Source organism: Neomonachus schauinslandi, chromosome X (assembly GCF_002201575.2).
Source record: "Neomonachus schauinslandi chromosome X, ASM220157v2, whole genome shotgun sequence".
Taxonomy (NCBI): Eukaryota; Metazoa; Chordata; class Mammalia; order Carnivora; family Phocidae; genus Neomonachus; species Neomonachus schauinslandi.
Window position 1 is genome coordinate 10,227,347 of NC_058419.1, and position 72,089 is coordinate 10,299,435.

The window sequence follows — 72,089 nt, forward strand, 5'->3', positions numbered from 1 at the left end:
GGCACAGTCACATTTGATGTCTGGTGAGGGTCTGCTTCCTAGGTCATAGTTGGCCATCTTTTTGTTGTGTCCTTGCCAGGTGGAAGGGGCAAGGGAGCTCTTTAAGGACTCTTTTTATGAGGGCACTAATCCCATTCACAAGGTCATAGCCCTTATGACCTACTCAATTCCCAAGGCTTCATCTCCAAATACCAACACACGTGGAAGTAAGATTCAACATAGGAATTTGGAGGAGGGGGCACACACACTCAGTCTATAGCACTTAAACAATAAAATCAACCCAGTAAATTTGGAAACTTGAAATACTGCAGTCAAATTCTCCAAATTCTTTTATTCTTCTTCAAACTTTTTAACACACAGACATCAAAACACAGGATTGGAGTTTAAGCAATTATGGGGAGCTGGGGATAACTGAAAGTGGCTTATTTTACAGCTGTCCTTAGGTAAACATAAAAGTTATGGGCAACTTGCATGGATCATTTTTTGTTTAATTCTCTTCTATAATCTTTAAATCAACATTTATCTTGAAGACAAGGGAGGAAGATTTACAGCACGATTGCCGTCTTATAATTGGACTAGCTTTGAATATAAAATAACGGTTTTATATTCATACAGTTCAAGTCCCAGTGTGGAATTTAATAAGACTATATTTTTTAAGGAAAGAATATCTATGTTGTTTTATTGCCAAAATGAGAAAAATTCAGAAAATGATTTGTCTTATTTGCTTTGGGGGCTGGAGAAACTCCATCAAATTCTTTACCTTCTTGTACAGGCAAATATATAGTCTAAATCTTTATTTAAAAAAATGCATAAAGAGAATTTATCTTCCAGATGTTGGGGTGAATTTAATATTTTAATATTCCTTGAAAGCAACATTAATTTCTCAGGTATATTTTTATGCACCCACCTTATTCATTGGCTGAAATCTCCAATGTTTAATTATTTCTTGCTTTTTCAACCAAGATAATACTCTTTAAGCTACTTTTGCTTTCTTTCTAATAACAATGCAATGTGGAGTTTGTGAGTACATTTTTTATTTTATTGATACTGCTTAGAAAATTGTGAGCATTATCATAGAATGGTTAATATTTATGGTTGGAATTATACTGTTTCTTTGGGTAATGCAGAGACCCACTAAAGGGCAGTCATTCTGTTTCCCCCCAAATTTTAACTCCAAAACTGAGTAGAGGAAGATCCAATCCTTTTTGACCCTTTACACTGTACGTTTCCATTGTCGTCATGTCTAATTACATTTAAAATAACTGAAGACGTGATCCCTGGTGCAAATTTTTACTTTTCCTCACCTTAACTGTGCTCAAATTATGACTGGCAAATATCTAGTAAAGGAGTTAACAGAAAAAAAATTCAGGTTTTAGTTTTGCTAAGAGGTCCTTCTGCCTTTGCTTCGAAGATAAGCTCTTTGATGACAGCAGTGGCTTATCTGGTTTTCCTAAGGGACTGGCCTAGCACAGAGAGGATTGCAGTAAAAGGTAAAGGTAATCTGAGGTAAAAATTAATTAACTGTATTGTTGTTATTGAGGCTTTTTATTTCTACCTCAAAACATTGCAGAGGATATGAAAAGATCAAATTTCTTTTATCACATCTGTATTCAGATTTAATTCGCTATCTACCTAATTGGGTTAACCAGTTTGTCCAAAGAAAAAAGATGTGGTCAATCTACCATCAATCACAAAGGGGAATATGTATGCGTACATAATAGTGTTAGGTATCAGGTATTGCCTCACTCCAAGGTAAACCCCCAGTTATAATGAATAGCTTCAAGCCTCTAGAATTTTCCTTCTGTGTTATCTCTTATGAATATCATTTATTGCCACTCCCCTAGTTCGCCCTCAGTTAACATTTCTATGTGGTGGACCAAAGCTGTGATGTAGACCTACTTCCCACATGTGTATTTGTCTCTCATTTCTTTTTTTTTTTTTAAGATTTTTTATTTATTTATTTGAGAGAGAGAGAATGAGAGAGAGAGCACATGAGAGGGGGGAGGGTCAGAGGGAGAAGCAGACTCCCTGCCGAGCAGGGAGCCCGATGCGGGACTCGATCCCGGGACTCCGGGATCATGACCTGAGCCGAAGGCAGTCGCTTAACCAACTGAGCCACCCAGGTGCCCTTGTCTCTCATTTCTTTTTTTTTTTTTTAAAGATTTTTTATTTATTTATTTGACAGAGAGAGACACAGCAAGAGAGGGAACACAAGCAGGGGGAGTGGGAGAGGGAGAAGCAGGCTCCCCACCGAGCAGGGAACCCGATGCGGGGCTCGATCCCAGGACCCTGAGATCATGACCTGAGCAGAAGGCAGACGCTTAACGACTGAGCCACCCAGGTGCCCCCCTTGTCTCTCATTTCTAATTGTCTATTAGACCTTTCTACCTCTGAATCCTGACAGCTTCCCTGTATCATGCACACAGCCAAATTTTATTTTTTGCCCTGTCCATTTCAGCTCTTTTTTATTTTGTTTGGTTCATTAAGGCCACTACGAGCTTCCACATCACAGATTTTAAAATCAAGACACATCTTTGATTTCTTTCTCTTGATCACCTTTATTCTAGTCTTCCACCCAAACTCATCATTTCTTCCTTCCAAATATCCATGACATTAGCCATGATGTTTGCTTCTCTACTATCAACACCCCTGTGCAACCCTTCTTACCTTTTGTCTGTATTACTCCTCCTCCTCCTCAGAGAGAGTGAGCTAGCGGGGGACGGGGGCAGAAGGAGAGGGAAAGAGAGAATCTTAAGCAGGATCCACGCTGGGCATGGACCCCGAGATCATGACCTGAGTGGAAATCAAGAGTCCGCCTCTTGACCGACTGAGCCACCCAGGCGCCCCTGGAATCACCTTCTTAATGTTCCATTACTTAGCCTCTTCCTCTCTAAACCTGTATCAGCATTTTAATTGTTTTTTTTGTTTGTTTGTTTTGTTTTTTATTTATTTATTTGAGAGAGAGAATGAGAGAGAGAGAGAGAGCTTGAGATGGGGGAGGGTCAGAGGGAGAAGCAGACTCCCCACTGAGCAGGGAGCCCGATGCGGGACTTGATCCCGGGACTCCAGGATCCTGACCTGAGCCGAAGGCAGTCGCTTAACCAACTGAGCCACCCAGGCACCCCCTGCATTTTAATTGTTGATAACCTTATTGATCATGTAGTTGCTGCATTAGTCAGGGTTCTCCAGAGAAATGGAACCAATAGGATAGTGAGAGAGGTATGTAAAAGATTTATTATGAGGCGTTGGCTCATGCTGTTGTGGAGCCCGAGAAGTCTCATCTTCGGCCATCAGCAAGCTGAAGGCTTGGGAACCCAAAAAGTCAGTGGTGTAAGTCCCAGTCCCAGGCCACGTTGGAAGGCCCCAGAACCAGGAACGCTGATGTCTGAGAGCCGTTCAAGCAGAGAAAACAAATTTGCCCTGTTTTCCAACTTTTTGTTCTAATTGCCCCTCAGTAGATTGCAGGATCCAGACCCACACTGATAAGGGCCATCTTCTTTACTTTGTCTACTGATTCAAATGCTAAATCTCTTCCCCAAACATCCTCTTAGACACACCCAGAAATATTTTGTTAACAGCAATCTGGGCATCCCTTATCCCAGTCAAGTGGACACATGAAATTAACCATTATAATTGCCTTTACCAGAAGTACCTCCTCAAATTTGAGATTTTTGTTCTTGAAGACTGAGCACCAAAGGCAGCTCCTACCACATAATCTTCACTTTATTATCCTTGACAGAATGACATTTCTTCATTCTACCTTCTTACGGCTGTTTATCAATACCGTTAATACATACGCTCCTTTGTTTTGTGGTTGATTATATAAACATTTTCTTTCTAGATGGCATCTTAATTGAGGAGAGAAACATTAATATATGAGATGATTAATAAATGAATAATACATGAATAATTGTAGATTTTTTTAAATGATTAATGGGCCTGATTTTATTTACCAACATCGAGGGAAGTTCTGAGCCAATATTTTTTTTACCCAAGATTAAAGGGACTCATAGAATATTAGAGCTACAGGGGTCATTAAAGTTTACACATTCAGATTTTCTCTACATTACAGGTGATAAAACTGAAGCCCAGAGAGGTTAAGTGACTTATGTGCAAGGTCATGCAGCAAGTTACTGTCTCCTCACTTGTAGTCCAAACATTCCAGTGAATTACCAGTGAATCGCATTCTGGTAGGCCTTACTTCCAGTGGTAGCACTGGTGATCCAAAAATCAGGTGTTGTTACTTAGTGCTCTAAACATTCATTTTTAATCATCTTCACTCAGACTATATATTAACAGGTTTCATATCTCCGATTGATAATATATTCAAAGTGAATCTGTGTTTAGATGAGAAAATTTTATATATTATGAAGTGAAATATTCTGCTGAATGTTAAATGTTAAAAGGCAAATAATGACGAACAAAAACCCACCGTGGCGTTAATTGGGGGAGCAATATTGAATACATTGGGGAAAGATATCTTTTCCTCTGATGAGATTTCGTGCACTATTATGCAAATTTATTTTATAGCATTTCAGGACAAATACAGTTTCACGAACAATACAGCATATTGTAAAATAGTAGTAAAAATAAACAAATCTACCTGTAACCCAAGGACATAAATCATATGAAATATTTATAAATCACATTTTGTAAACTTTAATAATATCAAACCAAATCCAGTGGTTTTAAATTAGGTTTCAATTCAGTGCTCTGCTCTTCAAACAATGCTAGATAGAGCAAGTCTTCACTATCAAGTGCACTTTTAAATATCTAGGCTTCTCATAAAATGCCTTCTTCAGAGAGGAACCTTGTTTCATGTTGTCTGTTGTAAACAAGATGAACTGTGATGCTATTTTCTTCCTTTTAACAACATCATCAGATTGTTTTGATTTATATTTCTCTCATAAAATATTATTATCAAGCAAAATAAAGCACAAAACCCTTGTTGTTTTACAAGCAAGAGAAAGTCTAGCCTTTCAGCTGTGATTTGTTAAACAGTCTGGCTTCTTTTTCCTTCTATTTTTCTTCCTTCCTTTCTTTCTTTTTTTCCTTCTGTATACCAGAATATTCTGAAATATGCATTCAGTCTGCCTCTTTTCAGGTGGTCTCTTTCCTGGACATTCTGAAGCAGGCTGTGCTGTGTGCCATGAGCTATGGCAACATTTCCAGAGACTTAGCCCCAGGGGAGGCCTGTCAATACTCTCTTTCTTCTCAGTTAAAATAAAAAAATAAAAATTACAGGGTGACCCTTGCAGGACAAAATCATCATGCATATTCTGAGTTACATTTTGGATTTGCAATCCAAAGATGTTCCTGAACTCCTTTGTATTGAATTTTATTTAAGTACTTGCAATTTTAGATAGATTGGCAACAAAGACATGCCAACAAAGGAACAGCTTCTTGGGGCGCCTGGGTGGCTCAATTGTTAAGCGCCTGCCTTCGGCTCAGGTCATGATTCCAGGGTCCTGGGATCGAGCCCCGCATCGGGCTCCCTGCTCGGCGGGAAGCCTGCTTCTCCCTCTCCCACTCTCCCTGCTTGTGTTCCCTCTCTAGCTGTCTCTCTCTCTGTCAAATAAATAAATAAAATCTTTAAAAAAAAAAAAAAAAGAAAGGAACAGCTTCTTCCCTTAGTAGTTAGCAGCAAATTATTAGCTTTTAAAGAAAATTACCTCCTTCACCCTGCTTTAAAATATACAGTCTTTGTTTATAGCACATTTTGTCTTTAATGCTGTGTGGCACCATATATGTTATTTGTTTGCTTTCCTTCACATTGATTCCAAAGCACAGCAACCAAGGTAACATTAAAGGGAATGATGCTTACGTTAGAATATTCTCTATTTACTCATAGACCCAAATTACCATTCTATGCCTTAGAGAAACCACACTGGTATTACTGAGTGCAGTTGCTAGCACTACTATTTTTGCAAAGTAAATATTATGTTTCACGGAAATCACGATATATAGAGTCACATATATTTATATCTGCACATAGATAAATAGTCACGCTGGATCATGGGCAGGGGAGAGCAACTAAATAGGGATCCTACTGGAAATCATATACCAAGATAGGTAGTTGAAGTGACTGAAGTGGCTTAATTTGAGGACAAGTTGACACGATAGGTATCTTTAAATTCTGAAGAGCTTCCGTGGTTAAGAAAACCCCAAAGATAAAGGCAGTGTTGTGAATTGGAAAGTCCAGCTTTGGAGCAGGGCAAACCTTGCTCGCTGTGTGACTGGGCAAATGCTTAAGTCGCCTTTCTGAGTCTGAATTGCCTCATCTGGAAAATGAAAGTGATAAAATCGATTGGGACCTGTTTGGAAGATTAATACCAATCACTTGCATCAAGTACCTAGTGGAGTGCCCAACATTAGGGAAGAAAGTAGTCAGTGTCTGAAAGTCCTTCTTCTGTAAAGGGGGGGTAGACCTAGGGGCTCTGCCTGGGCTGGGAGTAGGAACTAGGACTGGGGCCAGATAGGCCCACAACTTCTGAGCATGGACCAAAGGGGAAGAAACCATTCGGATACCCTTGGTGAAGCCAGGTTGGAGACGTAAGAACAAATTCATATCATCAAATCAAAAGCAAAGAGCCAAAAAAGCTCTATCAGTCAAGGTCCTGCAAAGGGGATGGGCAAGTTGGAATGCATAGTTTGAAGGAACAAGAAGGCAAAGCCAGGTGAGGCTGTGGATCAGTGGCACCCACCGTGGGAGTGGGAGCATTTCATAGGTTTTTTTAAAAAAAGATTTTATTTATTTATTTGAGAGAGAGCGAGAGCATGAGCAGGGGGAAGGGCAAAGGGAGAGGGAGAAGCAGACTCCCCGCCGAGGAGGGAGCCAGACACTGGGCTGGATCCCAGGACCCCGAGATCATGACCTGAGCCCAAGGCAGACACTTAACCGACTGAGCCACCCAGGCGTCCCCTATGAAAATGATTCTTAATATTAATACAAATCAGTAAACACTATAGTGTGGGAGAGTTTGCTCAAATACAAGGGACTAGATTATTCATACGGATTGATTGATCACATCCAATCCTCAAAGCCTACTCAAACCTACTTATTAACAGGGTCTTCTTCATGTGAAACCCTACTCTGCTGCAATAATCTTCTAGAAGTCTGGGAAAAATATATGTGTTTGATTCTGAATTTAATAAATAATGCCCTCACCTTCCCTAACCTACCTTTTAAAAGTTATACCTGATGATTTTCTTCTGAAGCCTCTACCCCATTCAAGCTAGTTTCCAAATTCACTTGGCATACTGCTATCTCTGTGATTTTTTTTTAAAAGATTTTATTTTGAGAGAGCGAGAGTGAGAGAGAAAGAGCGAGCATGTGTGGGGGAAGGGCAGACGAAGAGGGAGAAACAGACTCTCTGCTGAGCTCAGAGCCCAATGCGGAGCTCGATCCCAGGACCCCGAGATCATGACCGGAGTGGAAGGCAGCCGCTTAATCGACTGAGCCACGCAGGCATCCGTGATTTTTTTTTTTTTAACACCATTTGTTATTTTTACTCTTCATTAAATACTACACCAAGCATCAAGAGCAAGCTCCCATCCTAGTTTAGATACAATCACCTCTGGGCTGTTAGGAAAATTGGCAGTTTCAGATATTTCATAATTATTCATATGCTGTATTTTGAGAAGTATAACATCACTTTCTTGAAATACTGTATACGATTTCTCATGTTCAGGGACTCAGAATCTATGTATCCTCATATCCTTGTTTTTTTTTTTTTTAAAGATTTTATTTATTTATTTGACAGGGAGAGACACAGCGAGAGAGGGAACACAAGCAGGGGGAGTGGGAGTGGGAGAAGCAGGCTTCCCGCGGACAGGGAGCCCGATGCGGGGCTCGATCCCAGGACCCTGGGATCATGACCTGAGCCGAAGGCAGACGCTTAACGACTGAGCCACACAGGTGCCCCTGTATCCTCATATCCTTATCCTCCCACCCCCACTCCTCCATACTTCAGTGGCATATGATACATTATCAATAAATATTTATTACACTGAATTCAATCACGTTACTTTAATAAATAAACAGGGTATGAATTCTCTCTTCTAGTCTAAAGATCAGAAATCTAAGGCTTGGAGAGGTTTAGTGGCATGCAGAGTTAACTTGCCTGTGGGTTGCACTTGACTGTAGGCATTCTGGAAGCCAAATAGGGGAATAATGTCAGGAGCCCAACTCTTTCTTATGCAGACTTTGTATCTCACTGTTTTCTGTCCTGTGACTCTTTCTTTCTGTACCTGTGTAGGGCTTGATGAATATTAGATTATTAAATCAGGAGATGCTTTACAGCTAGAACAAAGACAAGTTTGCTCTGGGGCCATTTAGTTTATTTAGAGAGAACCCTTGCTTTTTTCTCGCCTATGTATGTGCTTGGCTACTATGAATATCATAATTTAAGGCAAAGGTACGGGAATGTTTGAGCAAGTGGCATGTTTACTTATTAATCCCCTAGTCTTTCTTTCTTTTTTGAAGATTTTATTTATTTATTTATTTGACAGAGAGAGAGATAGCAAGAGAGGGAACACAAGTAGAGGGAGTGGAAGAAGGAGAAGCAGGCTCCCCGCTGAGCAGAGAAGTAGGGAGAAAAGCATGATACCTGCCATATGAATTCATCCCTTTAAGGCTTGAATTGGGCAGCATCCTTCAGAATATGCTATTTCTTAATGCATTTTGCATAGCTGGTAGGAAAAAAATATCAATCTAAAATAATTCTTTAAAACACAGTTATTACTAAAAAATCATGTAGTCGGCCACACCTATGGCTGAAACCTGCCTTCTTTCGCCCACAGGAGCCTGAGCAGGCCTAGTGGCAGCCTACTGAAAATGCAAGGAAATTAGCTTCCTGAGCTCACAATCAGCCACCACCCAGCTAAAACCAGTTGAAACTTCACAAACACTATCAACAATTCGGGAAAAAAGAACTGGCCATATGTGTGAGAAGACTCAAATTATTCATATCATTTGATTAAATGATTCTATATCTAGGAAGCTATACTATAGAAATGATCAGAAACATAAATATTAGCCAATCCACCAAAACCCTCACTACAACATTGTGTCCAGTAGCACATTAGGATTACTTAGATATTTAACAGAAGAATAAAGAACCTGTGATTTCCATATTATGGTCTTCTACATAGTCATCACAGTGTTATTTAGAACAACTTCCCAATGACCTGGAGAATACTCATTATATAATGTGAGGCCAAATAAAAGCAGGCTTTGAAATTTTCATGAAACACAAATGTGTGTTTCTGGGGTGTATTCATGTATGTGTATACCCCTATATATACATTATTTTAAAAACTGGAAATAAAGGCTCCATATTATTACTGCACTAAACTAAATTCTATTACCATGAGTATATTTTTAATTTTATAATAAACATTTATTACATTTGTAATCGAAAAACACAAAATTGATTATAATAATTCCTATAATGATGATCTCCTATAATCTTATTTAAAAGTTTATGGGAAGCATAAACTTAAAATAGCTTTTGATGAATAAATATTCAAGTGGGTCCCACTGAAATGGAAAGATTCTTTGTTTACCTGTGCCAACACTGAGGTGACTTACATTATAGTTATCTACTAGTAGTAGGTAAAGAGTTGGAGCCCTTGAAGCTGCCTCACAAATAATCCTTCTCCTTTTGATGAATCCTTGGTCTGGTGCAGTTCAATAATTCTTCTCATGTGTCTTATTTGCTCCTCTCTCTCAGGCCACCGAGGTCACTGACATTCATGCTTCTTATGGTACAACATGAACAGGAAAGAATATTACAAGTCTGGGTCACAATTTTAACCGAAACCTAAAACAAACAAAGAAACTGACAAAGTAAGATACGCACCATACTTTACAGTGCAGTGTTTTCCTATTTTATTTTTTTAAGTTTTTATTTTAATTCAAGTATAGTTAAACATATATAGTTAAACATGTTAAATTACTTTTAGGTGGACAATATAGTGATTCAACACTTCCATACATCACCCAGTGGTCATCATGGGTGCGCTCCTTAATCCCCATCCCCTATTTCCCCCATCACCCACCCCATCACCCCTCTGGTAACCATCAGTTTGTTGTCTGTAGTTAAGAGTCTGTTTCTTGGGGGGGTGCCTGAGTGGCTCAGTCCGTTAAGCATCTGCCTTTGGGTCAGGTCATGATCTCAGCGTCCTGGGATGGAGCGCCCCATTGGGCTCCCTACTCAGCATGGAGTCTGTTTCTCCCTCTGTGCTCTCTCTTTCTCAAATAAGTAAATAAAATCTTTTTAAAGAAAGAGTCTGTTTCTTGGTTCGTCTCTTGCTCACTCTCTCACTCACTCATTTTTTTCCTTTGCTTGTTTGTTTTGTATCTTAAATTCCACATGAGTGAAATTGTATGGTATTTGTCTTTCTCTGACTGACTTATTTCACTTAGCATTATACTCTCTAGCTCCATCCATGTCATTGCAAATGGCAAGATTCAGTCTGTTTTATGGCTGAATAATATTCTATTGTATATATATACCACCTCTTTATCCATTCACATATGGATGGACACTTGGTTTGCTTCCATAGTTCGGCTGTTGTAAATAATGCTGCTATAAACATCAGGGTGCATGTATCCCTTTGAATTAGTGTTTTTATATTTTTTGGGTAAATACCTAGTGCAATTACTGGATTGTAGGGCTAGTTCTATTTTTAACTTTTTGAGGAACCTCCATACTGTTTTCCACAGTGGCGTCACCAGTTTGCATTCCCACCAACAGTGCAAGAGGGTTCCTTTTTCTCCACATCCTCACCAACACCTCTTTCTTCTGTTGTTGATTTTAGTCATTCTGACAAGTGTGAGTGTTTTCTTATTTTATTTATTCATTTTGTTTTGTTTTTGTTGTTGTTGTCATTTTCTTATGTTAAACGGGATGTCTTAAATCAGTATTATTGTGACTGCGATCACTTTATTAAAATAATAATTTTTAACAGGTTTCAAAAGATTGTTACAGTTTGAGCAGACTTGGAATAAACTCAGAAAGAATTGGGAAACATGGGTTCTATTTGTGGTCCAGACTAGCTTTATATTCTTAGACCGTCACCTCTCTTTGAGTGCATTTCCCAATCTCGAAAAATAGGTGTTGGGGACCATGAATGCTAGATCACCTCTCCTCCCAATCCATGTTCCCCCTGGGTTTTAGAAATTATTTGAGGCCCAGAAATCTGAGATCATCAGATCCAATGTTTTCAGTGTCATAAACTGTTCATAAACTGAAATTTTCATACCTCCTAAAAACAGACTGATTACTGTACTGTTACTCAAGGGTCAAAATGAGTTGTGAACAAAGAGTTTGACTCAGTGGCACTTCATCTAGATGACTTGTAAGCCTAAAAGAACTTAATTGTAGTAAATTAATCAAGAAGCATATTCATTGTTTATTTATGCCTTTCTGAAACTGAGTTCCTCTAATGTACTTGAAAGACATAATCATTGCTCACTTGTGAAAGTGACATGTTTGTTCTTGGGTAGAATGTGCATTTTGGATATAGGCCAAGTTTAATTATTCTTCCTAGAAAACACCCCTTTTACCACAAATGACAAATTCTCCCCTAAAACAAATCACTGTATTCACACACCTACTTGTTGCAAATTGTTTCAGTATTGCCCCCAGTCAATCATTTACTTTTTGTTTAATAATGTAATATTTTTTAGTCAAGGAAAAAAATACTTGGAAGCATAGACAGGAAATACATTTCTCTTCTCACTGTGATTAGGCTGGACTATCTTCTGGGTATTTCTTATCTAGTTTAGTGCACAATGTTAAAAACTTTACAAAGCAAAATACTAGTTATTGTGAAATCATAACACAAAAGCCAAGGATAAAGGGAAAAGTGGGTTGTGACAATCCCAGGAATCCATAGAGGACTTCACAATACAGATGGACACAACATATCTTTAAGGTAGAACTGACCCAGCCCCTTATGAGGTCATAGAGGTTATTTATCACAATTCTACCTTGTATAATGGCAAGATTTCGTTCTTTTTTTTCTGGCTAATATTCTATTGTATATATACACACCACATCTTTCTCCATTCATCAGTTGATGGACACTTGAGTTCCTTCCGTATCTTGGCTATTGTAAATAATGCTGCAATAAATGTAGGGGTGGGGGCACCTGGGTGGCTCAGTCAGTTAAGTATCTGCCTTTGGCTTGGGTCATGATCCTGGAATCCTGGGATCCAGTCAGGCATCCCTTGTGCTTGCTGTTCAGTGGGGAGCCTCCTTCTCTCTCTTGCCCTGTGCCCTTCCCCCCACTCCTGAACACGCGCTCTTCCTCTCTCTCTCTCTCTCTCCCCCCCTCAAATAAATAAAATCTTTAAAAAAATAAATAGTGGTGCATATATCTTTTCATAATCATGTTTTCATTTTCTTTGGGCAAATACCCAGTTGAATGACTGGTTCAAAAGACTCTTAAGTATGAAGAACAATCTGATGGTTACCAGAGGGGAGGTAGGTGGGCATATGGGTGAAACAGATTAGGGGATTAAAGAGTACACTTATCATGATGAGCACTGAGTAATGTATAGAATTGTTGAATCATATTGTATACCTGAAACTAATATAACACTGTATATTAATTATACTTAAATAAAGAAAAAATGCTACCTTGTAAATGAACTCCTGCCTAGATTTAATCCTTGGAGTTTGTATACAGAGGTATGAAATCATTTTCCACTTTCTAGCATTATAATTTCTGTTTATTATTGCATGGAAATATCAGCCAAGACTAGCCAAACTAATTTCTAAAATGTAACTAAACATAGCTATAATTAAATTGATTAGAATACACATTTCTATGCTCTTTTATATAGAAAGTGAAAATGATGTACTTCGTATACTTTTCCTACATTTATTATTCATGTATTCATTCATCCACTCGTTTCACAAATGTGTATCGAGTACCTACCATGCTAATAGCAGAACGAATACAATAATTACCCCCTCCCCCCAAAAATCCCAACAACAAGCAATGTGCTACCCTTATGCCAGTTATATCTTAATTTATAATGCATGTGTCTGTGTTTGGCACTGTATATGTCTATGCATGTGTGTGTGGTTACGCACTTGCATATATATGAAGTGCAGAGATTTAGGAAGTAGGAAAATCGAGGGGTCATGAGGTTGTAGTTTTAGTCTTGGCACTTACAGCACATTGTGTTTCCTAAAGAAGGACCCCCCAAATTTTTCTTTTACAGTTTGACTTTGACACATTCCAATCAAGAGATGGAATCTAATTTCCCTCCCTTTCAAACTGGGTAGGTGATTATGACTTGCTTGTAATTGTTAGAAATGCAGCAGAAAGGATGCTCTGTGACTGCCAAGTCTAGTTTCGAAAGGGTCAAACATCTTCTGCCTGGTTGTCTTCAGATACTTTCTCAGGGGGAAGGCAACCACAGTATCAGAAGTGTGGATTTCCTGCGACCTGCATGTTGGAGGGGCTACATGTAGACACTTTGGTTAGAAGTCCCTAGCTGATCCCAGACTGCTTCCAGTCATCTCTCCTAAGTTGTCAGGCATGTGAGTCAAGCAGTGTAGGGCCCTACAGACCATCCCTTTCAGCAGCCAGTTACCACAAATTGACTTCAGTCAATGCCATGGGGAGCAGAAGAATCCTCTAAGACCTGTGCAAATTCCTGAAGTACAGAATATGTCAAGCATAAGAAAATAGTTGGGGCTCTAAGCATCTGGGTTTTAAGGTAGTTGGCTTCACAGCAATAGTAACTGGGATACATGGACAAGTTATTAGCTATGTAACTGTTACAAAGTTCCTGTCCCTGAACCTTATTTTTCTCATTTGTAAAATGAAAGTATCAATCTCTGTCCTTCCCATCCAACATAAAATAAGAAGAGACTGTAGAGGATAATGGCTGTGCACGTGCCCAGGGAATTGGGTGATGTGATGTAATGGTAAAGCATTGTCTGTATCTCCATCTATCTATCTAATTTAAGTCGATCTGGTATTTCTAATACCCAAAACACTCAAACACTCTACATTCAATGATGACAGCCAGATGATTTTAAGGCAGGTACCCTGTTTGATCTACAACCTCAGTCCCAATTGGAGGCTACATTTTGCACACTTTCCTACTTCAGAATAAGCATATTCATTTTGTCCATAGCTCAGGTGCTTCTGGTTTCACGGAATGACAGGGACTCAGCCCTGAAATCTTGATTTTGATGCTAATAAAGTACAATTAGAGGTGTCATTTTAGCACCTATTTTCCTCCAGCCCACGTTTCTCTTTCATTCTCTCAGCAAATTAAGTACCAAGTGCGTCTCATTTCTTCGCCCTTCCCTCACCCAATACGTTTTCAGTCAAGAGTCAAGTTGCAAACAAGGTCAAAGTGTAGTGCCGCCATGTTTAATTCTCAGAGCTAAATGGTGGCTCTAATCCGGCCTCTGCTGCACTGCCTCTAGGTTTAACTCTGCCAGAGTTTCAGAAACTTCATTTTGGATATTTTCCTAAACCTTCTTTCCACAGAAACTCTAAGGGACACATTAGACATGTTTTCAAAACAATTTTCCAAACTGAATCCCATGCAGGTTACTAGGCTCTTTTACAATCTGACCCATTGATCACACTCTGATAAGGAAGCACATTCTAGGCTATGAGACTATATTTGCATACACATCCGGGGTCAAAGTTTGTTTCAAAAGCAAGTTCACATAGATTTAGTCCTCATTAAGAAAACTTTGGGGCGGCTGGGCGGCCCAGTTGGTTGAGTGTCCGGCTCTTGATCATGGCTCTGGTCTTGATCTCTGAATTGTGAGTCTGGGTCCTGCATTGGGGTCCATGCTGGTCTTAGAATCTACTTTAAAAAAAAAAAACAAAAACAAAAACCATAAAACAAAAAAGCATGATGTTTGAGAATCTGGATTTATGAAAGGAGAAAATTGAGGAAAGGGGGTGAAATTATTCTCTTTTCAAAAGTTTTATCTATAGCATTTCTTTACATACTGACCCACAGAGGCACATTTAAATGCAACATTACTTACAAAATATGTATGCATTCATAGGGATTTTCAGAATTACATATACAGAGTAGGTTATATTTGTATAAATTATAACTATATATTGTAGTGTTTCAGGACAGAAAGCTAAAGAAATGGGTATTATCTTATTCACTGTCTATTTTGTACAAGAAATAGGAAAGGATGTTCTTTATGTAAATATTTTTTAAAATCTTGTTATCCGGATTTTAAAAAGACAGGGAAATAGGCTCAGATTACTTAAGTAAATTATCCAGTGTCACTCAATTGGTAAAGGGTGGACACTTGATTTAAATTATAATTCAACTTTAGGGGCACCTAGCTGACTCAATCAGACCAGCATGTGATTCTTGATCTTGGGATTGTGAATTTGAGCCCTACATTGTGTGTAAAGATTACTTAAAAATAAAATCCTTAAGGGGCCTTGGTGGCTCAGTCTGTTGACTGTCTGACTCTTTATTTTGGCTCAGGTCATGATCTTAGAGTTGAGATGGAGCCCTTGGCAGGCTCCATGCTCAGCCAGGAATCTGCTTGAGATTCTTTCTCTCCCTCTCCTTCTGCCCCTCCTCCCACTTGTGCTCTCTCTCTCTCTCAAATCTTTAAAAAAAATAATTTCAAGAATCTTTTAAATAAATAAATAAATGATAACTCAACTTCAAACTGCCTGTACAGCCTTTCTCTTCTATTATTTCCCATTATCCACTTCCCATTAATTCCCATTATCCCATTATGTTCTAACCACATTGCATGGTTTGGGGTATACACATTTCTCTTTCGTTACCTTTACTCACAAAGTATTCTCCCTCTGGAATGCTGTTACTCCCATTTCTACACTTCCTATGAGGTCTCCACCCAGATAGTAAGTCCCCCTTGAAGATTTCTTCAGCATCCTTCATCATAAAACTGCCTCACTTTCCTGTCTTGTCATGGCATTTTGTGGAAACTTTTTTATAATGCCTGATCATATCCTGCCTTATATATGTTACTTATATCTGTGTCTTAGCTTACCAACCAATCATCAGCTACATCATACTTTCACATTCATTTTCTCTCTCTTTTTTTTTTTTCCAGTAGGCTCCACACCCAGCGTGGAGCCCAAGGTGGGGCTTGAACTCACCACCCTGAGATCAAGACCTGAGCTGAGATCATGACCTAAGATCAAGAGTCCAATGCTTGGGGTGTCTGGGTCGCTTAGTCAGTTAAGTGTTTGGCTCAGGTCATGATCTCAGGGTCATGAGATCAAGCCCTGTGTGGAGCTCCACACTGAGCATGGAGTCTGCTGAGGATTCTGTCTCCCTCTCCCTCTGCCCCTCCACCTGCTCATACTTGTGCTCTAAATAAATAAATAAATAAAATCTTAAAAAAAAGTTGGACACTTAAATGACTGAACAACAGGCACCCCCATTTTCTCTTCAAAGGAAGACTCCTAGTGACTGGCCGTTGTGAACTCATTTCTAATGCCCAAGATGAGAGCGTAATTTTTTTCCTTTTTAGAGGGGGGGGGGGCAGAGAGAGAGAGATCCCCAAGCAGGCTCCACACCAAGCGCAGAGCCCGACAGGGAGCTCAATCCCATAACCCCGAGATCTCTACCCACACCAAAATCAAGAGTTGGGTGCCCAACCAACTGAGCCACCCAGGTGCCCCAAGCATAATTTTAAAACTAAGATATTATGTTGGATTTTAAAATTTTAATTTATCATTGTGTATTTTGTTTTCTAGACAGTTGTAAGTATTCAAAAATTATTAAAAAATTCTCTATATCTATTTGTACATGTCTGTTCTTCTACCTCTTTTCCAGAATTCCAATCAGATGTGGCCTTCTGGAGCATTAACTTATAATATTAATTTAAAGTTAGCAATTTGAGGGTACCTACAAAGTTTGCAATAGGCCACAATTGACACTTTTTAATTATGGCTTGTGAGGGAGAGAGAGAATCTCAAGCATCAGGACACCAATGCTATCATTCTCATAAACTAGTTAAATGAGTCCAAAAATAAAAGCTAGCTGATATTTCTCCTGTTTTTCTCTTGATGAAAGGAGTGAGGGAGCAAACAATGGATCACAGGAAAGTGACAGTCCTTAGAAAGAAAGCAAAAGCAACAGATTGTGCCTAAATTAAAGAGGAAGAATGAATTTCATGGTAGCTCACCTTTTGGCATCAACAAACCAGCCAACCATATGGTCTCTATAGAAATGAGAAAAATATAATTTCTCTATTTAATTTGATGAGAAACTGCTCATGGAGTGCTAGATAAAACATTATGGGTCTAGAAGAGTCATTTACTTTTTAAAGATCTATTGCATTGCATCTGATGGGAAGAAACATATAGTAGTATGTGTCAACAGAGAGTTTCATGAAAGTCTTAAGACAGCTATTATTCCTTAAAAGTTGTCAAATACAATCATTATTATGCCCCATCTGTTTGGTTATCATCAAACTACATTTAAGCAGTGTAAAATGACAAGGTCTGGATTTCATGAGACCGTGATAGTTCAGTGCAGAAGAACTCAGTTAATTTGGACCTTTTGAGGTTTATTCTTTCACTTACTTGTGAGTTATTGATCTGAAAGCTTTACTTGCCTCCTCTAAATCTCTGTACATTAGGAGTTAACGGTTTCTGTATGCTGTGATTGTTTTTTCATTCACATTTTTCTGAGATATACAAACTATATCTATTGAACCTATTTTTTCAACTATGTAAAGGAAACACAATTAATTGAAGCACATTTCTAGCTTAACTCTTTTATTTATTTTTTTAACTCATCAGTAATTATTTCTTTTAATTTTTTTTTAAGATTTTATTTATTTGAGAGAGAGACAGAAAATATGAGCGGGGGGGAGGGGTACAGAGAGAGGGAGTAGCAGACTCGCAGCTGAGCAGGGAGCCCGATGTGGGGCTCCATCCCAGGATCCCGAGATCATGACCTGAGCCAAAGACAGATGCTTAACTGACTGAGCCACCCAGGCACCCCAGGAATTATTTTTAAGTGAATTTTCTTGAGCACATCTATTGACTTGAGAAATATTTTCAATGAAAGACCTAAGCAAGAATCTTTTGTTCTTCATTCTTTAACGTCCAGGCAGTTGCTGCTCAGTAACCTACATCTATTTTATAGTTCAGTACCACAAGTGTCCTCCAAACTGTATAACTTTAGGAGAAACTGTTGATTTCTAATTACATATTGAATGTTGCCACCATACAAGTTAGAGAAAATCAGAAGGAATTATGTTTGCAGAAAACCTGTATTGGAAGTGATATTTTTTATTTGCTATATTGAGTTATTTTATTGATTTTATAGCACTGTTTATTTTATTCCTTACAATATGAATTCTGTGATTTGGTTAAATCTGAATGCTTAGCTCTATAATCTGGTGAAAATCTATTTAAATATCGTGAAGAAGAGGACAAGGAAATACAATGCAGAGCACTAGAGCTTTGTATTCCTAGGACTCATCTGTGAATGTGAGTGTGAGAGTGTTTGTGTGCATGTGTGCTTATGACCAGGAAATAAGTAAATTCCTTAGTTCATAGTAGATTTAACATCTACTACATGCAAATAATTATTCTATGTTTTCAGATACAGTGATGACTCAGAAATAGTCTTGGTCCAAAAAGCGTTTGCAGTCTGTTTTTTGTCCTAGCTCAGGCATCTCGTCTCTGGGCTCAAGACACATAGTTTGGCCAACACCTAACACAATGCTTGACACATTTTAGACACTGACTAAATATTTGTTTTGTGAATACTTGTCCTTTTCAGGGGCCTTGAATAGTGAAGTGCCTTTGAATATTGTCTTTTTTCCCCCTTTGATCTCTTCTATTCTCATACCATATCTTGACAGCCTTTTCAATTTATTTCTCCAGCCTGACATTCTGTTCCAAATTTCAGATCTGTATTTTCTACTCTACACATCTGTAAATAGATGCCTCAAGGTCTCTTTAAATTCAACATACCTATTAGGGAACTCATGATCTTCAAACCCACCCTTCTGTAGTTCCAGGAGAAACCTGTTCTTAATCTTAGTAAATGGCATCGCAGTCCACCTGGTTGCAAACAAGACTCTGATCTCTTAGGTTGTGGTCTGATTCCTACCTCCTGGTATTCACACCTTCTTATTATTCCCTCTTCTTGAGTATGGGTAGGATCTGTGACTTACGTCTAAGCCATACAATGTGACAAAGGTGATGGATGTCCCTCCCATGATAATGTCATGTCATATAAGACTCCATCTTTTGTTAGCTAAGTCACTATAGAAGAAACTCCCCTTCTTGTGTTAATGAAGTAAGTGGCCATGGTGGAAAGGTCCATGTGGCAAGCAACTATGGGCAGCCTCTGGAAACATGGTACATTTTTGGTAGAGTAAAATCAAATTATAGCATAGAGATTATGGGAAAAGAGCCTGGAAAGGTAGTTTAGTGCAAGATTGTAAAAGACATTTTCCTGACTGAGAAGGATAATTTGTTACCATGACAACGACTTAGTTTATTAATTCAATAGTTGTCCGATGCCTATTAAGTGCAAACACTTTTCTAATCACAGGAAATACAGTTGAGAACAAAACAAATGAAAATTCCTGGTTTCAGAAGCTTACATTTGTAGGCATACTGTTGCGGAATGGTTAACGTAGGGTATATGGAGGTCACATTTGGATTCCAGAACAATAACTTTAAGAGAAAGATTAAAAGAGTGGAGAATGGAGGCAGGGAGAACTGGACTCCAATTCTGGGGAATTGTAAACTAATAAAAAAAAATAGAAAATCCTGCATAGGAAGGAGATGAGTGAATGCAGCAGGGCAAGAAGTTGAGCTGCTTGCCACAAGGGAGCACAACACAACACATGTGGCAGGGCACTGAATGACAGTTAACTTGAATTCAGTTCTTGGCATCATTCCAACTTTTTTCCTACACCCAGCCACTGGAGCTAAGCTACTGGGATCTTGGTTCATTTGTGCTTATTCTGTGATTGGTCTTTTCTTTTCTTTTTTATTTTAAGATTTTGTTTATTTATTTGACAGAGAGAGACAGTGAGAGAGGGAACACAAGCAGGCAGAGTGGGAGAGGGAGAAGCAGGCCTCCTGCTGAGCAGGGAGCCGGATGTGGGGCTCAATCCCAGGACCCTGGGACCATGACCTGAGCTGAAGGCAGACGCTTAACGACTGAGCCAGCCAGGCGCCCCTGTGATTGGTCTTTAAAAACAGATAATGTTTGGTCCTTTAATTTGACACCTCCTTTTCTGAGGTAATAGTTTTTATTGGAGGATCTGCTGGCCTTGTGTTAGCATTATTAGAACAGTAGCCTTCTGCCAATTGGAAATACAATCTGTTTCTGAGAGCAGCTTCTTGTCCTCACTAAAAGAAACGGCTTTATCTGAATTCTGCAATTTCCCTACTTAACTCTGGGTTTTCATTTTCTGTCTCCTGGTGATGACCTTATCCATATTAGGAAGAGCCCTTTAGAATTTTTTTTCAAGATCATATTTAAGGCAGGGTAACATTCTCAAAGCAAGTTACATGTACTTCAGTGTGCTTTTCAGCATGTATTAGAGGAAAAGAATATGTGAGCCTAATTTTTAAGGGTAAAGGTAGTTTCCCATTTTTCTCTTACTTGTATATGTCACTAGTGTCCCCACATGTAGGTCACTAGTGGGAAGTGACAAAGGAAAGAGAGAGCATTCTAATGAGGAAGATTAGCATATTGACAAGTAATTAACACCATATAAGAACTTAGGTTAACAGACAATATTGCCCGCTTAGTAAACTGTATGCAGCCACCTTAAAATTTGGAGCCCACAGTAAAATGTAATTTGGGTTGCTTCATAGCATTAGCATTGACAGGTTCCTTTTTTATGCTGCCTTAACCTAAAGTGGTTTTGTGAATTGAATTTAAATGCTGCTACTAGGCTGATAATACACAATACATTTTAAAACACGAGTTCTCTATTGTCTGTAACATACAAGTTTCACTTGTAAGGGAGATAGAGTATTTCTATTAACACTAGACTAATTTCTGGTTCTGAAGGCCAGTAAGGACCACAGATGATAAAATTCTGTTTGTTGCAGGAAGGATCACACAGGCATCATTCCCTTTTGAGTCTGTTTTGGAAAATGCGTTGAATCCATCTGTGCTGAATTGTCTGCACTCATTCAAGTTCTCCTTTTCTCTTGTTCTCCTTAATATGACATCATCATTTAAAACCTATTCCTCTGTATAAAGTTATTGTTAGCTTCTTGCTAGATGATTATTTCCTAAACTAGTCTCTTCCACAAGTAGGGGGTCCCACGGTCATATATTACTATATCCTTTAACACTGACTCTTTTTTACATTCTGTCATATTTGAAATCAAGTGGCATTTATTCCTTCAGACAAAAAAATATTCTTGCCTTTGTGGAAGTTATATTTGGAGGGCAGAGGGGAACACAGTACAAAAACAAAACAAGGAAACAAACAAACAAAACCAAAAAAGCTTATATAGCATGTTTGATGGTAATAAGTCCAAAAGAAGGAAGAAACAGGGTAACGGTAAGAGTGGATCTCATGGGCAAAGAGATTTTTAGAAGAGAGACTTGAGAAACATGCAAGGGTGAGTCATGCCCTTATCTAGAGGAAATGTATTCCAGGCAAAGGGAACAGCCAGTGCAAAGGCCTTGAAGCAGGAGTGCACTGGGCTGGTTGAAGAATTGAAGGGCAACGAGGTCAGTGAGCCCAGGAGTCTGCAAGGAGAAAAGTAGTAGCAGAGGTCAGAGAGGTAAATGCGGACATCGAACTAAGGAAGAGGCAGGAAATATTGACATCGAGGCTGGAAAATCTTTGCTAGGTATGCATGCAGTTAGCTATGAGCAATTTGTACAGGCAACGGGATTAGCTAATTTGATTGTCATTATTGATCCAAGCAACCTGCTACTAACGTGCTAGTCTATACATAGTGCTGAAGGTTTCATATTAGTACTGGTACAATAATCAGAAATATATGGAATGGAATAATGCTCTGTTTGCAGAGTTAAGCTGAGGATAACACTGTATTAGAGGGTGGGCAGAAGAGGAGGAACTTCTTTTTTTTTTTTTAATTTCCACCAGAAAAAATGAAAGTCTTTTCAACAAGACATCAAAATGTCTTATTGAACAATGAAGAAATGAAACTGTTAGTCATGTGTTTTCATGTAGATGAAATATATGTCCTGTCTTTCAGTTATTTAAAATTGAGTTATGTTAAGCAATGTAGGTTTAGGTGGATATATTTGTAGATAATCAAGCTTCACAAACATCGTTCTCAAGAAGTGAGAGCCATGTTTATCTTCCCTATTATTTCTGGGTCCGGGAATTAATTCTTGGACACAAAAACAGATTGGGGCTTATGCTACCAACCCCTGAAGGTGATCCCAAATACTCTTTACACTTATTTTACTCATTTGTGCTCTAGTCTATATCCTATCTTAGGTGAACTTGTCATATGACTTCATTTCTTTAGTCACTTTATAAAATTAACACTTTTGACTTAATCAGACTTGCCTTTCCTTGGCATTACACCATCCTGGAGTTTTACCCTACCCTTTGGATTGCCTTAACCCCCTAAGAAAAGACAGAACCGTGATGCAAGTTTTCACAGTGAGGCTTTTAAATTCATGTGCTTAAAAAGCACACGACCAAAAAATGATATGTGAGTTACTCGTTTTTTCAATGATTTATTCAAGTCGAGGATTAACTGTCGGGGAAGAACAGTCTCTTGTGATCCGCAGGTAGGTAACTCGGGTTTGGGTAGAGTTCAGTCATTCACTGGCTCTGAGCCACTTACTTCCCAGCTGTAAAGTAAGAGGCTGTACTAAATCAGTGATTTGAAAACTTTTCTAGCAGATGCTGAGAAGACCCTTGCCGGGCTGCCGCTGGGGTTAGAGTAGGGTGGCATGGAAGGGGCTGCACAGCTGTTCCAAGCACATCTGTTTTATGTATTGAGATTCCTTGTAAGATTTCATTTGAAGGAAGCTTTCCCCTGTGAAAATTACTTGACAGTTGTTGTCTTGGAACAGTGTTCATCAAACTTTTTGCTTTTATAGACCATAAAAACCTTCTAACATACTTACTCCCTCACGAACTTATAAATTAACAGCTAAAAATCTTCACTGTATGTTTAAATGGTCACAAAGAGTATACTTTAGAGCATATTACAGATGTTGAGTTTTTAAAATAAAAATATTTCGTCATCCTTTTAAAGTTGTCCAATCGTATCTATATGTCAAAACAATTGGACACACAACATTATCCCTTAAAATGAACATGAACAATATGTACTATAACTGTCAGAAATTTAGCATTGTTCCTTTTTGTCTTGCAACTCATATAGCCATTTCCACAGTATTTTATACTAGTGTAATATATTTTATTCTTAAGTCTTTTACGGAACATCAGCTCATATTTCTTTGGCACAAAAAATATATATGCATTAAAATGCTCATTTAAACATTTCCTGTAAGCATATATTCATATGGGTTGAAAAACTCATTCAGGATTGAGTGATTATTACACTTATGTAGGAGTACACAATTGATCAAAATAAAACATATTACACATTTGAATAAAAACTTAAAAACATAGAAACAACTGAGGGTTCTAGGGGGAGGGGTTGGGGGGATGGGTTAGCCTGGTGATGGGTATTAAAGAGGGCGCGTATTGAATGGAGCACTGGGTGTTATACGCAAACAATGAATCATGGAACACTACATCAAAAACTAATGATGTATGGTGATTAACATAATAAAATAAAATTAAAGAAAACCATACAACTAGTATTTATTAGAAATGTGTTTCTTAAGTGCATTAGATAAGAATAATTTTTTCAATGAGTTTATATGCCCCTAGATAAATGTGGTGGGAAAGGAGTTTTATTTTGCTAATGTCTCACACTCATTTAAACTCTGACTTACATGTCAAAGATTTATCAGCCATTGTAACTGGCTTAGGTCTTCCTTAATGTGGTTGAAAGGAAAGAATTGGAAAGCACAGGAATTGCAAAGAATGTGTCACTTGGTGGTATTTCAATTCACATTCTGGATGGTTACAACAGTGTATCAAACTGAGCCTGTGTCTGGTCACTTGGAGGTTTTTCTCCCCCAGGGAAATACCTCATGCTGTGGTTTTGGTGACAGTTCTGGAGCTCTGGGCTTCTTTTTTAAAGTGGGAGGAGGAGGCTTATGAAAAGAGACTATAAAGGAGAAGCTGCTTGGAATCTACACTCTGGGTGCTTCCAGGTAGATCAACTTTGCAAAAAAGGCATGGAGAAGTAAGGGAACTGAAAATCCATTCTCTTAGACCTAGCCACATACAAGTACCCCCTTAAAGAAGTCTAATGGATCTCTACACACAGACACGCATGGTCTAGTTTGAAAACCCCTGCACTGGTATATCTGTTGGGCCCCTTCTCATTTTATAATTTCATGATCCCTTGTTAGGTTATCATATTACAGATGATAACCCTAAAATCCCTTTGCAATGGAGAAGCCAAAAGAAAACATACAGATTTTGCAAATACAAAATGCAAATGCAACGTATGCACCACCCTTTAATATTTTTCTTTTGTATTTACATCAGATTAAACCTCTGTAAATAATGGTATTCCCCAAATTGTTCTTCTCATGTGTATCTGATTGAAAACTGAACTTGAAAATTGAGTTTTACAGTTTACTTGTAAGTAGATCCAGAGCAAATCAGCCCTGTTTCATGCCTCTTGCCTACTGATAAATTGAATTGACTTGGGCAGAAACACATTAAAATGTAACATGAGAAGAATATAGGAAGAGAGAAGAAGTGGCGTGATAATTACCATAGAGACATTATATCGACCTCGCTCTTAGTTTCTCGTGTCACTAGCAAAACTGAGAAGGAAGCTCATTAGAGTAAATACAAAGATTTATTTTTATGTGTTACAATTATATTGTTCTAGTTTAGGAGAGAAGCATGACACAGCTACATGGATTCTGTGCAGAGTTGTTTAGGTAATTAACTCCAGTGGAGACACACTATTTTCAGATAACAAGGAACATACAATTTTCACCTGAGGGCTCCAGACATTTAGTTTCCTCAAATCAAGACTATAGTGATGAGGACTACTTAAGTCAGGAATGCAGCTTGGCACACTGAGCTGTCCTTCCTGAATCTCTTGAGCAGCATGAAGAGTCTTTCACTGTCCACGTAAATGTATAATAACATCATCATGAAATGCAGTGACTGGCTTCCACTGTCAGATTTGGATGCTTACTGGCATAATGCATACAGCAGGAATGACTGCATAATGTGCTTGGGTTCTAGTAAGTATTCGGGAAAGGTCTGATGACCATTTATATATATATTTAAAGATTTATTTACTTCTTTGAGAGAGAAAGAGCACGCATGCACATGCCGGGAGGCAGGGCAGAGGGAGAGGGAGAAAACGTCCCAACCTGGGGGTCGATCCTCAGGACCCTGAGATCAGGACCTGAGCTGAAACCAACAAGAGTTGGATGCTTAACCAACTGCACCACCCAGGTGCCCCCATTATATAAATTTTTAAAGAAAGCTATTAGAGGTGGGTGAGGGGATGGGTGAAATAGATAAAGGGGATTAAAAGAGTACACTTACCTTGATGAGCATTGAGAAATGTATAGAATTGTTGAATCATTATATTGTACACCTGAAGCTAACATAACACTGTTAATTATGCTTGAATAAGAAAGATATCTAGTAGAGCATATAGATATAAATGAGTATCAGCATTCCTAATAGAGTACACTTGTAAGATTTTTATGCATATTTATGTATGCATACATGTATGCACTAGTGTGTGAGACTATGTGTGTACACATGCAAACACACGTGTGTATATGGTGGTAGGGAGAGAAGGAGAATATGAACCTTTTGGAACAGTAATTCTTTTGCTTTTAAATCCCATAGGATTGGGCGCCTGGGTGGCTCAGTTGGTTGAGCGACTGCCTTCGGCTCAGGTCATGATCCTGGAGTCCCGGGATCGAGTCCCGCATCAGGCTCCCTGCTCGGCAGGGAGTCTGCTTCTCCCTCTGACCCTAACCCTTCTCGTGCTCTCTGTCTCTCATTCTCTCTCTCAAATAAATAAATAAAATATTTTAATAAATAAATAAATAAATAAATAAATAAATCCCATAGGACTGTGAGCAACCCAAGAGCAGGCAACCTCTTTTCTTGAACTTCTTATAATTAGGTATAATGCTGTGCCTGATTGAGAATAAAAACAAAAAATGAATGAATGGATGAATAAAATATAATAGATAAAATACACAGCTGTGGAATTATAATGAGAACACGTGTGTGGATGCAATTGTCAGATGTAAAGAGCCGTGGAAGGGTAGGCTGTGATATTTTTGGGAGCACACATCAGTTCTTGGTTTCTTGCGAGAGACGCAGGAATACAACTATCCCCGGGGAATTATAGTCAAATGCAATGGAGCCTTTGGGGCAAAGTGGTTGTAAGTGTGGTTCCTGGAATTAGAACTGAGTTGGAATCACAGCCTCATCACTTACTAGCTGTGAGACCTCAGTTGTGTCATTTGCGCAAAGGGCACACACAATAAGAGTTCTTAAAGCATTGGGCCGTTTTGACAGGTGCATGCTTCAGTGCACGTACAGGTATTTCTTACTACAGATTTGTGTCTGTAAAAATTCAATTAATCTTTACTAAAAAGATCTTGAAGAGGAAAAGGATTGTCCTGACTGTTCAGGTTGGAGCTCTCTGTGGTAGTAAAGATAACATGAGGTTTGTAGTATGAGAAATCTTCATCAATGTCCTAAATCTGCTACTTAAAAGTTCTGTGTCTCAGAATTAGTTCCTTTAGCCACGAGATTCAGATTCTTCTCTGTACAATAGGATAATAATATAATAGCTCATATTTAGCAGTGACAATGTGCCAGACACTGTTCCAAGAGCTTTATGTGTATTTGCTCAGTTAATCCTCACAGTGGCCCCACGGAATAACTACAGTATTGTTATTCATCTTGGCTACTCATTGAAGTTGTAGTGATTACCCTCATCTCACAATTGAGAGAATAACTTCAAAGAAGTTTCATAAATGGTACTGTATTTTCCACTTCTCGAGGCCTTGTATTCTGTGCAAGGCATCCTACAGTCCTTGGCACCTATGAAGTGGTAAATAAACATAGGTGTGCTGAGTCAGGAAGATGACTCTCGGAAATCCAGCCAGTAAAATTGACAATGGTTTGGTGAGTATGGCTTGAATACTATAATAACACTTCTGAAAACCGAATGCTCCTGAGCACGAGGATGATGAACGGTGTGTGGGAGTGTAGACTCGACAGTTGAGCTGTTGATGAATACACAAGCCTCTTTAAAGGGACTGAGTGTTTCCACAGGCAGCCTTTGCAGGAGGATAAATTGAACCATTTGAAATTCATAGAAAGCAGACGGAAAGGCACCCTAGAAATCTGACTCCTGGAATTTCAGGTCTTAGGCATTTTATCTCAATAAAAAAATTAGGAAACCTATTGACTTCACCTATTAGACTCAGAATGAAAAAAATTGAGCCTGCAGAGAGGTGAACTGACCTAGTTACAGAGATATAATCTGTTTAGTGAGAGGAGAGCTATATGCATAGAAAGGTAACATAAGAGAATTTTTCCTGTTCAATGTAACTAAGTTCAATGACCAAAGTTTATGATGCCAGTAATCCCATACTTGGATCTAGATGAAACATAAATTGATTAGGTTGGTACCAAGAAGGGTATTATTGGATCTGTCACAACATGGTTTATACAGAAATACTTGGGAGTTTTATAATCAAATATATATACTCGAGATGTATATATATATATGTATAAAATCAATACATACTGACCATTCAGATGACTAGATTAATTATGCAAAGGCCCAGTTTTGTTGGTGCTACCTACTGATTTAACTGTAGAATATGTTCTCTTAGGCCTTGTTATTTGTAGAAGCCAGCTCTGTTCTGCCTCCTCTAACTACCTCCTCTTTACATTTTCTATTCATTCATTTATTCAACAAATATTTATTTAGTGCTTACTGTATACTAGGCACTGGTGCTAGGTTCTGGGCACCCAGTAGCAAACAAAACCAATATGGTTCTTTTCTTCACTGAGCACAAAGTCTAGTGGAGGAGGCAGATCATTTGTAGATAGATCTGAAAGGACTTGCTATTAGATTGGATGGGGGGCTACAGAAGATTGAAGAGCTGTGAGTGACTCCCAGGTTTCTCACTTGGACAACTGGGTGGCTGGTGGTGCCATTCAATGCGAGCAAGTATACTGGAGGGAAACCACAGGGCTTTTGTTGTTGCCTTGGTATTCTTCTGGCTTGATGAGGGAAAAGTGACTGATCACATGTTAAGTGTGTTGAGCTTTAGGGGCTTATGGGCCATTTAAGGGGCAATGTCTAGTCAGTAGTTGGCTCTATAGACCTGTGTCTGTTTTATCTCTCTGAATCCCACCCCTCCCTCCTCATGGACTTTAGTCTTTTGTTTATTCCCCTCTGCTATGTTTTGAGTTCTTTCCCTGTATTTCTTTCTTATCTTCAGCATTAAACAGATACTTCACTCTTGCAAAACATAGGGACACACATCTCCTATCCCAATACATCTCTCCATATACTTCCTGTATCTCATCATTAGGTCATTCATTCAATTAGTAGTTATTTGGGCACATATTAAGCAGTTTGCGGGTTACTGGAGACGAAGTAGTAAATAAAATCAGCAAGAGTTTTGTCATTATAGTCCTTCATACAGGCAATGAACAAATAACAAGTATGTCTCATAAGGATTAGTATAAGGTGTTAAAAGAAAAAAATAAGACAATGATGTAATCTAGACAGAGAAGTCATGAAAAGCCTGGAGGGAGTGATATTTAGGTGAGACCTAAAGGCCAACCAAGTAAGAGCTGGCCGAGACAAGAGCATGATGGTTATTAAAGTTTGGAACAGAGTTGAAGGCTGTGGGAAGATTGGTCAAGACTCTGAGGTACAAAAGGTCATAAGCCTTTGGTGGAACTGAAATAGGTCTATAGTGAATGGAAATAATTAACTTCAACCATATGAAAGTGCCATTATTTATGGACTACCAGAATGGCAACTCTGTATGGTTCAATCCAGCAGAAAGCAATGAGAAGATAAGGAATTCATTCACTTTACTTAGAAAGTACTTATTGAGTGCCTACCAGATGCGAAACGCTAAGATAAACAATCCTGCCCTCTTGAAGCAGAAATTCTAGTGAAGAGAGAAAGAAGTTTAAAGGGCTGTGATGGGGAGTGCTGGATAGATTGTATAGAGTCTTGTGCTTTTGTAATTAATCCTAAAGGGCAACGAGAAGACATTATAGCATATTAATCAGCAACGTTACTGGGTCAGTTGTATATTTTTAAAATAACACCATGGCTAAAGTGAGATGCAGATGAATGGGTTGGAGGGATCAAAAGTGGAAACAAGACACAAAATAGAAGACAGTTAATCATCAGATAAGAGATCACAGTATCCTAGACTAGGGTAGAGTAAGAATGGTGGGAAGTAGACAATTAGATACTGATTTTTGAGGTAGAATCAGCAAGACTTCAAAACTGTTAGGATGTGGGGAGGGGAGGTAAAGTAAGGTCAAAATCTGCAGTCCCTTCTAGATTTTGTATTGTGAGCCTAGTGGGTGGTGGTATGATTTACTGAGATCAGGAACACATAAGGAGGAATAGGTTTGGGGTATAGCTTTGATCAGTGGCAGATATTAAGTGTGAGATATCAAGCGAAAGATGGCAAGAGACAATTGTAATCAAAAGTGCAACAATGGGAGCAGTTCTCCCTGAGTGTAGCAGTAAACTGTTATATGGTCTCCAGGGAATTTGTAAGCAAGAATGAAGTTGGCTAAAAGTGATCTGCTTTTTGGTGGCGCCTGGGTGGCTCAGTCGTTTAGCGTCTGCCTTCGGCTCAGGTCATGATCCCGGGGTCCTGGGATGGAGCCCCACATTGGGCTCCCTGCTCCGCGGGAAGCCTGCTTCTCCCTCTCCCACTCCCCCTGCTTGGTTCCCTCTCTCACTGTGTCTCTGTCAAATAAATAAACAAAATCTTAAAAAAAAAAAAAAAGTGATCTGCTTTTTATTATTGCCATGTGCCAGCAATGCTAAGCAATTCCAGACAAAATACTCTTCCCTCCTGGAGCTGTCTGTGCCCATCGCCCTCCTCACTCCTTCCTTGGTACACCACTGCAGTTGGGTATGGATGCCTGCTTTGGGGAGAAAAGTCAGAGCTAGAGATATTTACTGGGGTTTCAGCAGCATATGGGTGATAATGAAAGCCACAGCAGTAGAAGCAGTAGAAAGGGATACTCGATATTAAGAAGGGCATAAGAAAGAGCCAGAGCTTTGAAAATGATAATATTTAAGGAGTTAGCAGAGAAAGGCATATACAAAGAGACTGGGAAGGATTTTCTAGAAATATGAGAAGTGAATGATATTACAGAAACCATAGGAAGAGAGTGTTTCTATAATTATGATGTGGTCAAATGTCAAGTGAGGTGAGAACTGAGAAACGTATTACCTTCTCTATTCAATATTATCTGAGCACCCAGTGTGTGTTAGGGGGCCACAACAAAGGGTGAGATATGGTTCTCATCTGTGAGAATGTTATAGGCAAGTGAGAAAAACGGGTCAGATTGATCATTGGTTATAAAGCAACAGAACAAATGTTCAGAGAAAGGTATGTAAAAAGTAGCTGGGGAGGAATAAAAAGTATTTGGGGGAGAAACTAGATTGGAAAGGGCAGAGAAGAATGGGGGCAGGGATTGTGCCAGAGATGGCTTGAAAGGAAAGGTTGGCCTTGAAGGAGTAGGTCAGCAGATGAAAAGAGAGAGCGAGATGGTTAATGCCAAGGAATACGCAAATTCAAGGAGATATAAAAATGTATGTTGCTTTCAGTAGAGTAGAGGAATGCTCCGTGTGCATGTGAGGAAGTAGCAGGAGACTACAAATATAAGTCAGAATTACCTTGTGAAATGTCACATGCTGTGCAAAGATTTGAATTTTTTTAACTGTGTAAAATAGGCACCAGTGTTGTACAATCCGTGATACCATGTGTATTTTATTGACATAGCCAGCTTATATCCCACCGGCTTCCTAAAAAGATTTGTATTGGGTATCATTATTTCATTTTTTAATGTAATAGTAAAATCAAAATATATATTCATATATGCAATGTGATTTCATAAACGTTCTCTTTCTAAAGCACTTTCAAATTTATCTCACTGCATCAATTCATTGAATAGTAAAGAAAAAAATAATTAGTCTCTGCCTTCCCCATGCTTCTAAAGAGCCAGCCACAAACTCTAGGGCTAAATGGTTGTTCCTATTAAGGTCATGAAATATTGCACTTTTTCAAGAATACTGGCCTCATATGGGTACCTGAGTACCTATGAAAGGCAATATTTGGTACAGATCCTTTACAACCATGGTGTGTTCTTTCCGGAAGATGCAATATCTCTTCTACCTGATGTGTCCCCATCCTAAATTACCACCATTGTCTGTTTTCTTTGACTCTGGATTATTCTATCTATCCTCTGATGGTTCAAAGGAATCTGAGTGATTATGCCCATCTGCTTTAGGAGGATTCTCTCAGGTTATAACTCTCAGGTTATATTCTCTCAGGTTATAATTTTTGGATAAATGCTATCAATATGGAAACTGGATTTCTCAGGCCTCACACCGATTAGGGTCTCCAAGAAGTTACAGATGAGTTATGACTTGTTCACCCATTACCAACAATAGTCATATTTAAATGACCACAATTCCACTAGTCAATTTTATCTTATTAACACAAATATCAAGGCACTCTGTCAAGAAAAGATCATTAGTGACCTTTTGATTGTGACTCAGTGTGGTAAGTTAGTCGATTAGCTCTTCCCTTTCAACGTTCCTAAGAAATAACCCTGCTTAACAACTGAGACTTTGGACAATATCAATGAGAAGGCTTTTCAATGTGTATACGTTCATATAGTTTTTCTCTCCTTAGGTGGGATGCTTTAGTAATAAATATGGTGAAGGTATAAGGCATTATATGTGCATGGTACTCACTCCTATTATTAGCAAAGAGGTGGAAATCAAAGAATGTCTAGAAATTTACCTCATCCATTCTACATTTATATTATTTAACTGAAGATACTATACACAACTATATCTACTTTTCCTTCTCCCCTGAATCCACTGCATTTCAGTCTTTATCAAACACATGGAACCTGACAAAAAATGTATGTAAAAGCTCCATTCAGAAATGAAATAGTAAATGGATGTGAGTCCTGTGGTCATTTACCTGTAGATGAGCAGGCAATGGAGAATCTCAGGGGACTGGCAGCATCTTATCAAGCACTTCACAAAGCTAACTGTTGACCTCAAATGGACTATATGTAGATAAATGAACAACAATCCACAGTCCAATAGTGGGAAGCATGTCTCCACAGGTCTCCCACATTTCAGGAAGTCTTTTAATCAAATGGCCTTGACAGCTTTGTTTCAAACTCTTTTCAAGGATTTTTGTATAGTAAGCTACCTTGAAGATGGAGATAGTGTCTCCCTCCAGGGCAGAGAAAAGATATGCTTCCTTAGCAGGGTAAGACAATGTTGGGGCAAATGCTGGGCAGATTTGATAGCAGCGCTTTTATTTGATTGTGCCTAATCACAGAGTTCCTCAGTTATGACCCAGACGTGCTGTTTATATGCATCAACCTTGCTCACTCTGTATCCTTCCCATGTGATTCGGGGTGGGAGGGTAGGGACAAGAGAAAATAATGAATATGAAGCTCATGCTGTCTGCTCGCTATTTGTAACAAGTCCTTTGTTTCTGACCTGGGAGTCAGGTCATCTCTTGGCATGTATGGAATTGTAGCAGGCTAACCTTGATCTTGCAAGCATGGTAAAATCTCAGACACTTGACACCATTATTAAAAAACAACTCAGGTGTATGTTCTAGTAACAATAGGATACCACAAATTAAAAGTTAAAATCAATGGGCCAGGATGGTGGTGGATGAAGTCTGTTAAAACATTATGAACATCATAGGGCGCCTGGGTGGCTCGGTTGGTTAAGCGACTGCCTTCGGCTCAGGTCATGATCCCAGAATCCTGGGATCAAGTCCCATATCCGGCTCCTGGCTCAGCAGGGAGCCTGCTTCTCCCTCTGACCCTCTCCCCTCTCCTGCTGTTTCTCTCTCTCAAATAAATAAATAAATAAAATCTTTAAAAAAAATTATGAACATCTTAGATGCTTCTAAGTAGAGTGTCATTGGTGTTAGGTTTGTTATCAAACCCTTACATCTTAGTGAACAATAAAGGTTAGGAAATACACAAATAAATGTAAATCCTACTGTATGAGATAATATCATGGTATATCATTGGCAAGCTTTTGGGGCTTCCATTTTATCAAGGAAACAACATGCATTGGTTATAAACACTGACTTGACTATGTGTGCCTAATGCCAGTTGAATAATTAGCTAAAAGTGGAAATGTCATTAAACAAGTAATCTAATGTCATGTTAATAAAAACATAGTGAGAAGATTGAAAGCAACCTTTTAAAAAGGAAGCAATTTCAGATAAAAATGAAATTTGTCTTCAGGCCAATAAAGTTGAATTCTGTGAGAATTTCTATAAAATTAATTTACTACTGAATATACTAAGATTAATTGTGAAAGCTAGCAATGAATAGTATTTGCTGGTGGTATGATTACAAATAATTCTTTCCTCACTCTTGCTTCAATTCAATATTAAGATATTTCCTCCAGATAACGTTGTGGTTAACTTGTCAATTATAACATTACCTAGTCTTCTGTTTTCCTGGTGATCATTTAGAAATTTGGGTAGAGGCTGTGTTCTTTGTCTTTATGTTCCTCAGTAATTCAGTGTGTGCTACACATAATAGGAGCTCAGCAAAATGACAAGTATAGCCTGTCATGTGTTGAACTGTCATTTCTTCTAGAAAAAAGATGACTAAGTTCCTGTTTTCAAAATACCAACAACATATTTCTCAGTAAAAGTGCTTCTATGATACTGCTTTAAACCATCTCCATGAAATTCAATAGCTGTTTGTTCAAGTATTAGAATGCTGCTTCATTTTTATGTTTATGATGCCTTTTCTTGTAGGTAGAGCTCTACTGTTTAAAAAATCAGTATTCAGAAATGTAACAGCCTGATGACTTTATTAACCTTTTGTTCAACTTTTCCCCTCTAATTAAACCATTTTCCAAATGATAATCTGCTCTATAGTAACTAATTTGGAAGAAAATTTTTCCTGTGATCTTATTTTGTGCTGTAAATAGTAAGAAGCCACAATCAGTATACAAATATACAGCTTACAAAGCAGAAATGTTCAACATAAGCAGTCTAGTGATTTTTATATTTAAATTAATTTAGGATTCATCTTGGCACATTAGCTGCTCTGAGGACTATCACCTCCACATTTCTCTGTATAAGTTGATTGGTCTGATAATAGGCACAACATTATTTGGGAAGAACTTTGGACACATTGACCACAAGTAATAATGGAATCTATGATAAGAAATACTATGTCTACTAGAATGTAAATTCCATAATGGCAAGGACCTTCTCTGGTTGACTTCTATCCTCATTGTAATAGTGATATAGAGTAGATGTTCAATAATTAGTATTTTAAACAATGAAGTAATCTTATATGAGTTTGATATGTTTATAAAGAAGGAAGGGGAGGTACTTCGTGGAGGAGTTGGTCTGTGACTCTAGCATTTGTATTTGTCACACTCCATCACATACCCTGTCTTACCATATCCATGAGTTATATCATTCCAAATAATTATCTTATTCATTTACCTGTATAGTGTCTCTCTTCTCCACTATGTTATAAATTCCATGAGGAATGGTACCATGTCCTGGGTACCGCAAATACTTCCTGGCATAAAGTAGATCTGTTGAATGAAATAGTACATTTTAATATAAATTTAGTACATCTATAAAGTGCAAGACAAAAAACAGAAAGATAGGAAAAAATCCAATCTTTGGAATGATGAGACAAACCCTCTAGAAGGGTATTTGTATCTGTTCAGCATGGGAGGCCAGGTTATGGAACTCACTTTCTATAATGACCTGGAACTTGCTTATGAATCTTAAATATTGAAGGGATTGAAGATTTCTAGACGTTGCTGGCAAATCTTGGTTTTGGCAAAAGATAATTTAAGGATTTCATGACTTCATGGGGTTGATATGTTATTAAGAGACAATTTAAATGACATGAAGTATAATCTGATCATTATTATTATTATATTTATATAGTTTTTTGTTAGTAGTAGTACTAGTAACAGTTTTAGTAGTAGTAGTAGTACTTAGTAGTAATAGTGTCTACCATATGTCAGACATCAAAAATAATTTGTCAGAGAGACACAGTGAGAGAGGGAACACAAGCAGGGGGAGTGCGAGAGGGAGAAGCAGGCTTCCCGCTGAGCAGGGAGCCTGATGCGGTGCTCGATCCCAGGACCCTGGGATCATGACCTGAGCCGAAGGCAGACGCCCAAAGACTGAGCCACCCAGGCACGTCCAGCCTGTCATGTTTAGATTTGCTGCCCCTCTTATTCTGAGACATCTTCCGAACAAAAACAAATTGTCTAGTCCTCTCTATATTCTTGAGTTAAATATACAGTGATTGGGACACCATCATAAACTCTGAGAGGAGCCATGGAGCTAATATGTTCCAACTCTTTTCCAAGAGATAGGTACCAACTGTTCATAGACTGAACCTCACAGACAGAATAAAAGATCACAAATGTTTCTACATGTTCATTATTTAGTTTCCATTTCACTTAAAAAGTGATGTCAAAGAGATGTCAGGTGTTTGCTCCAGGCCAGGGTCTCAAAAGGGAGCAGAAAGTTGGAACAATGATCACCATCTAATAAATCAATGGTATTAATTTACACAGACTTATTCAAGTCATACAGGGCTGTAAAACATTTACCAAACTTAATAGATCCTGATAATGAAACAGAATGCCAGTTGAAGAATTTATAAGAGAAATAGATATTTGGCTCAAGAACTGCGTCCAGTTATCTGCTCAAGGGCTTCCCTGCTGATACACAAGGAAATAAATTTATCGGTATAATCACAATGTGGCATTTGAGTAGAGGAACAATTTACTGTAACAGTAATGCTTGTTTGGTTTCTACCTTCCACCTAATTACTCCCCAGGTCCTGTCAATTCCACCTCTGAAATGTATCTTGAATTATTTTTTTCTTTTTCTATTTCACTTCCTTAATTCATCATTTGTTTCCCCTAAAAGGAAGCAGTGCCATTTTAACTGCTTTCTCTCTCTCCTATCTTTGGTCTCATCCTTTTTAAATCCACTGTCCCCACTATGGTCTGAGGAATCTCTCCGGTGATAGGACAGAAAGAGCTGCTGCCCAAGGTTGGGAGGGGTGGCTGGTTATGTGCTTAGGAGTTGGGGAGGTAAGGAAAAAGGGAGGTTTCAAAAGGTTTTTCATATGTTAAAGAAGATTCACAGGATACCAGAGGCCTTGCCACTGTCCAGTTAGGTTGTTTTTCCCTCTAGCAAGGCATTAACATGAAGAAAGCTGGGAGCTTCTTTCTTTCCCCACCTATTCCTCCAGGAAGCTCCCAGCTTTCTTCAGGAGTGAGGGTGGGGTTGGGGGAGATTGCAGGTTGTCAGCCTCTGTTTTGTCCTCAGCTAGCCTTCTGCTCCCTCATCAGTTCTTAAGAGTCTTCCCTGCCACTACCGATTGGTCTATTGTTCAAACAAAAGAAAAATGAATCTGTGGCAGTCTTTAAAGGCTGCTTGGGGTTCTTCTTCTTAGGGCATTCTGAATCCAATACAATAAATAAGGTTACCCAGCCTGTTCTAGCTGCTCTCTTTGTAAATGGATTATCTCCCGAGATTAGTGGATTTATAAAAAAAAAAAAAAAAAAAGGCAGAAAATAGGATGGGAAGCCAGGGGCCTGAGTAAACTAGTGACTCTTGAGCATTTTGAAAGGACCCTGGAGCAAGATTGCAAAAACAAAAATCCACCAAGCTAATATTTACAGCTACATCAGCTCCAAGGCCAGGGCAGGGGAGGGCGGGGGAGGGGGCAAAACAACACCTACGCCTCCCGCATTATATTCTCCTAGGGGTTCATTATCCAAACACTGGCCCAAAACAGTCTCAATTGTAATCAACTGGGACACCAGAAAAGAGATCTTCCTCAAAGTTCTTGTGCAAATTCTTCTCCAAGGTACCTCTAGAGGCTGTCTGCATATGGTCCCCTCCCACAATTGACAGGCCTCCAAGGGGTTTTCCAGGAAACTATTACCAGTAATTCCCTTAACTAGTCAAGGGGAAGCTAAAATGAAAATTAATGAGTTTATTCAATCCTGCCAGAAGTATTTACTGTTTGTCCTGGCTGAAACCTTAACAAGATGTTTGAAATGATTTAATAACTTAATGATAAAGAAGTTGACCAAATTGGAAGCTCATATTTACAGCCGGATAGAAATTTCCTTAAGACCTTCTCCCCTAAGGGGCGCCTGGGTGGCTCAGTCGTTAAGCGTCTGCCTTTGGCTCAGGTCATGATCCCAGTGTCCTGGGATCGAGCCCCACATCGGGCTCCCTGCTCGGCGGGAAGCCTGCTTCTCCCTCTCCCACTCCCCCTGCTTGTGTTCCCTCTCTCTGTCAAATAAATAAAATCTTTAAAAAAAAAAAAAAGAGACCTTCTCCCCTAAGTTAAAACAAAACTGTACCCAGAGAGAAAGAAGCAAATTGGAGAAAATGTAGTTGAAAGGGTGGGTCAGCCTCTTCATCAGTGATGCTGCAATCGAGTTCTTTGAGGAATTGGAAACACCCGTCTTTGTCCTGCAAATCTCTGTAGGGCCAAAGGTGTGGCTCTTGGGGTTCAAAGTTCACCTACCCCTTTTTTGCCAATCCCTCAAACTTTGCCTATTCCTCTTAAGAGGCTTGAAAAGATCTAGATGGAGTTGTCTCTTGCACAAAAATCTGTTCCTTTGTGATGTAAATTTTCTACCCTCTTCTCTTGAGCCTAATTGCCATTCTTCAAATGCCAACTTCGGGGAGAAGTTTCTCAGCAGAAGAAGAGGTATTTGGAAATCGGGCCTATATTGTCTTCTCCACAACTAGTAGTGTAGTCCCTAGCCTCCTTATCCATGGTTTTGTTGCAGGATTTCTTTTCCTTTAGTGCCAGAGGTTTTTGGTCACCCTGCTTCAAAGAATGATGAGGTAGACCAGACGAAGAGTGTTGGGCAGCAAAGCAAAGTTTAGTGAGTGATCGTACAAAGCTACCAGAGAGGGAGGGGACCCAAAAGGGTTGCCCCCAGAATTTTAAGTCTAGGGGTTTTTACAAGCTTCTTGGCGGGCTGTTTTAATCTGATGAATCCTCCAATCACCTGTCACCCAATCAGGTTTTTGTCCAGGCGTTCATCTACCTGTCAGGTAGTTGTTCACGTGGGAAAGGGTGGAGGGCTCCTTCCAGGGTGGTGTAAAATCCTTTTAATGGTGGTTTCCTCTTAGGGTCGGGGGAGAGAGGCTTGTCCCTGCCTGCCTTCGTTAGTTTCAGTTCCCTGGAATCAACCGAGGTCCAGAAGCAGAAGATCCTCCTCCTGACACATTATCAGGTCAGGAGTAACCTGATGCTGAGCCACAATGGCTGTGAGGAGACTTTGTCTCCTCACATTTTATCATCTCACATCATCTCATTTCATCTCACATCATCAAAAGAAAGGAGATAGCAATCAGATATTTTTAGAGAAAGATCACATTCATGTAACTTATTACAGGCTACTGTTCTAATTGTTCTAGTTTATTATTGTTGTTCATCTCTTCCTGTGTCTGATTTGTAACATTAAATTATCTTTGTATGTATATATAGGAAAAAACGTAGTATATATACGGGTCAGTACTATCCGTGGTCTCAGGCATCCACTGAGGTCTTGGACCCTTTTTCCCATGGATAGGGCGAAAAACAAAAGCTGTAAGCTCTCTGCATATGTGAATATCACACAGAAGATCAGTAAAAAACCGTAAGAACCGCATAGTGCAGCCCTAATTTTTATCACACCTCTCAGGCTAGAGTCTGATCAAAAGGGGGTAATTATTAAAAAAGAAACAAACAGGGGTGCCTGGATGGTTCAGTCGTTAAGCGTCTGCCTTCGGCTCAGGTCATGATCCCAGGGTCCTGGGATCGAGCCCCGCATCGGGCTCCCTGCTGGGCGGGAGGCCTGCTTCTCCCTCTCCCGCTCCCCCTTCTTGTGTTCCCTCTCTCACTGTCTCTCTCTCTCTCTGTCAAAATCTTTAAAAAAAAAGAAAGAAAAGAAAAGAAATTCTCTGCTGATATTGTCGCAGGATCACAGGGCTCTTGTCCCATGGGGTGAAAGAATGAATCTCACAGACACAAAAGGGTGAAGTGAGGTGAAAGTTTATGAAGTGAAGGTGAGAATAGAAAGGAAAGAAAAAGCTCTCTAGCGTGAGAGGGGTCCCGCCCGGGTTGCCCCGGAGGGCTTTCAGTGCCAGTCTTGTATTGAGAACTGCCTGGGAAGCTTGCGGCCTTGGGATGCCTGTGCCCTCTTGGTCTGTTCCCTTATCTCTTGCTCAGCTCTGTCTCAGCCTGTCCACCTGCCAGGAATAGTTCCGGAGCCCAGTCAGCGGAGTCAGGGGCCGCCTATGTCTCCCACCTAGACTTTCACCCTTTCCCTATTCATGGGACACAGCCTGTGGGCAGAGAGAGCTGCACTGGGATTGTGAGCAGTGACTGATTGTCTACTTTTTTATTCGTGGGGGTGCGGGATAGCACAAGTCTCCAAGGAACCTGGAAGCAAGGCTTTCAGGACCTTGAGGGGCCAGCTGCTGCCGAGATGAGGTTCCTTTTAAATGTGAAGGCACTGAGGCAGCCACGAATTCCTTGAGGAGGGTCACACTCTGCATGTTGCAGGGGTCTATCAGTGGGCTGCAAGCTGTAAGGAGATTTTATTTTTTATTTTTTTAAAGATTTTATTTATTGGATACAGAGAGAGCACGTAAGAGATAGAGAGCACAAGCAGGAGGAATGGCAGGCAGAGGGAGAAGCAGGCTCCCCGCTGAGCAAGGAGCCTGATATGGGACTCGATCCCAGAACCCTGGGACCGTGACCTGAGCCGAAGGCAGACGCTTCACCGACTGAGCCACCCAGGCGCCCCTGTAAGGAGATTTTAATTGAAACTACTTTTGTTTTGCCTTTGTTTCCCACATTGATAGGAGCCATTCTATTTCCTTCTCCCTGAGGTACCATATGAAGTCCAATAGCTTTTAATCCCTACCTCTCCGATTCATCCTCCCCTCTATATCCTGACTGCTATCACCCTATCCTAGGCTTCTTTGTCTCTCTCTGGAACTACCAAAATGGTTGCCTAATTGGTCTCCTGGTTTCTAGGATTGTACCCCTCCGGTCTGATCTCCACACGCTTTACCTGAAGGTCTTTTGAAAACCAGAGCTGATCTAGTCTGTCTTTTGCTTAAAAGCAATCAAGTTTTTGTAACATTCTAACAAAAATAAACCCACGCTCCTGAGCGTGGCATACAAGACTCTTAAAATATGTGTCAGCCTTTCATCTGTTTCATTCCTTCTGCATACCAACTATATGGAATGCCATTCTCAACTTTTCTCCCTGAGAGAGACCCCTGGAGTTTCAGCATCTTCTTTTTGAAGTGTTCCCTGATATCTCCAAGTTGAATCCACCAATCGTATATTTTGTCTATTCCATAACTTATAGTAAGCTATTATAGTAACCATTGTACTGAATACCATTTATTTATCACCAGTAGACTGTGAGCCCTTTGAGGGCAGTGTACCTTATTGGTGTATTTACCTAGAGCCAAGCACAGAATCTTGTGTATCAGTTAACTATTAGTAATGTTTATTGAAATTAAAGAAAAAGGTAGTATAACACAGAATTTAGAATAAAATGTGACCTGACCCTTGTGAAACCAATAAAACCATCCCCAGAAACACTAAAACTCTCTTATATCTTTCATTTTTTTCCTCTTTATCATCCCTGCCACTTCCCTAATTTCAATTCTCATCATCTCTCACTTGGGTTATTAAAATATCCTCGGTACTGACCTCCTCCATCCAGTTTTTCCCCTTCTACCCCAAACCATCATCCACAATGTCAGAGTGATCAGACCAAAACAGTGTACCCCTCTTAGTCTCCAGCTTCTACATACTTAGGAGCTTGCCACTAGCCTTTGGATGAAGTTCAAACTTCTTAGCTTGATATAAAAGGCCCTTCAAAACTTGGCTGTGGTATATATGCTGTAATCTCCTGTAGCTCTTCCAAATATACAGTACTCTCACAGCTCTGACTAATATCTGTACAGTTCTCTTATTCATCCTTCAAAGTCCAGTATAAATACCACCTCCTCTCTCAATTTCTTTTGCCATCTCCATTCACTTCACCCCAATCAGAGAGAATGAATCATTCCCAAAATAGTTTATACACACATCTTTTATACCATACATCGCATCATTCATTGTATTTGTGTATGCATCTGTCTTTCTCAGTAGACTGTAACCTACCTGAGAAGTAGGGCTGTGGGTTTCCCAGTTTGGTCTTTAAAGCCAAATTCGGTGCCCAGGTAACAATTGGTGATCAGAGTTTGTTGCATGTTAAGTGGGCCCAATCTATTTGACAATATATACTTTAAGATGGTGAGGTTACAGGTTATGTAAATATGTAAATACAGGTTATGTAAATATATAAAAATATAGTATATACCATATAGATATGACAAATATATATTATAAAATGTCTATTAAACTTCTGTGAGAAATCCATTTTGTTGTATGGAGTAAAATTAATGCTGAAATATTCTGAAGTATAGGATACACCTTCTAATATAGTTCAAATTCATTCTTGTTATTAATTTCATGTAAATTGTTTTATCTCTTCTACACCATATCCTGTAGACAAAGTACCATGTCAAAAATCCAGTTAAGTGGTTGTTGCATGACATTGGATGGAATTAAAGTGTCATTTATAAATGGACATTTTAATCATGAGCACATGGCATATCCTGAAACTTTCCTCCTCTTTTCTCTTAAAACTTGTACAAGATGATTAATGCTATCAATGAAATTTTGATCACTGGTTTATTCAACCGATATTTGTCAAGAAATTACTTATGGTAGGTGGTCAGGGAGGCTTTGTGATAATAGCATAAATGAAACTACACTGTCATCTAACGATAAACATTATTCGATAACAAATTGTGACAAAAAATTAAGATTTTATTTATTTATTTGTCATAGAGAGAGTGAAAGCACAAGCAGGGGGAATGGCAGGCTCTCTGCTGAGCAAGTAGCCAGAGACAGGACTCGAACCCAGGACCCTGGAATCATGACCTGAGTTGAAGGCAGACATTTCACCAACTGAGTCACCCAGGCACTCCTGAAAAATTTTATGAAGAAGTCCAGGGTCTTATGAATATATGTAACACCTCTAAACCTCAATTTTGTCCTTTATAAATAGAGTACTTTTGAAATAGTAATAATAATAATACCAATTGCTATTTATAAAAATCCCTTCTATCTCTCTGTTTACTGTTCACAAATATTTTCACATAATTAATAGAATTATTCTTTCAACAAATATTTATTAAATGTCTCCTCTATATCAGGGACTATCCTAGGCACAGTGAATATAATGGTAAAGCCTAACTTACTAATTAAATAGCCACACGAGTATGATGAGTGCTATGAAGGAGACGGTCCTTGCCATCTCAGAATATGTAGTATTTTAAAGGATAATGTTGAGTAACAGGGGCAATCATGAAATAGTGTGATAAATTAACACTGGCAACTTTAATAATGAGGAGTTTAAAAACACTTCCTAATAAGTAAGTTTTTCCTTTCATTAATTATCATGAAGGCATTGCACGATTTCCCTGGAAGTCCTGCATGCTCTAAAATCCCTTTCCCAATTAAAAGTCCCATTCCGTCTTTTTATAGAACTCAGGTAGCTATCTGATAGAAAATAGTTTGATCAGATTAATTTAAACTATGGTATCAACAAATCGATTTTCAGCCCTTCCAGAGATAATTGTATTTTCAAATGATTAATTTATACTTTCAAATGACTACATCTCTAATGGTAAATCGGTGTGGCTAAGAACATTTTAGGAGTCAGGAGAATCCCTAAGAACCCCCAAATTATGTCCAGGAGATAATCACCTTTACTGCCTGCACAGGAGGGCAGTGCTTGAAAAAGAGGGAAATCAGTGCAAAAGAAATTCACATTATATATTTATTTTTTAAAAATTATTCCATTGTATCCAAGGTTCACCCATGAGTCCATGTCTACCATTATAGTTCTGCCCAGTCAGAATGGATAACCTTGAAGAACATTGCAACATACACAAGGAAAAATCCACATTGAAGTACTTCAAGGTCTACAAAGAAAAATGCAATTTATAATCCCTAGGCGCTATTCATCCTCTTTGGAACAATTTTCAACAATGGCTGAGATACTACTGGGTTTTAGAGTAACTCAGGTAACCAAAAAAATTAAGCCAAACACCTGATTTCCCAAGCAGCCTAGATAATTGGGGTTTTATGCTACATTAACATAAACATTAGACAATTATTTTCCCCATCTGTTTCCTTGTTCTTAAACCCCCAGCAAAAGTCTTTGTAGTAGCTCTTAAAAATGTTTCTTGAATTTTATCCCATTTCAGTGGCTCTTATCTAAATTGTCTTTGCTGATATTGTTGTCTTATATGGTGATAGTGCATTTTTCTCATTTCTATTGTGTCACGTTTCCTTTCTCTCTTCAGTTTAAAAAGTGAATCTCGCCACACCATATCAGAACGGATGATATCAGGTTAGCCATTAAAATATTGGCATTCTTTACCATTCAGTGTAAGTCGTCTACATTTGACTATTTTTTAGAAACTCAACACGGTATGAATAAGTCTTACGTAGCTCTTAAAGAATAGGGTTCAATAAATTAACAATTTAAGATGCCTCACATTTTATCAGCAAATCTGGTCAGCTGTGTGTCTGCCAAGGAGCTGTGCTAGGTTATGAAATCAGCAACAACGGCACCTGTCAAAGCAATAGAAGTTCGTGTTCCTTTTTCCTAGTATCGACTGAAGAGCTGTTTTTACCTTCGGAAGCAAAAACTGGACAAAAGATTCTAAGAATCGAGTGAGCAATTTTCTTTTGATTTTAGCCCAGACTGAGAATTATTGTCTGTGGGGAATGAAAAGTGTGGTTTTCCATTTGACATCTTTCAATTCTGTGTTGGCATGCTTTCGTAATATTTAATTATGATGTCCTAATTGTGGATATTCTCAGTGCTAGTACCTGACCCTTTGAGAGAGTTCCTTTACAGAGCTTAAAGGTGTTGAGTATTTCAGACATCTCTTAAAATCAGTTTGAATATCTGGCAGCCTAACATAAAAGGCAAATTATTTTATTTTATTTTTCATTTTTTTATTATTATTATTTTTAAAGATTTTATTTATTTGACAGAGAGAAACACAGCGAGAGAGGGAACACAAGCAGGGGGAGTGGGAGAGGGAGGAGCAGGCTTCCCGCTGAGCAGGGAGCCCGATGCGGGGCTCGATCCCAGGACCCTGGGATCATGACCTGAGCCGAAGGCAGACGCTTAACGACTGAGCCACCCAGGTGCCCCTGCAAATTATTTTAAAAGGTATTTTTATGTATATATCGTATAGTGTATGTACTCTTTAGCTATTGTTACAATAATAATTAAAATTGCACTTATGGTCTACTTTTTGAACTTTTCATGCCTTTTACACTATATGAACATTTTCAGAAACTGGAAAAGGTTATAAAGATGAAAATTATTAATGCTATTATTCCTATTATCCAAAGAATATTCATTTGTAATATAGCCTTTTTCAGCTTGATAATTTTTTTATTCTGAAAGTAATATCTTATTTCCTCTGGCTCTCTGCATTGCATGCATATAATTAGCCAAAAAAAAAAAAATTAAAAGTGTTCAGCTCTTATTCTTGCAAGCTATTGAATCAGACAGAGGCCCTGCCCTCAGGAAGCTCATAGGAAAGCAGTGGAGTGCAGTGGCCTCAAACAGACCTGGAATTTGAAATTAGATGCCATTAATTATTGGATGAATGACCTTGGATGGTTAACATCTAAGATGCACTTGTATGTTTCTCAGTAAAATAGTAATAATAGCAGTATTTCCTTACTGAGAGTTATTGGGATAATCGAATTAGATCATGGATATGAAGCATACCTTCTCCTAGATGGTAACCCCTCAGTAAATAAGAGCTATTTGTTTCTGTTGCTGGTCTTTGCCTTCTCCTCCTCTGCCTCCTCCTCTTCCTCTTCCCTCTCTTCCTCCTTTTTCTTTTGCAAGCAGGGGGACAGGGATGTCAGAGAAGGGGAAATGGGGAGGGACCATCAAACCTTTCTAGGGTGGTGGTTTATCAAAACTGTATAGAATTTAAACATATTAACATGGAAAGAAAGATAAATATGTTCCAGATATAAGGAACATGGTGCAAAAATGCCTCAAGTCATGGACTCAAATTCTGTTCAGAAAGTCATTGTGAATTCCATCTATAAAATCGTATTATTTCAATGGCAACCATTCTTCTGTGTTCTTTGGAGGAGAGGTTTGCGAGAATATTTCTGTTGTCCTTTGACTCTTCGTTGAGCACAACCAGTTACTTAAGTCGAAGAGCTCAATTTCGCCAGCCATCAATTCACTTTGTGGGAAAGAGGGTCTCCGTACCTGCCAGGAGTTGAGGTCAGAGCAAAAGCAATGACCAAGCAGATTTTGCTATCCTCTGCTTTTGGGAAAATGTATAAGTTGTCAAACGTCAATCACCAATGCCATTTTCTGCCTTCAAGCATATTCTAGAGTATAGATTATGTAATGGTATCTCTAAGTACCAGTGCTGAAGTGGAAGTTATCTACATTCCATCCGTTCTAATCTCGAGAACACTAAAAGGGATTTTATGGTTGATATAACTATTTCTTTGAAGAATGAAATTCACTTGGCCCTGGGGCCTTGCCAACATCAAAGAGCTTGGTCCAAATGGTTACTTCAGTGTGACCAAAATATGATTCATTTGTTTTCACCATCCTTCCTCCTGATTTTCCCCAGTTGCTGAAATGGTATGTGCATGTTCCTTCATAAATTCATGAGCTTTCTTTATAATGTATTCTATCAGCCGGCACTAGTTAAACTATTAGCTTCAAAGGTCTATAGAAGTGCTTGAAATATAACATAAAATATTTAATAACAGTGATAAACTGCACAGTCTTCAGAGTGATTGCAAAATTGAGGCCGTGCATCTCCAAAATAAAAAATATTATGACAGCGATACTCAAAATAATGCATGCTATTTTTAAAAGAGGTAATGCAAAAAGGTGCTGAGGTGGAAAAAGTGTCCAATTAATTAGACGATGAAACAAATATAGCCAAATACCTGCCTGGACTATGAGTGTACTTTCTGTCTCCTCAAGTCACACTTTTTCCAGAGGAAGAGGTTTTCCTCCTCAGTTCCCCCACCCCACATCACATTTGCATTTGGATGTTTTCCCAACCTTCATCAACTCATTAAAGAAACAGATATTCCAATTATTCTTCATTGAAACTTGGAGTAAATTTCACTTCAGGATCCTTGAGGGGGTGAAAATCATTTTTTTTCTTACAGAGAGTAAATTGCCGGATTTATCAACTTTGAATCCAGTGTCAGTTTCTGGCCCAGTAGATAATGCTTTTTGTCTGCTGCCTTCTCTAAGCTTGGTTCAGACGGCTCAAGTGCCTCAAATAGCTTCTGTAACTCGGGTACAGCTTTGCAGAACTGAGCTGGAGCTCCACGTTAAAAAGTGGGTATTTAGGAGTGCCTGGGTGGCTCAGTCATTAAGCGTCTGCCTTTGGCTCAGATTATGATCCCAGGGTCCTGGGATCAAGCCCCGCATTGGGTTCCCTGCTCAGCCGGAGGCCTGCTTCTCCCTCTCCCACTCCCCCTGCTTGTGTTCCCTCTCTCACTGTGTCTCTCTCTCTCAAATAAATAAATAAAAATCTTTAAATTAAAAAAAAAGTGGGTATTTAATAATTCTGGTTGTTTCACCATTTCAACGTAACCCTTAAGCTATTACCTCTTAGACATTCTAAATCTTTGAATTGACTGTGTTTTTATAGTTATAATGTATTTTAAACAGGCAGAAAAATACAGAGAGTAATATTACAAAAACCCATTTAACTGTCACCCAAATGTAAAGCCGTTGCAACATTTGAGTCAGAACTTTTTCTAATAAAATAAAACATTGCAGAAAGATACATCTCATGTTACTCATTTTGACCTTTCTATAGGATTGTATCTTGTATAAATAGTTTACTGGGACGCTTGGGCAGCTCAATTGGTTAAGCATCTGCCTTCTGCTCAGGTCATGATCCCAGGGTCCTGGGATCGAGTTCCACATAGGGTTCCCTGCTCAGTGGGGAGCCTCCTTCTCCCTCTGTCTGCCACTCCCCCTGCTTGTGCGCTTGCACTCTCTCTCTCTCTGACAAATAAGTGAATAAAATCTTTAAAAAAATATATATGTATATAATAGTTTACTAATAATATTCACATTTACATTGGGTTTACAAGATGTTAGTATGCTAAGAGCTTTACATGTATTAACTCATTTTATTCATAAATCACCCATCTTTGGAAGATGCCATTATACCCATTATACAAATGTGGACTGAGGCAATGAGAAAGCAAGTAACTTGAACCAAGTTTATACAACAAGTGGCAGAGTTAGCATTTATACGAGGCTCCAAAGACTATTTGCCCTTTTTAAAAAATTTTTATTTAAATTTAAATTCTAGCTTGTTAACATACAGTATAATATTAGTTTCAGGTGTACAATACAGTGATTGAACACTTCCATGCATCAGCCGGTGCTCATCACAAGTGTGCTCCTTAATCCCCATCACCTATTTCACCCATTCCCCCCACTGCCTCCCCTCTGGTAACCAACAGTGTGTTCTCTATAATTAAGGGTCTGTTTCTTGGTTTCCCTCTTTTTTTCCCTTCGCTCATTTCTTTTGTTTCTTAAATTCCACATATGAGTGAAATCATATGGTATTTGTCTTTCCTGACTGACTTATTTTGCTTAGCAGAATACTCTTTAGCTCCATCCACGTCATGGCAAATGGCAAAATTTCATTCTTTTTTATGGCTGAGTAATACTCCATTATATATATATATATATATATACCACCTCTTCTTTTTCCATTCAACTGTGATGAACACCTGCACTGTTTCCATAGTTTGGCTATTGTAGATAATGCTGCAATACACATTGGGGGTGCATGTATCACTTTAAATTAGTATTTTTATATTCTTTGGGTAAATACCCAGTAGTGCAATTGCAGGATCATAAAGTAGTTCGTTTGTAACTTTTGGAGGAACCTCCATACTGTTTTCCAGAGTGGCTGCACAACTTTGCATTCTCACCAACAGTGCACAGGGATTCCTCTTTCTCCAAATCCCCGACAATACCTTAGTTTCTGCTCAGGTCATGATCTCAGGGTTGTGAGATCAAACCCTGCTTCCCGCTCTGCACTCAGTGCAGAGTCTGCATGTGGTTCTCTCCTGCACCCCCTACTCTTTCTCTCAAATAAATAAATAAATAATTCTTTAAAAAAATAAAGTTATAACACTAAATATGATGTTTGTTATAGGTTTCTGAAAGACATAATTTATGAATTAAAGAACCTTTTTTATATTCCTAGTTCTGTAATAGCTTTATCATGAATGGGCATTGAATTTTAAATTATAGTAATTGATTTTGTAATATGAAACCATCCCCATGATGCTGGGTTAAACATTACTTTATTATGATGCGTCATATTTTATGCATTGATTTCAATTTATCAATATTTTATTGAGGTTTATTATAAGTATTCTAATTAATGAGATAGGCCTACAGTTTTTATTTATTGCACTGGCCCTGTCAGGTGTTATTGTCAAGGTTATTTCAGGCTCTTTTCTTCTCTTGCTGCTCTGAAAATGGTTTTGTTGGATTAGAATTGTCTGTTTCTTGAACATTTGTAAAAACAGAACATTAAAAACTCTTTGAATCTTGTGCTTATTTTGAAAGGAGGACTACATATTAAATATATATAATTTATTGATTTACTCAAATTTTCTACTTTTTCTTACATTTGATTATTTATGTTTTCTAGAAATGCATGTTTTGAATGTAACTTTTCAAATTCATTATTGATTTTTATAAGATTTTCATACTTAATGTTCTAGCATATCTATATTTGTTACATACATTTATTTGCTAATGTTTATTTTTACTTTACTTTTTTCTAGAAATATCTTCTCAGAACATTCCTTTTTTTTCTTTTAAATGCTATAGTCTTTCAGTTTTGTTGGTACTCTCCATTGTTTATAATCTTTTATTTAATTCTTACTTATGCATACTTATTCCTCCCTCCCACTTTATTTGTATTTACTCTGTTGTTATTTTTCTAACTTTTTGAGAACAGTGCTTTTCTCAGTAGTCTTTAATTTTTTTTCCTAAAATAAAAATTCCCGCTCTGTGTATTTTAATATGTAGTGATTTCATCATCACCCAGTTCTAAGTGTTTTATAATCTCCATTTTCTTCCTGCTCTCTTTTTATTATTCACATTTAATATTATCACATTGTGATAGAAAGAAAAAGTATGCTCTATCTCATTTAAATTCTCTGGACATAATTGACTGTCCTAGGTAGCCTGGTGTGTACCCATGTCCAGGTGTGCTTGACAAGTAGCCACATTCTCTAGTTGTTTAGGGAACAAGTCTCAATCTCTCTCTCTTTCTCTTGTTCCTTCACTGTTAAATTGCATAACTATTTACTAATTCATAAGAGGTAGTTTTTCTCCTGCTGTTTTATATATTTTCCTTCCTCCCAAATTTCTTGGGCACTTCAATGCCCAAGGTTGGCTTAATGCTGAGTCCTTTATACAATGCTATAGTCTTTCAGTTTTGTTGAAGTACGAATTCTGCAGTGAAGTACGAATCATAAAACTATCATTGTTTGTATCGCCATGAAAACCCCCATGAGGTTGGGTGATTGCAAATTCTCTTTTCTCTAGGTTGATATGAAAGCAGGTTTCTAGCTTCCTAGTAGATTTGTTAATTTTCACTCATTTATTAAATTATGTGGGCAGGAAATTATAACACCCATTTCTCATCTGGGTGGGATGGGGAAGTTAGTGACACTTCTAAGAAATGAAAAACAGCTAATACTTGAAATGCCAGTTGACTGCTAAATCAGTTAAAAAACCAAAAACAACAACAGTTCAGTTCCCTGCCCCCCACAGCCATGTGCCATACCCTGTTGTGTCCAGATTAAAATTCTCAAATCAGCTCATCATCTCTCAGGTGGAAATACAATGGTACACAAATGATTCTAATAAGGTGGGAATAAGGCAAATGTCCTAAGGACAGTAACCAGGCCTGACTTGTTACATTCAGCAATGAATGTAGTGCCTGCTATGCAGTGACTGGGCAGTTCATATCTGTTCAATGAAGGGATGCACTTCAAAGATTATCAGTACTACCTGTAATTATATGCAAAATCTTATATAGAGATGATCTCAAGAATCTCACGTTCCAGTAGTGACAATAATCATGAAACAATCACATACACTCGTGGAATGTGTGATTTCATATTGTATAAAGGACTCAGCATTAAGCCAACCTTGGGCATGGGTACACCGCCAGGCCGTCACGTACAGACATTTCCACCCAATGGTTCTCCATGCATGTATTGTCACTACAAGGTCAGTTGTGTCTCTGGTCCCATCCCCTAAAGTCTAAAGCCTTCCACGGGTCTACAGGTTGTAAGAGCCACTTCAGCATCATCACCTTTTCTGTTATGGCTTTATTCTCTCTCTCTCTCTCTCCTTCTTACTTGTGGATTTCCCACTGACACTCAGTGACATATTTAAACTTCATTTTGATTATATTTTTCCTAGGATGCCAATAATTTTGGAGGCAGAGGAAAGTGTGCCTTCATAGGCTCCGTCTGCTATATCTATGCATACTGTTTGGTTATGGTTATTAATTCAATCTTTCACACATACATAAAATTATTTAATGATATCTCTATTTCTCTATGCTCAGGAACATATTAAATGTTATAGGAGGGAAAAAAGATGAAAAATAATAAACCTTTGATTTCTGTTGGCTTACAATTTAGTTGCTATGATAAGATGCATAAACATACAAATGCTTGGGGCGCCTGGGTGGCTCAGTTGGTTAAGCGTCCAACTTCAGCTCAGGTCATGATCTCTGGGTCCTAGGATCGAGCCCCGCATCGGACTCTGTGCTCAGCGGGGAGCCGGCTTGTCCCTCTCCCTCTGCCCCTATCCCAGCTCATGCCCTCTCTCCCTCTTTCTCTCTCTCTCATAAATAAATAAAATCTAAAAAAAAAAAGCATACAATTCTAAAAACACATTAGGGCTATATATCCTGACTTCCTCTGTGCACTGGGGCACTGGAGGAAAGGCAGGAGGAAACAGTCTATGGAGAAAGTTTGAAAACTAATGGCTAGCCAGCCAAAAGAGCCCTTTTTAAGCTTAGAGAACAGAGCCATATTAAAAAGTTATGTGGAAAAAAAAAAAAGATATGTGATCTGGAAGGTTTTGGAAAACTGTCAATGCTCTCTCAGACATTACACCATAATGCTAGATCAGCTACACATTATTATTGATTTCACATGATAGTGTCAAGCTGAACTAACATTACAACATGGGATTGAATTGAAATTGATGTACTTTAATAATTCAAGCTATTATTATTGTAAGTCAGCCATTTTTTGAGGAGCATAAGCATTTTTAAAATAAAGTTTTTCAAAAATGTATGGGCTTCCAAAAGTTTCAGCACCCACCCCCCCAATTTAAAGCTTAAAATTCATATAAATACTGCATTCCATTTATGTCAGAAACACCAGGATGATAGTGTCAAAATGTGCTATTCATCATCAAAGTTTGGGAACATTCTTTAAACGACACCTCCCATTGCCGGACTTCATCTTAGGATGACCAATCAGGTGATGAAGAGCTTGAACATTTTGTAAACATGTTTATTTAGGAAGCGTACAGGAGGACTGAGCAAACTTGCAAGAACCAGAGTGAGAAAATGACTCATTTTGTGAGGAAAAAAACCATGTTTTCCTCTAGAATTTAAAAATATATTGTAGATATATTGAAAGCTCTGACAAGAAAATTCAGAATACCTGCACTTGGGGAAAAATAATCTATTTTCACTTCAGAAAAGTAAGACAGCAACCAAGGCACAACAAAAATGACTCTGAGTTGGGCCCTAAGTGGTTTTCTGCACAAATACAAGGTGTTTTGCACTACTCTCTAATGTTTGCTTCTCATCCACACTCAACTCCTGTCGGGTATTTTGTACCAGGTCAGCTATGCTGCTCCTTCCCAGTGTTAGATCTGAGTGCTAGAGGAAGTGAATAGCCTGCCACTTGCAGGACTGAATGCAAATTTCTCTATGTTCCTTTCTCTTCCTGGGAGCAAGAATACAGACATACCTGCAACCCAACTTCAACTAAGCCAATGAGGACAATGCCCAGGGATAATGCTAGAGAAATAAGAAGTTAGTCAAAATCCTTAGGTGACCAAATGGAGCATAGTAGCCTGCTTATCCATTCTGGACTGTTTATGAAGAGAGAAGTGGACATTTTTGGTCTTAAGTCACTTAAGGAGTTGGATCTCTCTACTGCATACGTCATCAGAAGCCAGAAATATGGCCAAGCTGTTTTGGACACATGCATTAAATATAAAGTCCTTAGAGCAACATCTCAAGTATTTTATTTTTTAATTTAATTTAAGTTTTTAATTTAAATTCAATTAGCCAACAGAGTACATCTTTAGTTTCAGATGTAGCGTTCAGCAATTAATCAGTTTCAAGTATTTTAAATGTTTTTATTCACCTCATGTCATTCTTGCTATTCACTAATAAGGATCTCAGTTGAGTCAGAATCAGAATTAGCTACATTTTAAAGGTGGGTAACTGAGGCAAGAGAGGTAGTTTTTAATCACAAAATTGTGCCAAGAGAATAAAAAATTACAAACCAATTGTATGAGTCACAGCTCTGTCCTTACATAGAAATTTTATTCTATATCAAATGTTTTATACATATTTCCTGATTCATCATAGAATTCTGGGTTAGTTGACGACAGAGACAACCCTGGCCAAGAGGTTTGACATTCACCAGATGTGTGATTCATATTGCCCCACTCGTATAACATTTACAAACATAACATCTGCAATCGAATAACTCTTCCCTTCAAATAATATTGTAATTCCCAATAATAATTCCTCTCCAACAGTGAGGCTTAGGTGCCTGAACACTTCTAGTACAGAAATTTTTGGTTAAAAACCTTCAGATCGTGTAGGCAATATTCAGCCAGAGAGACTGCGGTCATGGGTGTAATTGTGAAAGCCACTGAGTTTTTGTCCAATAAAAATAGTATATTAGTAAAAGAGAACATAAAAGCTATTTTCATAACAAAATAATAATAGTACCATCAGATTTTCAGTTATCACTTGCTTCCTAAACACTCAGCTCTGCCTTTTCCTATGAAGTTTAAAGAAATGAATTCCGTTTGCTTCATTGTATATTTAGAAGGAATACAAAGAGGCATTTTATCCTGTTTGCTTCACCATTCAAAGATTTAATGTCTTTCCGATTTTGCAATGTGGAGTTGACTTTTGCCTCCTGGGATCATGAGGACTTAAGGAGATACAGAGTAACAGCTTGGATGCCTGAGAAAGACACAAACAAAAACAAAAAACCTAGGGTGACTTTAAGTGATATGGCATGTTAAGTGACTATTTATTAAACTTCATATCAACCTTGAAAACATTTTATCTTAGTTCCAGTCGTGATTATTTCATGCTAAAGAGCATACCAACCGTTTGTGTCTTACTTCGCCTTCCTTGATAGACAAATGAGTGCAATTGTCCGATTCTGGTTTACTTTTCCTGGACTTTTTTTCTCCCAATGCAGCACTGCAAAATACCGAGGCCGTCCTCTGCCATCTTTTCAATGTTCCAAACTTTACTCTCTCTTCTAATAAAAAGCCTCAATGGAGGGGTTTTGCAGTCTGTGCTACAAGATTTTGCCATCTTTATGCACAGTTAACTCACATGACTCACACTGTTGGTGTTCAGGACTCAGTGTGAATCCAGTGATTAATGACATACATTTCTCATGTAACAAACTCACTATCAAGCCAAGTCTTTCAGTGCATGCTCAACATTAAAAATAGCCTAGTTTCAAATAGCAGTCTCTTTCAACAGACTGAAGGAAAAACTGGCTGTGCTGGGTTAATTAAGAATGATATAAATACATTATGGATCATTTAAAATATTTAAAGGGTGATAGTGACATACTCGATTTAAGCTCTAAACTTAATTTTGGAAAATAATCCTTACATAAGATGAGAATTTGATGTGCTGGAAGAAATTTTTTCATGGCTTATTTTCAAGGTATATAGAAGTAAATTAAAGAAAACTCAGTGTATGAATGGATAAAGAAAATATCACATTTTCTTTATCAAATGTCACATAATATATATATTAATATATATAATACCTATTATATATATTTAATATATATTATATATATGTATGTATATATGTTATCCAGCCATAAAACAGAAGGAAATCTTGCCATTTGTGACAACATTGATAAACTTAAGGACATTAGGCTAGGTGAAATAAGTCAGACAGGAAAAGACAAATACTGTGTGATCTCACTTACATGTGGAATCTAAGACAGCTGATCTTCTAGAAGCGAAGAGTACAGTGGTGGTTGCCAAGGGCTGGGTGGGGTGGGGTGGAGTTATGAGATGTTGGACAAAGAGTACAAACTTCCAGTTTAAGATAAGTTCTGAGGATCTAATGTATAGTATGGTCACCATACTTAACAATACTGTATTTTATACTTGAAAGTTGCTAAGAGAATAGGACTGAAATATTCTCACCACAAAAGAAAAGGCAATTACATGAATGATGAACATTAACTAATCTCATTGTGCTAATCATTTTGCAACATATATGTGTGTGTATCAAAACATCACGTTGTACATCTTTTTAAATTTTTTTGTCACATCGTGCATATTAAACTTTCACAATAGTATATGTCAATCATATGTCAATAATGCTAGAAATCAATCAAAAGAAAATGAACATTTCTCATAGGGGAAGCTGTGCAAGATAGATTTTAAGAGTATGACCCAGAAAACTAATAGACATTCCTATTTCTATACTGTTCTATATCTAAGGCCATATCCTCAGCATATCCTTCTCAGAAGTGTCTGGACAGACTATATTGTGTTGATCTCTGTAGTGATATAAAGAATATGCACAGTGTAGTAAATACTTTCCAGGTTCTTTTTTTTTTTAAGATTTTATTTATTTTTCAGAGAGGGCACTTAAGCAAGAGAGCGGCAGGCAGAGGGAGAAGCAGGCTCCTCACTGAGCAGCAGGGAGCCTGGTATTGGACTCGATTCCAGGACCCTGGGATCACTACCTGAGCAATCCATACACTGGAATCCACTATTTGAATTTCTCATCCACACTGCTCTTGATGGCAAATATCCTAGAGATACGCTGTACCAACTGGTTTCACATCCTTTGTTCTATGGAGGGGGTCCTGTCTGCCTATCATGGGTGTGATTTCTCTAGATTGGGAGGAAAAACAAGCTACTTTTCACACATAACAAAATATTATGCTTGTAGATTATTCTGTTTCAGAATTTGTGATGATTTACCTAAGTGGAAGCTTCCCTCTCGGGGAAAGTAAGTTTGTTATGTAAATATATAGTTTTCAACAAATGGGAAAGACCACATTTATCTTTGGTTATTTTTTTTTTAAGATTTTATTTATTTATCTGAGAAAGAGAGAGCAAGAAAGAGCAAGAATAAAGGTGGGGAGGGGCAGAGGCAGAGGGAGAAGAGGAGCCAAATGCGGGGCTCAATCCTAGGACCCCGGGATCATGACCTGAGCAAAAGGCAGACACTTAACCAACTCAGCCATCCAGGCACCCCCTTTGTTTATTGTTAAACATCATATATTATATGATATTGTATTATTTTTAATTAATAGTATAAATCATGTATAACATATACACGTACATATTGCATATATACATATATTACATAAATCACATAACATGAATACAGTATTTAACATTAAATATCACATAATATATTATTATTTAATATCAACTGCCATTATTATTTTTACTATTTGCTCAATATATTACCTAATTTACTACTCATAGCAACACTAGGAAGGTAGTCTGGTAATGTAATAAACTGTGTATCATTTTATTCATTCATCACTATGACCTTTTAAGTTAGGAGGTATTATTCCCATTCTTGCAGATGAGCTATCTGAGGTTCAGGAAAGTTAAGTAACTTTTGCAAAATTTTCTGATTCTAAGAAGTGTCAGATAATGTAAACCATCTGTCTGACCACAGAGCCAATGTTGTGAACCATCACCTTACTCTGTCCCTTCCAGCTCATAAATGGGATGAGGTTTTGAAAACCACATTGGCGGCATAAACAGTAGACAAGGCAAGTCGTAGAGTGTAGAGGTTAAGGTAACAGTTACATCTGGGCTCATATTCCAGTTGTGACACTTGATAATAGCACGATCTTGGGCAAAAGTCTTTCCGGCATTGGTCTCCTTACTGTCATATGTGGATAAGGATACCTCCTTCATACAACTATTTGGAACTGTAATTAAGATAAGGCAAACTGAATGCTAGGTGGTTTGATATACAGAGCACTAAATGGTGGCTGTTAATATTGCTGTGGTTCGCTCTTTGGGTGACAAGGACAATAAGCACTAATGTGATGATATTCAATCAATATTGTACCTTCATTTATTCATCCATTTGTCAGATATTTCTCACAGACCTTTAGCAAGTGGAAAGCAATGAAGTAGTCATGACCAGAGCCAGCAAGTGTCCATTCCACCTGGTCAGCACAGCCCCTTGTTCCTCCATATTGGCTCCATATTCAGCAAACTATGTGTTTGTCTCAACAGAAATTTCCTCTATGTCTGGGTCTCTGATACGTGTTGGCATGCAAAATGAAAGAGCACACAGGCCCCTCATTGAGAAACTCGCAGTTTAGCTGGGTGGACACACATTTGAACAACTAAATCTGATGGAGTGAGAATTGTTTCATCACGAACACAATTCAGTAAGTACACAAAGGAGTGATTAATCTGGGGAGAAAGGATGAGAAGGTCTTCAAGAGGAATTGATGTTTGAAAAGGATTCTGGAAAGGAGAAAAGTGAGCAGAACATTCCAGGGAGCAGGGGGCAGTAGGAGTTAGGCAGAGAGGAAATTCAAGGGGGAGACTCCGGATAGTTGAGTTGGCTTAGAAGAATAGACTAAACTCCTGAACACGTCTGAAAAGCTGAAGCAAGCGATAAAGTCCTTTAAATGGATAACATGGGGCGCCTGGGTGGCTCAGTCGTCTGCCTTCGGCTCAGGTCATGATCCCAGGGTCCTGGGATTGAGTCCCACATCAGGCTCCCTCCTCGAGGGGAGGCCTGCTTCTCCCTCTCCCACTCCCCCTGCTTGTGTTCCTGCTCTCGCTGTCTCTCTCTGTCAAATAAATAAATAAAATCTTTAAAAATAAATAAATAAATAAAATAAATGGATAACATGGACAGCATGCCCTGTAGTCACAGATCATGTCAGACTCCACTTGGTCTGCCTTCAATTTCCTCTCCTGTCTCCTTTTTTCCCTTCTCTTTTTTTCTTACATCCATTAACATTAATTACCTGCTCACTCTTCATAGAAACTTGGAAGGAGAAAACTAGTTTAAGGAAGTCTGTGCACACCACAGCTGGTCATTGAGGGAGAAGTTCAAACAAGCTATTGAGAACAGATTCACTTAAGAATCTTGAGGTGGGGAGATCATCTTGCATTATCCCGGTGGGCCCAATCCTTATAAAAGGCAAGAGTGTCAGTCACAGAAAGAGGTGATGGAAGCAGAGGTCAGAAGAGAGGGATGTTTGAAGATCCTACACTGCTGAAGTTGAGGGTGCATGGAGAGAGGCACCAGCCAAGGAGTGTGACCAGCCTCTAGAAAATGGAGAGGGCAAGAAGATGGAGATCCTCCGAAAAGGAAGGTGGCCTGGTTGACATCTTGATTTTAACCCAAGGAAGTCTCTGTGGGATATTTGACCTGCAGAACTGGAAGCCAATACATTTTTATTGGTTAAATCTCTCAGTTCGTGGTAATTTGGAACCACGGCAACACGCTGTATTTAATGCCCTTGATAATGACCCTGAGGCATCAGAAACATTGTCATGGCGTTAAGCACACTTTTTTTTCTGAGAGGGCAGCCATGTTTGGGGTCCATCCCAGCTTAAATAGAACTTAACATTATGAAAATAAATCTGAACTTTGTAGAATTCAAATATTCAGAAATGTTTACCTCCTTTTATTTCCTGAGAGGAAGTGATACACAGACAGCACTGTGCATTGAACGACTTCTGCCTTGCGTCTAACTTTTATATTCTCTTGAGAGGAGGGAAAAGAAAATGTTTGAGCAATCGATCGCTGCATTCTAGACTATGTAAATACTTTTCCATTGCCCTATAAAGACTGACCAAGCAAAGTAGTCTGATTTCCATAATGCCAACTTCTTTCAGGCAAATGAAGTTCTTGAGCCTCTGCTTCTGGAGACAAAGTATCATGGCAGATAGTGCTCTTGCTCGGTCAGCATTCTCTGCACAGAGTTGACAATAAGTCTGAGGTGGTGTCAGACTTTAAGGACTCAATGGAGCAACATGTCAACAAATTTGATTCAATATTGGGAAAACAATCTGCATGCCTTAGCGCCAAATGGAGACTCTAGGTAAACTTATATTCCTCTATAGAAAGCTTTCACGTTATATATTAAAGTGTTTAGCCCACTGGTAATGCTGCTGGGGACCCCCATAGCTGGTGACCTCTGAAAATGCCCATGGGAGTAAATGAATGTTGCCTCTCAGCTTGTTAAAAATGATGTAGCTGTGTTGTTAATAAATACGGAGCTTTAGAACATCACCCAGTAGATTTTTATGTTAATGTTCTGATGTTTATCTTCCTGGGACTGCTTCATTAGAAGTGAAAAGTACTAAATGATTCCAAGCAAAAGCTCAGAGTTACAGGATTTTATCCAGTTGCCTGGAAGCAGGATGGACTATTAAGTCCACATGGAAAACAGTCTGCACAAATTGAGACTAATATTTTATTAGAAAGTGTTGACTCCCTGAATTACATCTCTTCATGACCTTCACTGTACTGTCCAAATATCTCAGCGAGCCATACACAGCCCTCCTTGATCTTCTCACTGCTTAGCTGTCAAGCGTCGGAAGTAGGTGGAAAATTACAGCCTGATGGAGGACCTCTCTCCTGTCTTACCTCAGCGAAATGCAGGTCTTGTCTTCTCCTTGGTGTCTTACCTATATTTGTCTTCCCAGGCCCTATTCCTGGAACCAAGTGGCCTACATCTCTACTGACCTCTTTCCACTTTCTCCCCAACTACATTTTGGCCTCTTTTTTCCAGTTCTGTGTCTGCCTCTTTGATAACTTAGTAGTGTTAAATCAATCCATTTATTCACACCTTGAATCTTTTAATTTTTGATGATTTCATTTCCCTTCCTAGCTAGCTCATTTCAACATAGCTACAACCCTTCCCGTCATCCTCTATCTCTACCACTGTTTTTCCTAGCCCTTAGGCTAGGGCTCTGGAGACCTCTAGCCTGTCTCTTGCTTGAAACTTGATAAATAACATTTATAAAATCACATGATGGCATTAATGGAATTGGGCAGGGTAACCTAGGAATCCGAGAAATGTTTATAAGATTGCTTCTAGGAAAATAGTGCTTCTGTTTCCAGATAACCAATTATGTCCGGAGAAATAGTTCTTTTGTTCCTAGCCAACCAATTAAGACATGGTGAGCTTTAAAAATAAAAAGTTTTTCATAAACTGGGCCATGCTTGTGAGAAGATGAAAAGATGATGATGGTCACCAAGCATTACTGAGTGCTTGCCACATGCCAGACACTCTGCTATGTGTTCTAGATGCCTTATCTAATCTGGTATTCACAACAACTATCTAAGATAGAGAACTTCTAGGATTTCCATTTTGAGTTTCTATGACTTTTACAAGTCCCACGAATGGGAATTGTTGTGGCTGCCACGTGAACTTAGGTATATCATGTTCTCATGCTCTGTGGTACAACGCTCAGGGCAAACACTAGTCCGGTTGACAGATACTCATGGAAAGAAGGAATGAAGGAGTAGATGGACAGATGCAAGAACAGATAGATCACGTAATGTGAGTATTGTATAACAGATTTGAAAATACAACATTGTACTGCTTCAGTGGCTTTTAGTAACTCTCTTCCTCTCTGCCAGGTGCCTAGAGCCCTGCCAAAAATATATCAGCCATTACAATAAAAATCACTAGTATCATTTTATATCATTTCACCAGCTAAAGTAACTGGCTACCTGGTTACAATAGAGTTATTTTTTTCACAGTGCAATGATTGCCTCTAAAGTACCTAAAGCCGGGCACCTGGCTGGCTCGGCGGGAAGAGCATGTGACCCTTGATCTCAGGGTTGTGAGTTCGAGCCCCACACTGGCTATAGCATTTACTAAAAATAAATAAGCTTGAAAGTGCTTGAAGCGGTATGTTTTTAATTATGTTTCATGATATAAAGCAGACAGTTTTGGAGTGAAGGATGTTTGAGGAAAACATCAAACTCCAGAAATCCCTGGCTATAACCGTGAACATGCTGCTTGGCTCTTCTGTGACTTAGTTTTCTCACCTGTAGAATAGTACTTCATAGTTTGGGGATTTTTAAAAGTTTCTTTAGAGTTAGGTTCTTTTTTAGCTCATAGATCAGAATTTTTGGCTCAGTGCCTGGTACATTAAAATTGTTAGCTATTTATATTAATAGTGCTAATTAATAGAAATAGCTTCTTTCATTTATCTTGTGACTTACAATTTTCAAAATGTTTTTACTGAAATTATCTCAATTGATCATCTAAGAAGTCTGGACATAAGATTTAAAAATAGCAAATTTGATCTTCTAAGACAATTATTAATATGTTCCAGGCTCTGTATTGCTTTTTCCATTCTTTTTTAAAATTAAAAAAAATCCATTATAATTAACATAGAGTGTTACATTAGTTTTAGGTGTAGAATATAGTGATTCAGCAAATCTGTAAATTAGTGCTCATCTTGGTTAATCCCCTTCACCTAGTCCACCCATCCCCCCCACCTCCCCTCTGGTAACTACCAGTTTGTTCTCTGTAGTTAAGAGTGCACTTTTTTTCTTTATCCCTTTTTCTTTGCTTGTTTTTTTTTCTCTTACATTCCACATATGGGTGAAATCATATGGTATTTGTCTTTTTCTGACTTATTTCACTTAGCATTATACTCTCTAGATCCATCCATGTCATTGCAAATGGCAAGATTTTATTCTTTTTGATGCCTGAGTACACACACACACACACACACATACACATTCATTGTGTGTGTATATATATATATATACACACCTTTGTTGTATATATATAACACATCCTCATTATCCATACATCAGTTGTTGGACACTTCGGTTGCTTCTATATCTTGGCTACTGTAAATAATGCTGCAGTTAACACAGGGGTTCATCTATCTTTTCAAATTAAAGTTTTTGTATTCTTTGGGTAGATACCCAGTAGTGGAATTACTGAATCCTAAGCTAGTTCTATTTTTTAATTTTTCAAGGCACCTCCATACTGTTTTCCACACTGGCTGCACCACTTTGCATTCCCACCAACAGTGCACAAGAGTTGCTTCTTTCCATTCTTAACCACAAATGTGGCAGGTAGGTACTAGTATCCAGTTGAAGAAAATGAAGTTGTCAAATACCTTGTTCAAAGGTGTTCAGCTAGGCAGTAGCAGAAGTCTGAATCAAATGCACTCTGAGCCATTTCTCAATCTCAATCGCAGCACTTTCCCAATGTTGATCATGTGACAGTTTTATTCTTGAGAATGTGATTGAGCATAGAGACTCTAAAGATTTATTCATTTGAGGGAGGGTGGGGCAGAAGAGGAGGAAGGGAGAAAATCTCAAGATTCTCCCCGCTTCTCTGCTCCCTGCTGAGTGTGGAGCCCGAAACTGGACTCCATCTCATGACCCTGAGATCATGACCTGAGCCGAAATCAAATCATCTGACTGACCATCCAGGCGCCTCAAGCATATGGACTCTAAAGCCCGTGTGCATGAGTCCAAATTCTGGCTCATTCACCTACCAGCTGTGTGAGCATAGTCCTCAGTTTCCTCGTCTATACAATGGAACTTGTAATACTACTTGCTTCATCGGGTGTGTTGAGGATTAAATAAGATAATATATTCAAAGCAATTATAATAGTCCCAGGTTCGTGTTAGCCATTAATATTGGCAATTATTTCTGATGCACGTAGTCATCTCCTATATAATCAAACAATTACAACTCATTGCTCTTTCAGTATACTTACTCTGTTCTGAAACTGAATGGAAGCAATTAATTTAAAAATCCAAATCCTGGGTGTCTGGGTGGCTCAGTCAGTTAAGCATCTGCCTTCAGCTCAGGTCATGATTCCGGTGTCTTGGGATCGAGCCCCACGTGGGGCTCCTTGCTCAGCAGGGAGCCTCCTTCTCCCTCTCCCTCTTCCCCTCCCCCTGCTCATGCTCTCTCTTTCTCTCTCTGTCAAATAAATAAATAAAATCTTTAAAAAAAAAATCCAAATTCTTTATTATGAGGATCGAACAATGCACTATTTCAGCGCTACCATCTACTTTTAAATAACATTTTGGTGTGAAGTGAAGGTACCCATTTTCTGGGTTGGGAGAATGAGATACCCACAGTTCAAATGCCATTCTGAAAATGAGAAGATGATTGTCAGTGAGCCAGACATCAGTCTCAGTACAGGAGCACTATTACTAGATAGGTGATTCTGAGAACACATTGATCAACCACTTCCTATTCCCCCAACATAAATTTAGCGTCTTGGTTGTAATAGAGCTTATGTTCTTTACATAGAACTGATTTCTGTGAGCTGTTCTGAATATCAGTTAGCTTGGGAAATCATTAAAATAGTAGCTACTATTTAATAAGCATCTACAGTGTTTCAAGATATGAACTAAGCCCTTTATTTTTATTTTTTAATTTTTTTTAGAGAGAGAGAGTGTGTGTGTGCAAGTGAGGCAGGGGAGAGGCATTGGGGGAGAGAGAGAGAGAATCTTAAGCAGACCCCATGCTCAGCATGGAGCCCGAGGCAGAACTCAGTCTCACCACTGTGAGAGCATGACCTGGGCCAAAACCAAGAGTCAGACGTTTAACTAATTGAGCCACCTGAACTAAGCCCTTTATATTCATGAGATGAAAAGATAATCTGCAGAGCCAAGTGATAGAGATAGAACTTTCTTTGTCTTTTTGTGATTTGACCTAATTTCGTTTTGTGGCCCACATCTCCCAGGGTGGCAGAAAGTCAGTGACTCACTATCCTGGCAGGACTTCCCCCTGCCCATTTCCCCATCCTTGTGTATGTGGGGCCTAGGGCTTAGAAGGTGCCAAAGCATTGGCTGAGAATGGGCCTGATGAGTAGGAGTGCTGGTACATCTGTTTCTCATCCGGGTGATCTGATCCTTGCAGGAAACCATGGAGGCATCCCTCATTTCTCCTCATAGACCTCTCGGGTGATTCTTGCCACTGCTTCTCCACCATATTTAAGAATCTGGGAATCCATCTGTTATTAGTCATTCCCTCTTGGGCTTGTATAATCACTGCTGGACTGTGTATGCTTCATCTACTGAGACACAACAGAGAATCATTCCCACTCTCGGATCTTGCTATCTTCTTGTGTCTCCTACATAGTAACCAGAGTGTAGATCCCCTTGATGTCTTGACAACTCCTTCCTTCATTGATCCTCAAGATGAGACCACAGCTGACATCTTGATTACAGCCTCATGAGAAAATCTGAGACACAGGATCTATCAGATTACTGACTCATAGACATTGTGGGATAATAAATGTTTTGAGCTGCTATGGTTTGGGGTAATTTGTTATGCGGTGATATATAACAACTAAGATGGAAATAAAATCTCTGTTTGCCTTCCAGTATTTCTGTCTTTTCCTAAAGTCCTTATTCAAAACCAAATCCAGGAATTTTTCCTTTTGGGCTATGATCTCTGTTACTGTCACATCCTTCTACTGACGCAAACTATATCACAATTCTTGAAATGAGGTGAGGGAAAGAAGCAGGAGGGTTATACATTAGTAGAGAAAAATGGTTAGTATTTTAAAAATACCATTCTTACTTTCACTACCATTCTAACAGATAGTTATCATTATGCCCATTTTGTAAGTGAGAAAATTAAAGCTTCAGATACATTAATTTACCAAAGGTCACACAATCATGTATCCATCATCAACCTTCATTTCTCTTCACTACATTTCACTACCACTAGGAAAAAGTTTGAGCCTACATTAGAAAAGAAGAAAACATCAATCCTGCTATTTAAATCTGCCATGCAAGTTTTTATATATGTAGAGTTGTATACCAATCGAGAAAGGTTAATCTAGTGTAATTGAGGTAACAGCATAATAGGGGAGAAGTTGACTTTGGATTCTCTCAATTCTGCTTTTTTTATAAGAGCAAAACCAGACTGCAGTAATTTCTGCAAATTATGATGAAGTACATAGGAAAAATTCAGATACTAGACCAACATTTTCACCTTCTTAAGTTGTCATACTTATTCAAGTCCTATCCTACATAGTCCTTTGGAAAGACATGATTTAATATTGCTTTCACCTGTGAGACCATTCATAACATTTGGTTCTCATCACATTTTTCTTCTCATATATAATGAGTATTCATGATGGCACCTCTCTTCATCGAGCCTACAGAATTGAAATCAAAGCCAAGAAAATATATTCTGCTCTCTCCACATTGATATATTGAATCTATGACCATCTTGGCAATGCAACAAAAATTGGTGTGCTCTGTACATAAATATATATTTCTTCATTAAGTTATTTTGTATTAAATACACTTAGATTGTTTGTGTTCCTTGTCTAGTCCATCAGGTGGAGAATTTATTCAGCTGTAACTTTCTTTACTACAGCCTAAAGAATCCAGACTGCTTTAGGATATTTAACTCATCGAAACCTTTTCATTAAATAGAGGAGTAGATAGGTAAGTGGGTCATGGTTAGATGCTTCTGCATTTTCAATAAAAAGAGACCTTCAAAGGCCTTAAAAACATTTATTATATTTATTTAACAAACATATCATAATTATGGTATCTGACACCATTCTAAAAAATTTTGTAAGTACTAATTTAATTTTCATGACAACCCCCATAAAGCAGGTAGTTTACATTAATTTTAAAATTGAAGAAACCAAGGCATAAGAGATTTAAATAAGTTGTCCAAGGTTGGACAGCTACTAGGCAACAGAGACAGGATTCAAAATTTGGTCTTTTGGTTGGAAGATCCATGTCCTCCACCACCACACTATGCCTTAGGGACAAAAGGAATCATTTTAACAATGTTTGAGAAATCACAAGAATTTCTTTAATCAATGAAAATGCATACATATTTGATATCTATATATATTATGCATATTCCATTCATATGTGGCTAATCCTAATGAACAGCCCTGTGGATGACCTCTCTTAGGTACGAAAGCATAGATGTATAATATCTACATATGGATATAATAGAGGAAAGCATTGCCTTATTATCAGAAGACATCTTGAGTCTTGACTGTGACTCATTAATTATGAGTTCAGTAGACTTTCATATCAGCTTTTTTTTTTTTTTTAGATTTTATTTCTTGATTTGACAGAGAGAGAGACAGCAAGAGAGGGAACACAAGCAGGGGCAGTGGGAGAGGGAGAAGCAGTCTTCCCACCGAGCAGGGAGCCTGATGCTGGGTTCACGACTGGAGCCGAAGGCAGATGCTTAACGACTGAGTCACCCACTCACACCTTTATATCAGCTTTGTTTGTGTTTATGTTTTGCTCACTACTGTATTATACTCTGCCCCTTGCATGCTATGCTTAGCAAACATTAAGTACTTAATAATTGTTTTTGTTGAGTTGAATTGATAATGTGTACTGCTTGATTATTTGGGGATTATCTGTTATGTCTTCCTATGAGTTGTGTAATAGTGACTTCTCCCCTATATTTAACCAAGAGCTAAATAGTACCTGCTTAGTGTACACTATCAAAAAAAGATATATTGTGTAGAGGAACCAGAAAGAAACAAGTTTTATAGGAAAGTCAAATGCATATCAACTCAAAAATCAGATTCTACATGCCTTATTCTTGGGTTTTGGAATATTAGACCAGCCCATTCTGTGCTAGAAATGAAGTACTTTATGACTACCCAGGAAATTGAAATGGAAAAAAGCAAAACAACCAACTGGGTCAAATTATTACCTTGAAAAGTTTGTAGATTGGGCCTACAGTTCCAAAATACTATGTTCTGAAAGAATTCTAGTACTTTCTTCATCAAAGAATCAAAAATGGAAGGAAAAAGTTTTTGGTTTTTTTTAAAGGTTTTGTTTATTTATTTGACAAGGAGAGAGACAGCGAGAGAGGGAACACAAGCAGGGGGAGTGGGAGAGGGAGAAGCAGGCTTCTTGCAGAGCAAGGAGCCTGATGCTGGGCTTAATCGGGGACTCGATCCCGGGACTCCGGCATCATGACTTGAGCCGAAGGCGGAGGCTTAACGGACTGAGCCACTCAGGCGCCCCCGAAAAAAGTTTTTTTTATTGCCCTTTTAAGATGCTGTGTTTTTCTTTTGTTATCTGACCTTACCCGATTTTTGGATGTTTTTTTAATCACAGCTATAGGTATTTCTTTTGGCCTCAAGCAGCGTTTTTTAAAAATATTTATATAGGCAATGGATTCTTCTCCCTCTTTCTCCCCGTCTTCCCCCGCTTCCTCCTCCTCTTCCTCCTTTCAACTGAGTATGTAAAATTACAAAGTTAATAAAACTAACCTAAGCTAAACTTGCAAACTTGATACAGGATCTTGCAAAATGTCTACAAAGAGAAGTGGAAATATTTAGAAAATAATTGCCTTTAAATCACAAAAACTGTGTTGGAAGCTTTAATATGCATGAAGGTCTTGCTCTCATGTTCAGGTCATGTTCAAAATCACTCATTCTCATACCACTAATGGGGATGCCCATTGCCAGTCACTAAAGCTCTTTCTAGCTTCAGCCCCACTTTGCTAACCTGGACTGTAGTTATTTGCGACAATGAAAAAAAATGCCTTTCTTTCAAATTCCTAAAAACTAGGAATCTTTCTCCCCCTCCAGTTTCAGTGTGGTTTGGTAAGCTGGCCTTACTTACATTTGTTTCTTTTGTTCATTCATTGCAGTATTGAAGAAGATGCCCTCACACCTACTTTCTTCCTCTTCATTTTAGAATTCTATTCAAAAACCCAAGCTTGTTAAAACCTCCAAATATATTGTTGTTGGAGATGGTAAAGTTTCCAAGGTTCTAAATTATTTATTTCTAAATAATTCTCTACACTATAATAAATACAGACTATATAAGAAAATTGAAAAAATATTTCACATTTCCCAAAAGTTGTGTGACTTTTTATGTTCTCACTTATTATTCACGTGAATATTCCCACTATACAGAACAAATTCTCTTTAAAAGGTGAGAGAATTGGGAAAGAATTCTACAAATCACTTAGGTGCAGTTCTTAGCACAGTTCACTCATGTATGGATTAAATGAGAATATTAGAACAAAGGTTGTCTCATTTTCAAGGTCTTTTCTTCCAGTAAATTTAAGCAAACATGAATTAGATTTCCCTATGGTGAGGCTGCAAACAGACACATTTTGTTCAAAATATACCTGGATTTTTTCTCTTTGACAGACTGTTCATATTGGCTCAATGGAAAGGTTCACGTGATTTATTTTATCATTGGTGTCAGTGCTATGGACAGTGTGTTTACCAATACAATCGGATGCTACCAATGTTGGACTGCAGACCCAAATAGCTGATGACATAAAATATTTGTCAATTTGGCAAGATGATTTTTGGTTCTTAATGAAAAATGAGAAAATCAATTAAAAATGTTCATTAATATTCTTTTCAGTTTGTTGACTAAGATCATCAAAATATATGAATGGTTTTGTTTCTTCATGACCAAAGCTCCAAAATTTTGAGTTATTTTAACAGTGGTAAAGTGGCCTATATATGAACCAGCAGAATAGGATATTCTGTAACATCATCATTTTCGATGGCTATCTCCAAAATATTGTTTATTGAGATGAATTATACTTGATGTTAGCCAAAGGAGTAACATTTATTAGGTGTAGGAGATGGTAAACATTCATATTTGCATTTTAATAATGACCAATGCTTTTTCTGCTAAAAATAAAATGAAATGCAATTTTTAATTAAAAATAAGTTTTTGACAAGGGTTCCAAGATCATTCAAATGAGGAAACGCCAGTCTTTTCAACAAATAGTACTTGAAAACTAGGTATCCACATTCAAAAGAATGAAGCTGAACCCCTACCCTATACCACATCCAAAAATTAACTAAAAATGGATCCATGACCTAAATTTAAGAGCTAACTCTCAGAGGAAAACTTTATGGCATTGGATTTGGCAGTGATTTCTTAGATGTGATGCCAAAAGTGTAAGTAACAAAAAAAAAAACCATATAAATTGGAATTTATAAGAATAAAAACTTTTATATATCAAAACAAACTATCCACAGAGTTAAAAAGCAACCCATGAATTGGAGAAAAACATTTGAAAATACTATATCTGATAAGATGTTAATATGTAGAATTTTAAAAGAGAACACCAACAGATCGATACTGTAAGTAACAAAACCTGATTAACATAAGGGCAAATGACTTGAATAGTCTTTCTCCAAAGGTAATAGATCAATTGCCAGGAAGCACAGTAAGATACTCAACATCACTAATCATTAAGGAAATGCAAACCAAAACCTCAGGGAGGAGGTGACATCAGCAAGATGGAGGAATAGGAGGTCTCAAGTTCATGTCCCCCAACAAAAACAATTTTACAGCTATCCAAGGACAAAAGTGCCACTGTGGGAGCTTTGGGATCAGGTAAGAGGTTGTAAAACCCCAATGAACCCCAAGACTGAAATGTGCCGCTTTGAAAAGGCAGGCCCAATTTCTGGTGGGAGGCTCACCAAACACGGTACCACCTACTGACCAAAAGGAGCCCCAGCCCACTATGTACTTGGATCCAACTTCACTTGGCTGCCATCCTGCAACCAGCCTCATCTTCCCATGGACCCAGATGGAGCCACATCCATATACCCCCAGGTTATGGTCCCACCAACCATGGACCTGATCATAAGTTCTGAAGCAGCCCTATAACTTAGCTATAACCTTGCTCTCCTGCTGGTCCAGAAAAAATTCCTGCCTACACAGGGACCCAGGAGGAGCCACACCTGTTCTTGCCCCTGATAACAGACAATCAGGACACAATTTCAAAGCTGTCCTGTGACCCAGCTCCAGTCCGGCTGGCCCAGAGACCCAGTGATATCAGTCCATGTGGCTGATAGCAGGCTGGATGAACTCAGTCCCACCTGTGGACCTTGAAGTGGCTCTGAGTCTCACTTCCAGCCCCACTCTGCCATGGTCTGGGGGACGTCCTGGCCACTCATGGAACTGACAGAAGACATGCCTACTCAAATCCCTGGTGGCAGGCCTGCTGACCTTATTCCTGTGGACGGACCCTGGAGTAGCCCTGTGACCCAGCTCCAGCCCCACCTACCATGGTCTTTGAGGCAGTCCCGTCCACCCAGGGAGCCCTCTCCGAGACCTAGTGGGAGTCAAAACCATCAGTGTACCTGGTAACAGGCCCACTCTCTGTGGGCTATACTGCAAACCTGGAAGTGGCCCCAAGGACTGACTCAGCTCTGCTCACACGCGGTCCTGGAGCAGTCCCATCCACATAGGGATCTGACAAGAACCACACATGCCTGTGCCCCTGGTGACAGGCCTGCTATCCGCAGACCCAAACTGTGGACCCCACAACAGTCATGTAACTCAGCTCCAGTCCCGTCAGTCTGGGAACCCAGCACTGGTAAAGGTAAGTATATAATCAAATTCAGAATACTCTAATACTGTGAGGGTGGCATGTAAAGCACTTTTACCACAGGCAATAATATTGGGGTGCCCAGGTGGCTCGTTCAGTTAAGTGTCTGCCTTCGGTTCAGGTCATGATCTCAGGGTCTTGTAATCAAGCCCCACATGGGGCTCCCTGCTTGGTGGGGGAGCCTGCTTCTCCCTCTCCTTCTGCTCTTCCCCCTGCTTGTATGTGAGCATGCACCCTCTCTCTGTCAAATAAATAAATAAAATCATTTTTTAAATAGGCAAAAGTATTAAAATACTATAGCTACAATAATTTCTTAATGAATACACTAAAAATAATGTGAATTGTGACATAAAAATATAAAGTGGGGGGAGAAAAGTATAGAATTTTTAGATGCAATTAAAATTGTTATCAGCTTAAAATAGACTGTTATAAGGTATATAGATGCTGCAAATAGAATATGCATGTGCAGAAATTTCTATATGTTTTCCTTTCCTTTTTAAATTCCAATGTACTATTTGCTGTCAAAGAATTATTTAGTGCTAAGAAGTAAGTTTATATCCCTATGAGAAGGTAACTTACCCATCTGAAGCTCTGAAATCATTTAGTTTATATTGGTTTTGATCAAATCAGGAGACAGCAAAAGATGAGAAAATGATTTCAAACAATAATCCTACTCTATTCCTAAGATTGGGATATTTTATGATGACAGCTAAATTAAATTGGAGTAAGAATTGCTCACAATGATGAATGCCGCTGTTCATTCATAGTAACTTGAAAAGAGAAAGAAAGTAATTTTTCTTTAAAAGGAAAATCAATAGCCTGAAGGAATGATCAATTACTGAAGACAAATCCTGAGAAGATTTATCAAGAATTTCAGCTTCATTATCCTCCTTGAACTCATGAGGCCTTTGGTCAGAGTATGGATGAAAGATTCTTCAGGAACCTCTGCCCCTACTCCCTACTAAATTTGACCCCAAAGGCAGCTGGGAAAGCATGGTTGTTGAGCTGCAGGTTTCGGTATCTTTCCCATGGCCCTTAACAGCAAACACTTGACAAGCCGTTCATTCATTCATTCACTCATTCATTCATTCAGGAAATGCCTTTTGAACATCCACTATGAGCTAAGCCATAGCGTGAGAGAATGTAACCCAAAATAAAAGGATTTAAAAAACACCAAGAAAGACAACCCCCTTCCTAATTCAAGCCACACCCACTATCTACTAGGGCTGAGTGAATTCCTTCCGAGGCCATAGGTTTTTGGCAATCTTCCTAAGTCTGCATATCACCCTACCACTGCTTGCCCAGAAGCAGAGGCACTTTTGGCTTTCTGCAAGTTTTCTTCCTCATTTAGCTGCTGTCTTGGCCCCATGCCATCATGCAGAAGGCAAAATCTATAAATATGAACTAGCTCTCAAGCAGCTGAGAAAATCTACAAGAAAGACGATGGTACTAATAATGATAAATGTTCTTTACCCTTTGATTGATAAAATAATTGTATTTTAAAAGATCAGCTTTTTTAAAGCACTGAACAGATTATGGGTCACAGACTTCAGTTATCCACACAAGATACATATCTTTCACTTTATTAGTGTCTGCTTTTGTGAAAAAGATCTCAGTAATGGCAAAGGAGTTTCTTTTTTTTTCCCCCCCTCAGTTCAAGTTTAATATAAACAACAAAAGACAAACAGTGATGCCCTACTACTGTACATAACAGTTGGCCTGCCCCATAACAGCTCAGGCCCTTCTCTCCAGAGGAAGAAAGGCTGGCCTCCCCAACCCCTGCAGGAAAGGCCTGTCCGCACAGAG